This window comes from Helianthus annuus, chromosome 12 (assembly GCF_002127325.2).
Source record: "Helianthus annuus cultivar XRQ/B chromosome 12, HanXRQr2.0-SUNRISE, whole genome shotgun sequence".
Taxonomy (NCBI): Eukaryota; Viridiplantae; Streptophyta; class Magnoliopsida; order Asterales; family Asteraceae; genus Helianthus; species Helianthus annuus.
In genome coordinates this window covers 140,810,692-140,882,780 of record NC_035444.2, presented here as the reverse complement: position 1 = coordinate 140,882,780, position 72,089 = coordinate 140,810,692, and the positions used below count along the sequence as shown (strand labels likewise).

General features: G+C 37.8%; 3 protein-coding genes across 3 annotated transcripts; 1 reads left to right on the top strand and 2 right to left on the bottom strand.

The window, feature by feature from the left end:
• Window positions 1-23,509: 23,509 nt before the first annotated feature.
• LOC110893320 (proline-rich protein 36-like) lies at window positions 23,510-24,972 on the bottom strand. Its single transcript, XM_022140433.1, has 3 exons — window positions 24,931-24,972; window positions 24,649-24,885; window positions 23,510-24,559 (listed from the first exon to the last, which is right to left on the bottom strand). The coding sequence occupies exons 1-3, from the start codon at window positions 24,970-24,972 to the stop codon at window positions 23,510-23,512; spliced, it is 1,329 nt and encodes a 442-aa protein (XP_021996125.1).
• A 31,127-nt stretch (window positions 24,973-56,099) lies between these two features.
• On the top strand, window positions 56,100-58,618 carry LOC110895639 (bet1-like SNARE 1-2). Its single transcript, XM_022142957.2, has 6 exons — window positions 56,100-56,254; window positions 57,183-57,339; window positions 57,718-57,774; window positions 57,842-57,901; window positions 57,979-58,064; window positions 58,422-58,618. Exons 1-6 carry the CDS (start codon window positions 56,241-56,243, stop codon window positions 58,444-58,446), a joined length of 399 nt encoding a protein of 132 aa, XP_021998649.1. The 5' UTR covers window positions 56,100-56,240; the 3' UTR covers window positions 58,447-58,618.
• Window positions 58,619-62,477: 3,859 nt separating this feature from the next.
• On the bottom strand, window positions 62,478-65,952 carry LOC110895638 (ethylene receptor 2). The gene is made up of 3 exons (XM_022142956.2): window positions 65,617-65,952; window positions 63,529-65,350; window positions 62,478-63,166 (listed from the first exon to the last, which is right to left on the bottom strand). The coding sequence occupies exons 2-3, from the start codon at window positions 65,269-65,271 to the stop codon at window positions 62,636-62,638; spliced, it is 2,274 nt and encodes a 757-aa protein (XP_021998648.1). The 5' UTR covers window positions 65,272-65,350; window positions 65,617-65,952; the 3' UTR covers window positions 62,478-62,635.
• Window positions 65,953-72,089: the final 6,137 nt, after the last annotated feature.

Sequence of the window (72,089 nt, the reverse complement as noted above, 5' to 3'; positions counted from 1 at the left end):
TAACAGCTAGGAGAGACATCTACCCTTAGTGGAGTTCTCATACAACAATAGTTACCACACCAGCAGCAAGGCTGCTCTGTTCGAGGCTTTGTACGGACGGAAATGCCGATCACCTCTGTGCTTGGCAGAAGTTGGCGATACCCAAATCACTGACCCAGAATTCGTTATCGACACAACGGAAAAGATTGCCCAAATCCAACAATGAATGGCGGCAGCTCGTGACCGTCATAAAATCTACGTTGATAAGCGTAGGAAACCTTTTAAGTTCCAGGTTGGGGATCATGTGCTACTTAAAGTCTCACCTTGGAAAGGTGTGGTTCGCTTTGGCAAACGGGGCAAGCTTAATCCGCGTTATGTTGGACCTTTTGAAATCACTGAGAAGATCGGCAAGGTGGCGCACAGATTGAATCTGCCCGAAGAGCTCAGTGGTGTTCACGACATATTCCATGTGTCGAATCTGAAGAAGTGTCTGTCAGATGAGACCCTCATCGTTCCTTTTAAGGAACTCACTATCGACGACCAGTTACGTTTCGTTGAGGAACCGGTGGAAATTATGGACCGGGAGATCAAGACCCTAAAACGTACCAGAATACCTATTGTTCGAGTTCGTTGGAACTCCCGTCGAGGCCTAGAGTTCACTTGGGAACGAGAGGACCAGATGAAACGTAAGTACCCCCAGTTGTTCAAGAAAGGTGAGTCCAGTACTCAAGCTACTTCGGAATTTCGGGACGAAATTCCAAACCAACGGGGGGATGATGTGATACCCCAAGAAAATGCACAACACAGCTAGCTTCCTCAATGACTACGTGCTAAATTTCAGGATGAAATTTCTTTTAACTTGGGGATGATGTGACAACCCGTAACTTCGAGGTAAAACAACAACTATTAATTTCGCATTTAAAAATCAATTTACATATACTCATCTTATTCGGTGAATTAATTTTATAATCATTTAATTTATAGTATGCAAACGTGTAGTCGAAACCAAATCAATATTGTGTTGAATCAACCCGAACTGCCCACTCACGAAACCTAAGGCCTTGGAGGTCCAAACCGAAATTTGTATACTACATATTATCATTACTAATATATTATATAATTATATTAGTTGAGTGGTTGTAAAATAAAGAAAAAAAAAAGAAAATATAAAGATAACGTACAACATGTATATCCAATAAAATTCTCAAAACCCCATAGCCACTTTTACCTCCTAATATGCCCACATTTGTTAGTGCAGTATGTCTATCGCCTCCGTCAAGACAGTTCGTAGCGGAAACAGCTTAATATTAGACTTTATATTATAATAATTAGATAGAAATAGCAAGGTGGCATTTTGGTAATTAATGAGAAGTCTCATTAATTCCAAGGCCTATAAATAGGAGGCTTATGCCTTAGTTTAAAGACTTTTGCCATTTGGAGACTTGGAGAGCTTAGAGGCTAGAGAGAGAAAGTGGCAAGGTGATTCACGGTTCTTGTACGATTTCAGATCTATCAATAGAATCACGTTTATAGTACGTTCTCGTGTGTTCGGTCACGTTCGTGTACGGATTCCGCACGTCACATGTTCGGTTCACAATCGTTTCGGAGTCGAAAACCGATCCTACAACACTTTTAGTCAGTTCAACCGCCACCCCTTTATTCATTTACCCATGTGATTTGCAGCCCAACTTTAATCCCTATTTCAGCCCAACTTAAATCCTAAACCGTCCAACATCAGTTCTTTTATATTAAGTTACGTATTGCATGTTTCTCATATATCCCCTTAAGCCAAACCCTAACTTGCAACATACTTTCCCTCTCTTGAGCTAATGTGGACAAATCAAGCCAAGGACTCACCCCCCTCTTGATCGCTAGGTATGTAGCTATTAAGTTTTGATTATAGTTATTACGGTTTACATAAGTTTTCGTTGTTAAAACTCTTAAATCTCGGCTGCGTTTTATGTTTTATGATGATGATATGAGTTGCTTGTGATATTACCATAAGTTCATGCATGTTGTTGGTTGTAACACTTGAAACTCGGCTCTGTTCTTATTATTATTAGCATGTATATTCGTTTTTTATGCTACATGTATTATTAAGGTTGCTAAAAATCCTGTAGTTATAGTTATAGTGGGTTGCGAGTTCTGTTAACTCTCAGATTTGGATTGATGGGGTTAAATCTGTTTGGTAATAATAATTAGTGTTATGTGATTTAATTGATGATGAGAACCTGCTGATATACATGTTTATATGTCGTTGGGTGCACTAGACAATGATTTGCGGGATCGAGAAACGTAAACAGCAAGTTGTCCAACAGTTACAGCCGACTTTACTCGGCTATAACGGGGTCATAATTTAACTAAATCTAGGTTTTCTCGAGTCTGTAACGTGTTATTTTGAAATACGTTTCAAATGGCACTGGAATCATATTTTTTTGAGGTCGTTTGCTATTTTTAATGGTCCGTTTTGTACAGCATCAAAAGCTGCGTTTTTACTGCAGAAAATTTGTGTTATGTTTTTCATCATAACTTGAAATATGTGTAGAATTAGGTCATGAAATTTGTACTGTAGATAGCCACTGATGTCGTTGTAATTCTCCTACTGCAATTTCGTCAATCGGACTTACGATAAATTTTAAATGAATTTTTACGTGGACTACAGTCAGAATGTGACGAATCTGATTGCAGCCCGGTAAATGATTTTATAAAATAATTGGTAACAAAATGGATCGCGAGATTTTTACACAATAATATTTGGATCGTTTAAGACACTCTGTAAACATTTGGGAATTTTGGAATAAGTTAACTATTTTATTAAAATGCCCAAAAACAGCCCAGTTTGGGATGTTAAAGCTGAAACGACGTAAGTAGTAATTTGCGTGTCTAAATGTCGGGTAGGTTATCTGAGAATGATCTAACGTGTTAGATGTCAATGAAAGTGTTTTGTGCAATATCGTATTCTTGCTTTTTAATGGTTATAGACGGGATGTTTATATGGGCATGAACTGTTAAAGTGAGTGCGTGTTATGTGATAGATGCGTGTAGGAACTTTGTGTTTTATTTAAAACCATTAACAAACTAAATGGTAATCATATTGGGACGTGATTGACCAACCCTGACCGTTACCTAATTTTAAGAGTCAAACCGAGCAACCAAAGGTGAGTTCACACTTTCCACAAGGCATGGGATTCCCGGTGGTTTGGGAATGGGTTAAGTATACTAAGGAAACCTACATATTCTCCTTGGGTAGAATGCGTACTCCCACTGTCACACCCTAACTTTTGCGGAAGTGTGGTTATTGGTGTGACAACTTAATACCATAGCATTCAATCATAACAACGCTATATGATAAAAACATGAGATGTTCATCCATTAATTAAGTTTAGAAAATTACCACAACATACTTGTCTTGAAAACATCGACACCAAATTATGTTACAAACCACGACATGTTCAACTTAGTTCATAAAGACTCCACAAAAGACTTTAAATAAAACCTGAGTTTAGAAATATGTATCCCGTCCAGGAATAGGATACACCCCCTAAACTCAACAACCATGGTTGACATCTTTTATTCACGACACAGCTTGAAGACACATGCATACACCTGCCAGATCCACTAGTTCCCTGAAATATATGTAATTTGAAAAACATCAACAAAAGTTGAGCGAGTTCATGTGTATGTGTATGTGTATGAATAAACCTTTAAAGTATGTCTGTATGTATGTATGTCCCTGGTATGTAGCAATAAGAAAAAACAGATCACCAATGGGTTGCAAAGCCAATGGTATGTGTGAAATGGTGCAGGAAAACTCAAACCTAGCAAATTTGCACCGGGCCTCCGGCTGGAAGACATAGTCACCCTATGGGCCACCCTGGTCACCATGGGTGTGGGCTCGCTACACCCAAATAGATCTATCACTCATGTCCCTAGGTTCTACAACGAGGATTAATGGCCTTAAGTGTTATACCCACCTTTCACAGGATCAAGAAGTAAACCCTCCTTAAGCTATCCATACCATGTATAAAACGTTTGTAATAATTGTAACATGTATTTCACCCCCGAAGTATAAAAGTGAAAACAGTTAAAAGAAAAGGGGGACATGAACTCACAGTATTGCGTCTTTAGAATCGTAACCCAAATTTCCTCAGCGAACACGACTCCCTACAATGTACTAATGTCTATTAGATGAACGGGTCGTGCCTTGCCTTTGCATTTATATTTTTGAGCTACATTTCTTATGTTCCCAATATTATTCCAAGTTATAATCACTTGTTAAAATATTAATTATTTTAACTTTAAATTATATAAATTTTGGAATAATTGTTTAAACACTATTTCTGTATTAATACTTCTCAAGTACTTATTTCCGTACTTCCTTCCCAAGGATGGGGGGTATCTTATACATGTATTCTTGGATAATATATTAAGTCTAACTTAGAAAATATATTTAACTCATTTTGTCCAAAAATAACGTATTTCAGGAAAATATATATTTTTCTCAAAATCATATATTTTCCAAATATTCTAGGAAAAATATATCTTTACCTTCCAAAAATAATATATTTTTCTCCTTGTCAAAATATGATATAACTTTGTAATATTTACAAAAATCATATTTTCACTTCTTCCGTTTCCAAAATAATATTTGCCAAAAATATACTTATAAGAGTATTTTCCGGAATATTTTGTAAGTTACGTTTTTGCGTTTGGTTTCACAATATCAAGTGCGTAACTTATGTATTTATCCCGTGAGATTTTTGATATTATTTTGGGATTTGTAAGTTCTTGGTATTTGTAGGTTATATTATTTTACCCTAAAATAATATAACTGTTCAACAAAGTATACAAATATTCACACATGTGTCTTTAATATAAATATATATTCTAAATATATATTTATCCATTTTTATTTACAAAAACCAACCTCCAATATTTGTATTTTTGTAACAAGGTTTATGGCAAAGTTTATATTGAAAAACATAGTTTAAAAGATACTTGTAAATGTTTGTTTAGAAAATATTTTCTAAGTGTTTGTATTTTTTGAAAATTTTGCCATAGTTTCCTTTGAAAATGGAGGTGTCCATGCTATTTAAGCATATCATTTTCTTGTCGAAAATCAACACACAATAATCAACAATCAACCTTTAAACAACTTATACTTACCAAGAGCAAAAACTATTCAATTTACATATCAACATGAACTTGATCTGTCACAAAAACTTGTAGTAACTTGGTAAAGTGGTTAGTGGGTTTAGTTACCCTTTAAAGTGTGTTTATTCCTTTCAAAATCTCATTCTTAAAGAAACTAGGTGTTTACAACTTGTAATCACATTTTACAAAAATGCTTATTTATTAGATCTTCTTGTTTCATAAGTTTTTATGCACTTGTTTTTCCACTAAAAATAGTGTAGGTTTAAGTAAGAATCAAGTTCTACTAGAAATCATATTTTTGAACTTGGTTCTTTTGGAAAATAATTCATAAATCTTGGATCCATAAGTTTACTAGATTACTTTGATTATTGTTTTAAATAAATCATTTTATGCATCAAGTTCATGTCTACACAAGAAGATGATTATCTTATATTGTCACATAATCATCCTCTCACTTGCTAGATCATGTGTTCAACCACAATCTAGCAAGCTCCATATGATGATCAACATCATATTCTCAAGAAAACAATAAACAAGTATTATACATACACTAAACAACTTTATTTCATCAAGATATCATCATATGTTAAGCTTTTGTTCAAGATTCATGTTCATGTCTTTTAATGTTCTTGAGATTTACAACATACTACATCTTTTAACCAACTAAAATAGAAGTAAACAAAGGTTACAAGGATCTTACTACTAGCTCTTAGCTAGGCAACAACACAAGATGAATATGGAGTGGATAAAAGCAATTGATGGAGGTCCTTCAAGATCAAAGAGTTCCAAGCTTCATAAATCACCCTTGAACACCTTTATGAGTATGTAGATTGAATGAAACTTGAATGATGATGATGGTGATGTGGAGGTGGGTTCACGGCCGAGATGAGAGGGAGGAGAAGGAAGAGAGTGGTGGTGAGTTGGTGTTGTGAAGATGAAGTGAGCCTTGATTAATTTATAACCATCTAAATACATTACCCATTGGTTCTTATGTTACACAAGTACACAACAAATCTAATCATATCTAAGCAAGATCAATCAAGAGATTTAGGAAGATTATGCAATCTTTGAGGGTGGGGTCCTTGTGACCGTAAATACCAGGGGGGGTTAAACGTAAGTTTAAATGGTAACTTATGTAATTAGTTGGAGGTTAAGTGTAATGTCTAGTGTTTTAAGTGTATGATGCATTATATAGTGTGTTAGGGTGTTCGGGGACCATAACTAGCCAAGAAATAATAAAGCAATGCTTCTAGCAATATTTTGGTGTTCCGGGTAATGTCCGGTTGTTCGGTTAGATACCAATTCGTTAAAGTGCCAAGCTTTACCGTTTAGTGTTCATTAAGTACCCTTTGTGACACTTTTAATTCCTGACACTTAGGAAAGCATACAGGACCATTTTGCCATATTTTTGCATGTTACTAGTTTATTAAAATGTTGCACTTGCTGAAATATGCAGAATTCTGCACTTTTAATGGGTTTTAGGCACTTTCCGGCACTTAAACTATTACCTAGTGTCGCAGTTTTATGGTCCTTACTTACCTACACTCCATACTAGTGTAGTACCTTGTCTCTGGCTCATACTGGGTCTCAAAACACTGTCTGTCTATGTACTGACATTGTCAGTATATTTCTGAGTTATCCGCTAACTGTGCTACTGTGCTTTGTGCATCATGTATGTCAATAAGTTTGTATGTAAGAATGATGTGACAACATGAAATGTGATGCACATGTATGTATGATGTAGTAATCAGGAAACAGTTAATTATTATTCAGCACAGTCATTAAGCATTAATCACAATTAATTAATTGTACGGATGCCTGGATTTATGAGGGTTGTCACATTCTCCTCCTGTTAAGAAAATTTCGTCCCGAAATTTTAGTTCTGCTACTAGATGCAGGGGTCTTGGGGAACAAATGTGGATATTTTGCTTTCATGCGATCTTCACGCTCCCAAGTGAACTCTGGGTCGTGCCGCGCGTTCCAACGAACCTTGACGAGTTTGACACTACTCTGTCGCGTCTTGTTAACCTTCCAATCAGTAACCTCAACAGGTTCTTCAGTAAAGTGGAGTGTGTCGTCAATATGAACTTCTTCGGCAGGAATGACAATTGTTTCTTGAGTTGGACTCTTTTTCAGATTAGATACATGAAATGTATCATGAACGCCATTCAGCTCTGCGGGTAGATCCAACTTGTAAGCTACAAGACCAATCCTCTCCAGGATTTTGAACGGTCCAATGTATCTTGGGTTCAACTTCCCACGCTTCCCAAAGCGTGCTACACCCTTCCAGGGTGAGACCTTTAACAAAACCATATCTCCTACCTCAAACTCCAGAGGTTTCCTTATTCGTTCCGCAAAACTCTTTTGACGATCACGAGCCGCCTTGATGCGCTCTCAGATCTGGAAAATCTTGTCAGTCGTCTCTTGAACCAATTTCGGGCCAACAAGCTGTCTATCACCCGTGTCAGCCTAGCATAACGGTGGTCGACACTTGCGTCCATAGAGAGCTTCGAATGGTGCGGCTTGAATGCTTGCATGATAACTGTTGTTGTATGAAAATTCTACCAAGGGTAAGTGAGTGTCCCAACTAACACCCAAATCCATTACGCAAGCTCGCAACATGTCTTCCAATGTTTGAATCGGTCATTCGCTCTGGCCGTCTGTCTGCGGATGGAAGGCAGTACTTAGATACAACTGAGAACCAAAGGCTTCTTGGAAGGATTGCCAAATCCTTGACACAAACCTTCCTTCTCTATCAGAAATAATTGAGAGAGGCACTCCATGCCGTGCAACAATCTCTCTCAGATACAGGTCAGCAAGCTTGCTCTTGTTGTCTTTTTCCTTGATTGGCAAAAAGTGTGCAGATTTCATTAAACGGTCTACGATTACCCAAATCATATCGTGACCTCTTGGTGTCTTTGGCAACTTTGTTATAAAATCCATTGAAATCTGTTCCCATTTCCACTTGGGTATTTCCGGTTGTTGCAGAAGTCCTGAAGGCTTTTGATATTCGGCCTTTACCTTGGCACAAGTTAAACACTTGCCAACATACGTTGCAACATCGCCCTTCATTCTTGGCCACCAATAAAAATCCTTTAAATCTTGGTACATTTTGTTCGATCCTGGATGGATCGAGTACCGTGACTTGTGAGCTTCATAAAAAATAACGCCTCTCAAACCACCAAATAGAGGAACCCAAATTCGTTTTATGAAGCACAACTCTCCTTCCTTATTTGGTATCAACTGCTTCGCCATCCCACGGAGATATTTGTTCACCAGATTTTCCTTTTTAAGAGCTTCTCTCTGCGCGGAACGAATGTGCAATGAGAGGTCCGTTTGTATGATCATTTCCAAGGCCCTAACCCTTATGGGCTTGATTCTTTCTTTCCGACTCAGGGCATCGGCGACCACATTCGCCTTCCCTGGGTGATACTTAATCTCACAATCATAATCGTTTAACAGCTCAACCCATCGTCTCTGTCTCATGTTAAGCTCTTTCTGATCAAATATATGTTGCAGGCTCTTGTGATCAATATAGATTGTGCATCGCGTACCATACAAGTAATGTCGCCAAATCTTCAAAGCAAACACCACCGCGCCTAATTCCAAATCATGCGTGGTGTAATTTTTCTCGTGAACCTTCAACTGGCTGAAGCATAAGCTATAACCTTCTGACGCTGCATTAATACACATCCCAAACCTTGGCGCGAGGCATCGCAATATACCACGAAGTCGTCAGTGCCTTTGGGTAGAGATAAGATCAGTGCATCGCAAAGCTTGTTCTTTAACAACTGGAAAACTTCTTCTTGCTTGTCTCCCCATTCGTACTTCTTGTGTTTTTTAGTGAGGGAGGTCAATGGTTGAGCGATTTTTGAAAAATCCTCAATAAATCTATGGTAATAACCAGCCAAACCTAGGAACTGACGAATCTCGGTTGGCGTTTTCGGAGTCTCCCAATTCTTGATTGTTTCGATCTTTGTGGGATCCACATGAATTCCATTTCCGTTAACCACGTGACCAAGAAACTGAACTTCACATAACCAGAACTCGCACTTCGAGAACTTCGCGTATAATTTCTCCTTCTTAAGCAGCTCCAAGATGGCTCTTAGATGTTGGTCATGTTATTCCTTCGTCTTTGAGTAAATCAGAATATCATCAATAAACACGATCACAAACTTATCTAGGTAGGGCTTGCAGACTCTGTTCATCAAATCCATAAACACGACTGGCGCGTTTGTCAACCCAAACGGCATAACCAGGAACTTGTAATGTCCATAGCGAGTCCTAAAGGTCGTCTTTGGAATACTCTCCTCTTGAATTCTCAACTGGTGATAACCTTATCGAAGGTCGATCTTGGAGTAAAAACTCGAACCTTGTAGTTGATCGAACAGGTCATCAATTCTTGGCAAAGGATACCGATTCTTAATGGTCAATTTGTTTAGCTCCCGGTAGTCGATACACATGCGGAAACTACCATCTTTCTTCTTAACGAACAAAACTGGAGCTCCCCAAGGCGAGAAGCTTGGTCTGGTGAATCCTTTATCCAATAGCTCATGAAGTTGCGTTGACAGCTCTTGCATTTCTGAAGGTGCAAGTCGATAGGGTGCCTTAGCTATAGGTGTGGCGCCTTGTCACACCCCGAATTTCCACGTATCACCGGGGGGCCCGGTGTGACATCTGTGTCACTTCAACCATCAAACAAATACCAAATCAATGAAATATTGTATTTCATACTTGGGATTTGTAAAAATATGTGTATCATTTGCACATATCAACTCTTGTTCGATTTCGGGCTCTAAATCGCTTTCTGGAAGGTTATGCGCGCACTGATGCGTAAATATAACCAGTTTAATGCAACAAATACTCCGGAATAGTGACATAGGCTTAACATACCCTAAATAACCTTTATATAACTTAGAAATAAGTTTTGGAAGGTTTGGTATGCCGAAATCAAGTCTATTCGCTTACAGGGACTAAATATGACAAACTACAAAAGTATGCCAATTTGAACTGTAACGAACATTCCGGAACATGATCATAAGTTAAACACATCCTAAACATCCTTTACATAGCTTAGAAATAGGCTTTGAGGTGTTCAGTGTGCTAAAATAAACTTTTTGGTCATTCAGGGACTAAAAGCGTCAAAAAGTGCACAAGTTTGCATTTTCGCGCATATTTTGCGTTCTGAATATATCCGGACATCCAAAAATTCATGTAATCATTAAAATATTATGTTTTAGTGTTTTGCATGATAAAATTTCATTCGTCGCTTAATTTGGATCGTTCTTGTGTTCGTTACGACTTCCGTCGTAATTAACCGAACAACGCAACCGTACAACCAAACGAACCGATATCCGAGATATTTTTGAGCATGTTTTGAGTTCCCTATACTTTAACTTCATTTTAGAGCCTTGAAATGAGGTTAACAGGGCTTAAACGTGTCAAAAATGAGCCGAAATGCAAGTTTCTGATGTGCAGGGACCTGTTTTGACAATCTGCCAATGTTGGCCAGGCGGCCTGCGTAAGCCAAGCTTAATTCTTACGCGGGGCGCAAGAGCCTGTCAGACAGAAACTTCAGATTTTGCAATCTGGGTCGAATTCAGGGGTTTTAATGCAATTTTGCAATACCATGGGCTAAATTTGATGGTTTTCTTGTGCCCCATTGTTTAGCAATACCATGGGCCCAAGTGGAGGGTCTAGATCGAAGCTAGTTTCCCGATAAACGATCCTAACGGTTCTAGCTCTCCTATAAATACCCACCTTCATTTCATTCATTCCTCACTTGAATTCTGAGATTTTCTCTAAGTTGGAGTGATTATCACTTCATACCTGAGAAATACTTGGAATTCAATCTTGCGGGGACCCTCTGTAAGTATTCTTTCGCGTTTTTCATTCGTTTTAGCATTAAAGTCAAACTGCGTTTGATTTTCTGCATTGACCAGTTTATGGTCAACGCGAAGTTCGTTTGAACTTCATAACGTAAGCGTAATCACGATGGTTATAGTCCCTAGTGACTATACCTACTGATTACCACGTTATCTAGGCTCAGTGACGGGTCGTAGTTTCGGCCAAAATACGTTTTCGCGTGTATTTTGTAACCAAACTACTCTAGGGTATTAAAACCGTTTGTTTTAATACCAAACCTGTTTTCTAACTTTACTAAACATGTTCTAGCATGTTTAGCTCGTCACTTTTAGATTTGTGCTTGTCTAGGGTCGTAAAGGTAAGCGATCTAAACAATCGCTTATGCTTACGAACCCGACCCATTTGGTCGATCTTTAGTATCCGACCAAACATATTAGGTGACCATAGTTGTATAGGGAATAACCTTCCGAGGTTATACCTTATGGTCACATCGTTTAAGTAGTTGTATGATAAGTAGTTCTTATGCCTTAGGAAAATTACCAAAATACCCTTTTTGCGCCAAAATTCACTTTAAACCTATGTAACATAATTTTTGACATCTAAACTGATTTAGCAATAATATTAAGCATGTTAAGGCATATCTTACTTGTCATAGGACTAGTTAAGCTTTCCGAACGTGTTTTACGCGAACGACGCGTTAAAGTAGCATAAGCTACCTAAACGGGTCATAATGGGTCATAAGCACTTAGGTTAGGTTTCATTTTAGTATGCAGTCTTTATTAAACCATATCATATGAGTTCAAATACTCATTTGGTTTACGAAACATCATACTATCCAATCTCTCGATTTAGGTCCGGTTATTTATGTAGTTATCTATATAGGGTGTCGTTTGATTCCGATCCTAACAAGTGGTATCAGAGCCAGTTGGAGAAGTTTTGCAGTTTACAGCCGAATTTCATTGAGTTTTCTAGTTTCTACACCTTCTTTCTTCATCAGAACGAGTTTTATCGGTCAAAATCAGTTCAAAATTTCACAAATTAGAGATAATCGGTCATTAACAAATCCCTGAAAGTTTCACACCTAAAATCGGACTAAAAATGGACAAAATAGAACCCCGAGCTGATTTCGCTCGAAAGGATAATTTCTGATTTCGCTCGTAAAACAGGACTGATTCCGCTCCAAAGCTGCCAAATTCTGATTTCGCTCTAAAATTTGGTCTAATCTCGCTCCAGAGTTACAAGCTTCTGATTTCGCTCCTGCAAACATCCTGATTTCGCTCCAGACTCACTGTTGATTTCGCTCCAAGCTGCAAATCAAGTGATTTCGCTCCTGAAGCTGCATTTGATTTCGCTCCAATCAATAGATTAGTGATTTCACTCCAAAAGCTACTTAGGGATTTCGCTCGAAACAAGCTGTTGTTGAAAATCGTGATACGTAATCATGAGTGAAGAGTTCTTTAACGCGTTCGCTTCATCCCCGACTGCCCCGGCTTCCATTGCACAAGCCATGAATCTGGAAAATGAGACAGGAAGTACACAAAAGCCCCCGAAACTGATGAGTATCGAAGAATACTACGGGTGGAAAGACAGATTCGAAAATTGGGTTCAGGCAAATCATCTTAGGTCTTGGGAGTGTATTCTGAAGAAATATGTGTTACCACGAACGGATTTGCAGGTTATCAAAGAGCTATCGGAATTTAATGACAAAGAAAGGGATATGTACAGAGCTGAGAAAATGATGATCAGTCTATTACAGCAGGCAATCAAAGAAGACATCTTCATATTGCTTCAGCATGACAAAACATCAAAATCGATTTGGGATGCTCTTCGTGTGAAATTTGAGAGTAGCGAGAACATGATTAAGAGCAAGAAAGCATTGCTCAAGAAAGAGTTTGATATGTTTAGCAGTCTACCAGGTGAAGACACGAAGAAGCTGATTGAACGTTACTGCCACTTAGTGCGATCCATGTCGATGCTGGGTATTACAAAAGATCGTGAAGAGTTTTTTTTTTTTTTGTAGACAAGTTGGCGGATGCGTTACCGCAAAAAGAGTGGGGAACTTATTTGATGATTCTAAAGAATATGGGAGTGTATGATGGATTAACGATTTCTCAGTTTATCAAGAAAATTGAAAGTCAGGATTTGGAACAACAAAAGATCGCAAGGATGAACAGTCCAAGTGGCCAACAGGATGTAAAGATGTACTACAAAGGTAGTGTTCCAGTTCCAGAAGCTGAGAGAAGTCCAAAAATCCAGACTGCGTTCAGTGTTGGGGATTCTACAGAAAAGGTTGATCAGAGTTCAACTAAAAGCAGTGGTGGATTCTTTTCATTTCCGAGTGTTAATCCTAAAGAGTCAACTACAAGTTTCCATTCTCAAAGCACAAAGACAGGAAATGGTTATGTGATCCAGTGCAACATCGCTTTGAATCTTCCAGAGGGTCAAAGTTTTTCTGAAGAAACTGCTAAAGACCACATGGCTTTACATGGTTCTGTGCTTCTCTCGTATGAAGATCTAGTTGCAGGTCGGATCGGGAATCCTATGCTCACAAAGGAGGATTACGATCAGATAGACGCCGAAGAGATGGAACTAATGGATATCAAATGGTGTCTAGCCAGTGTTCTTAGACGAGCTGAAAAGTTCAAGCTTATTACTGGGAGAAATGACTTTCTTGATGCACATGTTTCTACTTTAGGTTTTGATAAATCTAAAGTTACTTGTTTTCGATGCAGGGAGAAAGGCCATTTTAAGAGAGAATGCAAGAACAGGGAAGCTAGTGGAGCTCAGAATCCGTTCGGAAAAGACGACTACTACCGGAAAGCCATTTATCAGCAAGTTGGTCAGCAATAACTGCAAGAACCTCAGGGGGCTCATGGTAGAAAAATTGAGGATTCAAAGAGAGCGTGTTTGGTGGATTTTAACTGGAACAATTACATATCACCAGAAAACAAAGTCTGTTTAGTCAATCAGGGTGATGAAAGATTACCTGAAGGCTTCAGCTGGGATATGTTTGTTGATGAAAAAGGAGAATTCAAAGCGTTCATTGCTAAGATTGTTAAAGAACCAGATATGTTTGCCACATGGATGAAGTCTATTGGTGAGATTGTGAAGAATGTGGAAAAAGAGTTTGTTGTATCTGATGAAAGCTCGGAAAGTGTCGATGAAAGCTCACAAAGTTAAGATGAGAGTGTACAAAATGATAATAGTTCAGAAAAAGAAATTGTTTTTGATAAAACTCCATCTGATACTGGTTCATCGAATGATAGATCTGAAAAATCTGTAGAGTTTGATCAGTCGCCTCCAGATGACAGCAGTGATGATGAGGAAGAAAAACATATTAACATTGCAAAATCTCATCTTTCTCCTGAAAGTTTTCATTTCTATTTTGCAGATCGATTGAAGAAACTGAAGGAGAAATGTGCTGCAAAAGAACAACAAGAAATGAAGACTGAAAGTGTTGTTCAAAATGAGAAAGTTGAAAGTGTTGCTGAGGAGACTGAAAAAACTGAGCAAGTGAAAAAAGAAGAAAAGGTGACTCAAGCTGAGAAAGTGGTCGAAGTTGAAAAGATTGTTGAAGTCATCAAACCTTGCACAAAGTGTTTGGAATCTTGCAAGGAATGTGCAGTAAAAGATGAAATGATAGCTGAGTATGAAAAGAAGAAGGAGCAGTTATTGTTCAATCTCAATTATGTGAAGGAATCATATGACGTTTTGAACCGAACAGTGACTGGTCTTCAAAAGACAAACTCAGAGAGAGAGGATGCTTTGACAATGATGAATGCTATGATGATGTCAAAGTAGAAAGCTATCAACTTCTATATCGAAGAAAATGCTAAATGGAAGCAAGAGTTAGAAACAGAGAAAATTGAGAATGAGAGAATTAGACGTTTATTACAAAGTTATTCTAGTTCTGATTATCTCATTGACCGAATTTATCCAACTGTTGCAGGTTTCGAAGCATTCAAGGATGAAGAGTCGAAGAAGAAAGATAGTGGTAAGAAACCGACTGTTAGCTATAACAAGTGTCCGCCTCCGATCTGGGAAGGGTATTCTCCTAGAAAACCAAACGAGGAGCAACTTGAAAAAGCAGTCAATATAAAGCTAAAAACTGATACAACTGATGAATTACCAGAAAACATTGATGTCACGTTTACCTCGTCTGACACTGATCATGAGTTTGAGTTAATCAAAAAGGTGGTCGATCAGGTGTTGGATACTGATGAGGAGTCTGAGTCAAAGTCTGAATCTGGAGGGTCAAGTTCGTCAGTCAATGGTCCAAAGTTGTCGGTGAAAAAGGCTTATAGTAAAAAGTTTTTGCTATCCAAATCCAATTTGAATGATGAAACATTCGAAGTAGTTTATACTTTGAATGATTCTGACAAATTATATTACAACAAAGAGTTTCCTATAATGAGTGTTAAATCGGAATTGATTAACAAGACTTTCAAACTAATAGAAATTAATATTCCAGAATTGAAAGTTTTAAAAAATTTTGAAAAACCTAAAAAATACACTTCAAGAGTTCAACAACGTTTAAACAAGAAAAGGGGTTACAATTCTGGTCCTGGTTTTCAAAAGAAATCAAACCAAAATCGTAGCTACAAAAAGAAAGGTCTTGGTTTTATTTCACCAGAAAATAATAAAAATGAGAAAAATTCTAAAACAAAAACAGAATTTGTTTCAGGTGGAAGTGCCGAGGAAAAACAGAAGAAACCGTTCTGGAGACAATCAAACCAAGAGTTTCTTGCTGAGAAGAGAAGGAATGGAACTGGGGTGTTTCATCCAAGAGAGACTCGAACCTGTTACAAATGCAATGAAGTTGGTCACATTGCATGGAACTGTCCGAAAAATGTCAAGACAAAGCAGGGAGTTTCTAACAAAATGAAAGAAAAAGTTGTTGATGTTAAACCACCAACCGAACAATTTAAAATTTTTGAAAACTCAATTCATGAGGTTGGTGAGTGTTCTAAAAAGAATGATTACAAAAAGAAAGCTAAGGACAACCAAGTGTGGGTTGTTAAAAGGTTGATGAGAAAGTTTCCGATGAATCTGGTTCCACAAAGCCAGATGAGCCACAGGTTGAAGCAAAAGATTCAGTGAATGATGATAAATTTCCATCACTGAAGTTTGAAGAAGTTAAGCAAAAAGTTGGTAAGGTTGAAATCTCGAGTCAGTTTTACACCGAGAAAAATGATTTGATGTCGAGAAAACATTCAACGGGAATGTTAAGAAAATTTTTGGGAAAATGCTTAATGGGAAAGCAAAGGGGGTTAAAGAGTTTTATGCAACTAAAAAAGCAACATACAACCCTACTGAGCAAGAACTGAAAACCCTCAAGTCTGGAAAGACTTGGGTGGAAATTCTTTTCCCATGATAGTCTTAGGACTATGCCGGAGATCCCAAGTTTGTAATCGTGGATCAGGAATCGGCATCATTCTAGTTTGTGAATAGATTGTTTGAAAGAGTTTAAATGAGTTTAAATTTTTACAGGTTAAAGGACTACGCCGGAGCTTCCAGGTTGGTAAGTGAGAAGCAGGAATCGGCATCTTGGTTGGTAAAATGTTATGTGTAGAGGTTTATTCTTACATATGGTTAGATGTTATGAATGTTTTTACAATTGGTACAAAGGATTTATCAAGGTCATTGAGTTGAACTTGATGAAATCTTCATACAAGTGGTTGATGAACAAAATGATGAACCATACCCCTAACTTTCAAGTGAACCTACAAGTGGTAAAAACAAACTTATTTTCCGGAAAAATCATTTTGATTAAAATAAACTTAAGTGTTTTGAAATCATAATGAGAAAATAGTTTGTTGATAGGGGGAGTTCTGATTGTTTATGCCTAGTGGATGGCGATTTGATGTGATTCGATATCGGTTGTCTCTTTATTTGTACAGTTTGTGTTGAATTTTCTTTAATTGGGTCAAGAGCTTAGATAGTTTTCAAATTTCCTTTAAAATGTGTTTGCATTTTAGGGGGAGTAGAAAATTTTAGAAAATCCAAAAACATTAGAAAATTTGAAAAAGACAAAAACATGATAAAAAAACAAAAATGAGTTTTGTTGTGAAAAGAGGAAATGATAGTACATCAGTGGGCTGCCACAACATGCTAAAGAAATGGAAAGATCAAATGTGATAAACAATCTCACTGCGGATATCTCAGTAGGTTTTTACACATTTAGTAGATTGTGACGAGATATAAACTAAAAAAAGTCAAACTTGCTTATTATGTGGGTAACAACTTCTTGGATATATAGGTAACCCCTGAAATCTTGTTTGAAAGGTCCCTTATTCTGAGATACTAGGTCTTTATACTCAGTGATATCTGGGGTATTATCCCGGGACTTCTGCTGTATGGAAATACTGACCTAGTCCCCGGATAATGCTCTCTGCAAATGCTTTGAAATATAAGCTCACCCTCAGCAAGTTGATGAAACAATAAAATTGATAGTCACTGCTGTTGTAACAAAAGATCCTCTAAAGGGGACACACCAAAAGTCGAAGCTGTCATCTCTCTGCGTATACAGAAGTATCGACCTGAGCTCTCACGGCCCTCGCAATTAACCCCTTTACAGATATCATCTGTGGCATACTCACCTGTAAGACTGAATATTGGGATCTGGATACGGGAGTATATTCAAGTAATGGGACACATGGATAAGTTTAAGTCATTAAAACATTAATATCGTATCTCGAAGCAGTTGAACCATGTGTGAAAACTTAAGTGGACAAATATACTGACAATCTAAGTGAATTGCTTATAGCATAAAATGAATCAAGCTTAACGGTGTTGATGACATTTCTCAATAACTGATATGATCCTCTTGCACAAACTGACAAAAAATATTGTTTGTAAATATTTCACTTTTATATTTCTACAATTTGTGTCATTATTTTCTTTGCATTTCTTTCTTTCAGAAAATCCAAAAAGATTTTGAGTGTGTTTTAGTATAAATTTTGAAAAATACAAAAAGATTTTCGACAACTGGTACTGAAAAGCTGATTTTCAAAATTCCAAGTGCTAAACATGATGAGTAAAATTTGAGGGAGAGTGTGTACTTTGAAATTAAATGTTTTCAAAATCTAATCCTTCAATTGGTTCATCAAGATCTTTGTTTGTTCTGAGGGAGAGTCAGTGTTGATGCATTCCTCAATAGTTGAAATGATTGAATGTGTGAAATTTTTACTCTGAGGTAGAGGTTTTGCAGATAACCTGAGCTAGTCTAAGCCAGGTAAATCGATCCTGATGCCAGAAGAGAGCCAGATTACAATCTTAGAACGATTCTCTAAAAGGCCAGGTTTCTGATTTCTGTGGACTCTGAAGACAAAGTTAGAGCCAGGATAACGATAGTGGACAAAGTGTGAAAGCCAGACAACGATCCTGAAGAAGATGATGCTGAAGAACAAAAGGAATACCAGCACATTGTTAAGGGGAGTCTGTTGATGATGAAGATAGAGATAGTGAAGCCCAGGGACTGATCAAGACTGAAGTTTGAGAAGACTCAACACGTGCGACTCGTCAACATCTGAGGGGGAGTTTGTTAGTGCACTACATCTGTCGACTTCGTCTTGTATCGAGTCTTAGATTGCATTGTATAGATCAGGGCATGTTTTACGAGAAAATAGGAAGTTTTTGTGAGTTAAATGTTGATTTCGCTCCTAAGGTCACATTTAAGTGATTTCACCCGAAATCACATGTGTGTGATTTCGCTCCAAATGGTCTTGTTCGTTTCGGGCGAAATCAAAGCCCCTATATATAGGGTCATTATGAGAGAAATCAGTAATGTTCCCTTGTATTCCATGCCGAAGTGCTGCCGTGTGAGGATTGATTGTAATCAACGTCAAATCAATACAATCAATAGTTAAAGTGAAGAATCAGCTGTATCTAAGTCTATTTCTTGTTTTCCGCACCTGAAATAGATCAGAACCTCTCTGAACGACTCATTTGGGTCAGTCGAGCCGATCCTAACAAATATCCTTGATTCTTCCTTCATTTCCATTTCTAAAGAATACCCATTGAGGAAAATGACTCATTCCGTTCATTTTCGTTTCTGAAGAATATCCATCGAGGGAAATGAATATCCTTGATTCTTCCTTCATTTCCATTTCTGAAGAATACCCACTGAGGAAAATGACTCATTCCGTTCATTTTCGTTTCTGAAGAATATCCATCGAGGGAAATGAATATCCTTAATTCTTCCTTCATTTCCATTTCTGAAGAATACCCATTGAGAAAAATGACTCATTCCGTTCATTTTCGTTTCTGAAGAATATCCATCGAGGGAAATGAATATCCTTGATTCTTCCTTCATTTCCATTTCTGAAGAATACCCATTGAGGAAAATGACTCATTCTGTTCATTTTCATTTATGAAGAATACCCATCGAGGGAAATGAATATCCTTGACTTTTCCTTCATTTCCATTTTGAAGAATACCCATTGAGGAAAATGACTCATTCCGTTCATTTTCGTTTTCTGAAGAATGTCCATTGAGAGAAATAATAGGATTATGCCTTGCATATCTTTGATGGGTTATTCTAGAAAATAGATAAAAACCCTAGATTCCAGCAAGACAATTATTTAACACAGCGTCACAAACAGACTCCTACGAATAAATTTCGGGACGAAATTTCCTAAAGTAGGGGAGACTGTGACACATGTGCCTCTGCAACCATTAAACAAAAACCAAATTTATGAAATATTGTTTTTCATACTTGGGATTTGTAAAAATACGTGTATCGTTTGCACATATCAATTCATGTTCGATTTCAAGCTTTAAATCGCTTTCTAGAAGGTTATACGCGCACTGATGCGTAAATATAACCAGTTTAATGCAACGAACACTCCGGAATAATGAAATAGGCTTAACATACCTGAAATAACCTTTATATAACTTAGAAATAAGTTTTGGAGGGTTTGGTGTGGCGAAATCAAGTTTATTCGCTTACAGGGACTAATTTCGACAAACTGCGAAAGTATGTCGGTTTGTACTGTAATGAACATTCCAGAACTTTATCATAAGTTAAATATTCCCTAAATATCCTTTACATAGCTTAGATATAGGCTTTGAGGTGTTTGGTGCGCAAAAATAAACTTATTTGATCAACAGGGACTAAAAGCGTCAAAAAGTGCATAAGTTTGCATTTTCGCGCATATCTTACGTTCTGAATATATCCGGACATCCAAAAATTTATGTAATCATTAAAATATTTTACTTTAGTGATTGGCATGATAAAATTCCATTCGTCGCTTAATTTGGATCGTTTTTGCGTTCGTTACGACTTCCGTCATAATTAACCGAACAACGCAACCGTACGACCAAACGAGCCGACATCCGAGATGTTTTTGAGCATATGTTAAGTTCCCTATACTTTAACATCATTTTAGACCTTTGAAATGGGGTTAACGGGGCTTAAAATTGCCAAAAATCAAGTTTTACAAGTGTAGGGACCATTTTTGAAATTTCTGACCAGATTCAATGAACCTAGTCCAATTTTGAAGTGTTGATGGTTTTAATGGCTGGTTTTGGATGCTATGGGCTCAAATTTGTTGGTTTTAAACATTCCCATGGTTTTGAAAACCATGAGCCTGAGTGGAGGGCCAAGATCAAAGCACGAAATGCGAGGAACGATTCTAACGGTTTACCGAATCCTATATAAACCCATGCCTTCACTTCATTTCAACTCACACTTTGGTTCAATCAGCTCTAAGTTGAAGTTATTACTTCATACCTGAGTTGTTTGAATCAAAACTTCCTAGCTTGGACCCTTTGTAAGTCTCTTTCGTGCTTTTTATGCGTTTTTAGCATGAAAGTCAAACAGTGTTTGACTTTCTGCTTTGACCACGAGTTGGTCAACACGAAGTTCATTGAACTTCGCAACGTGAGCGTAATCATGATGGTTTTAGTCCCGTGTGACTAAACCTACTGATTACCACATTGATTAGGCGTAGTGACGAGTCGTAGTTTCGGCCAAAATGCGTATTCATGCGTATTTTGTAACCAAACTACTTTTGGGTATCAAAACCCTTTGTTTTGATATCAAAACCTGTTTTCTAACTTAACTAAACATGTTTTAACATGTTTAGCTTGTCACTTTTAGTATAGTTCTTGTATAGAGTCGTAAGTCAAGCGGTCTTATCAACCGCTTAGACTTTCGAACTAGACCCGTTTGGTCGATCATTAGGATCCGACCAAGCATGTTTAGTGACCGTAGTTGTATAGGGAATAACCTTTCGAGGTTATACCATATGGTCACTTCGTTTAGTTAGTTGTATGATAGGTAGTTTATATGCCTTTGGAGAATGACCAAAATGCCCTTTTTACGCAAAAATTCATTTTAAGCATATGTAACCTAAATTTTTATATCTAAACTGATTAGGTAACATTATTAGACATGTTAAGGCATATAATACTTGTCATAGGACTAGTTAGGCGGTCCGAACGAGTTTTACGGAAACGACGCGTTAAAGTAGCGTAAGCTACCTAAACGGGTCGTAATGGGTCGTAAGCACTTAGGTTAGGTTTCGATTTAGTATGTAGGCTTTGTTAAACCATATCATACTAGTTCCAATACTTATTTTGGTTTACGAAACCTTATCCTATCCGATCTTCCGATTTAGGTCCGATTTATTTACGTAGTTACTTATATTAGGTGCCGATTGATTTCCGTGATCCCTCTAGCTTTGCTTGGTTGTTATTCAAGACTTCTAAGCATTCTCAAGTGAGTACATAGTCCCCTCTTTTACTGTTTTCAACTGTTTTGGGGTTGAACACATGTGCCTACTTGTTACTTTCATGCTTTTCATGTTTTCATATCATATACTTGCTATGTTCATTAGCACACTATTAGTACATGATTTCATTATGTTTTGCTATGTATGTTCACTTAACATGCTAGCCCATTGTTTTACGTTTTGAACTGTTCGAACCATTTGTAACCATTTGATGTATGTGAACCATTGGTAATCATTTAATATATGTGAACCATTTGTAACCATTTTATTGATGTGAACCATTTGTAACCATTTGATGTATGTGAACCATTGGTAATCATTTGATATATGTGAACCATTTGTAACCATTTGATGTATGTGAACCATTTGTAACCATTTGATATATGTGAACCATTTGTAACTGTTTGAACCATTGGGTTAGGGAAGTGATTAGGTAACGGGGCAGGTGTAATGTGTTAAAAGCATGGTGGATACGCCGCTGGTACATCCTATATATAAGTGCTTTTATCACATTATATATCGTTGCGTTATCTATATCAATTGGGTAAACGATTTTGAAACGATGTCACACAATGATGTTTTCTGAATGATATAAACCATACGAGTTTTGTTAACACGTTTACGATATGTTTTACAATTTGATTTCATAAAACAAATGTTTTGGAGTTAAGAATCATGGCTACGAGATTTTATAAATCATATCCAACTTGATTTGAGTTGGTTAATTATGTCGCAATACTATAGTTTTCAAAATAAGGTTTTTAAATAAGTATTGCAACATGTAAAACAAGCCATGAATCTGACACCTACATAAAACCTATGTACTCGCCGGCATTTTTATGCTGACGTATTTTCACATGTGTTTCAGGTACCATAGTTGATGATGTTTGATGATGATACTTGTGTACGCTCACATAGGAATGGACGAGGCCTTAGTGACTTAATAACAATGAAAGTTTATTTGTTCCTGTTTTGTTTCTAATTCCAATGTAATGTAATACATTTAATTCAATAAAACGAAACTGTTTAATCCATGGTTGTGAAACAATGATTCTGTTACAATACTCCCCGACGTTTCCGCCAAGTTTTGTTGTTTACGTGGTCGGGGTGTGACAGCTACAGCACCCCCGATGCCGTCGAAATTCAATGGCTTACAGTCTAAGAACTGTTTGTAGGTACAGCCTGTACAAGTAACATCATTCACATAAAGCATTAGCGATCGCACATGGATTATCCAAATGTAATGTAATGTGTCCTTAGTGACTTAAACATTACCATGAGGTGGGTTGCTTCCAGAGGTACCCCCGCTATGCTCGGAGCGTAAGGCCTCGTGTTGTGCTATAGCTCGTGAAATCTGTGCTTGTAACTCAGCCTCTATAGTGGGCAAACGAGTTTCTCTTCGTGGAGGCATCTTCTATAAGATGATTGTATAGGTCAGGTCATAAATAGTATAGTAAGTATGTAACATGCATTTGTAAACACATAACATCCCATGTCATAACACAAACAAGTAATTCCAACAACGTATATAATGAGAATGTTGCGATTGAGCTTTCATATATCAAGACCACAAGTACAGTTTTACATGTTTCACAATATATCATACATCAAAAGAGACTAAGGGTCGCATCACCCTTGTCCGAATTGTCTAACAAACTACATCAGTCAAAAGTCAATAAGTTAAAAGTCACACTGTGGTCTTCAAAAGCTGTGCAATCTGGCTCAATAGCTGCACTCTCATCAAAAGTATGCTACCTACATCAAACCAAAAACCCCTATGCTGATGGTGGAGGTGGAAGAGGTGGAGGAATGAAAAGCAACCTGCGCAAATGCGCTAAACCCTCCTCAAGTGCATGAACGATACGCAACAGATAGCTAACCTGCTGCTCCATAGTAAGAAAACAGACATCAAAATCTGGGTATGGCAGGAGAGGAGGACGCGGAGCCACAAATGGTGACTGACAAGGACAAGGCGGAGGACGCGGGATCCTCTCTAACTCCATGACTCTCCTACACAGCATCTCCTGCTGGAGCTGCAGCGTCAAAAGCAACTCATCCCTCGAGTATCCAATGTGGAAAGGATGGTATGGATCAGACACAGGCATCGTGTTGGGCGGAAACCAAATAAGTGGCTCGCCCAATGGTGTAGAAACAAAAGGAGCAGTGTGTGTAGCAGGTGCAACCGGTGGCATGAAAGGAAAGGCTGCTGACACATGAGGTATATGACTGGGCTGCTGACTCGATGGTCCTTCCCCTGGACGGGGAGGAGGGATATCCTGTAAGAACGTGATCGGTAGATCTGTGCAGTGAATGTCAGACTCATGCGGGTGAAACGGGGCGATATCAATGGGTGCATGCGTAGGTGCAGGTGGGGGAGTAACAGGTCTGACAAAAGGAGGGAAGTCACTGTCGTCCTCGATCCACCCATTGCGAGTGTGTGCATATCTGGGGTCAACCTGGGCAGCAAACGGAGCACGATCAACAAGTACAGGGATCGGGTCAGGTAAAGGTGGTGCAGCAACTGCAATGTCAACGGGTGCAAGGTCATGCTCAGGCAAAGGGTCGTGAGCAGGTATAGGCTCGGGTGCAATCTCAGGCTCAGGGTTGGCTGGAGCAAACTCAAGATCAGCGGGTATGTCAAAGAGCTGATCGTCAGGAATGACAGGTGCCTCAAAAGGCTGCTCGTCAGGGACAAACTCAATCTCATGCTCAGGGTCAAAGTCGTGTGGAAAGACAGGATCAAACTCATCCTCAAACTCGAAGTCCTGTGGAGGAACAGGTGCAGCAGACATAGCGGTGTCAGAATCAGAATCGGTGGGATAACGCTGTAATCCCAGTGCGTGCAGAGTAGTAAATGACACAGACTCAAATGAATCAGGACCAGAAGAATCAGATGAGATCTCAAAGACAGAACCTCGATAAGCAGAACAGCAATGACATCGGCGACTGGAACTCCATCGTCCTGGGCACCCTCAGGGGGAACCTCAATAAACAGATCGTTGTCATCGTTAGACATAGCATCAAGAGGCAGATCCTCAAGAGGAAATGCAGCAAGAGGAAAAGGAGCAGGGATCTGAACAAGAAGTAGATCCTCGCCAGGAAGACCATCAGCTAGTGGTATATCATCTCCAAACTCTGGTAAAGCAAACGGCTAAAAATCGTCATCGTCATCACTCGTAGTGTCAGATGTAAAAACCTCAGGGTCTGTGGCTATCTCGTCATCCGAGACTACGGCCATGGGTCTATGGTATCTGATACTCCACTATCAGAAGAAGACATGGTGTCTGTGACAAAATAATCACACGTATGCACATATATCAATAATCATCAAATAAGCATGTAAGTCATAACAATGTAAGCAAGTATTCATCCTAGTCTTCCCCAGACTATCCCACCCAGCCTCTCAGATTGAACCTCCTAGCCTCTCAAACTAAAACCCTCCCAGTTTCTCAAACTGACTACCCAGTCTCTAAGACTCAATTTTTCCCAGTCTCTAAGACTGAACCTCCCCAGTCTCTAAGACTAAACCTCCCCAGTCTCTAAGACTGAACTCCCCAAGTCTCTAAGACTGAATAATAAACATGGTTTTTTGAAATGTGTCTTTGTGCCTTTTGTTTGTAAAAAATGTTTGTTCCCTGGACCTGGACATTTGGTGTATGCAATGTAAAAATGTTCTCGTGAGAGCCCTAATGATCATAGTCTAGACTCGAGAAAGAATCCTAGTTCGCTACGATCGAAGCTCTGGTACCAAGCTGTCACACCCTGACTTTTGCGGAAGTGTGGTTATTGGTGTGACTTCTTAATACCATAGTATTCAATCATAACAACGCTATATGATAAAAACATGAGATGTTCATCCATTAATTAAGTTTAGAAAATTACCACAACATACTTGTCTTGAAAACATCGACACCAAATTAAGTTACAAACCATGACATGTTAAACTGAGTTCATAAAGACTCCACAAAAGACTTTAAATAAAACCTGAGTTTAGAAATATGTATCCCGTCCAGGAATAGGATACACCCCCTAAAATCAACAACCATGGTTGACATCTTTTATTCACGACGCAGGTTGAAGACACATGCATACACCTGCTAGATCCACTAGTTCCCTGAAATACATGTAATTTGAAAAACATCAACAAAAGTTGAGCGAGTTCATGTGTATGTGTATGAATAAACCTTTAAAGTATGTCTATATGTATGTATGTCCCTGGTATGTAGCAATAAGGAAAAACAGATCACCAATGAGTTGCAAAGCCAATGGTATGTGTGAAATGGTGCAGGAAGACTCAAACCTAGCAAATTTGTACCGGGCCTCCGGCTGGAAGACATAGTCACCCTATGGGCCACCCTGGTCCCCATGGGTGTGGGCTCGCTACACCCAAATAGATCTATCACTCATGTCTCTCGGTTCTACGACGAGGATTAATGGCCTTAAGTGTTATACCCACCTTTCACATGATCAAGCAGTAAACCCTCCTTAAGCTATCCATACCATGTATAAAACGTTTGTAATAATTGTAACATGTATTTCACCCCCGAAGTATAAAACTGAAAACAGCTAAAAGAAAAGGGGGACATGAACTCACAGTATTGCGTCTTCAGAATCGTAACCCAAATTTCCTCAGCGAACACGACTCCCTACAATGTACTAATGTCTATTAGACGAACAGGTCGTGCCTTGCCTTTGCATTTATATTTTTGAGCTACGTTTCTTATGTTCCCAATATTATTCCAAGTTATAATCACTTGTTAAAATATTAATTATTTTAACTTTAAATTATATAAATTTTGGAATAATTGTTTAAACACTATTTCTGTATTAATACTTCTCAAGTACTTATTTTCGTACTTCCTTCCCAAGGATGGGGGTATCTTATACATGTATTCTTGTATTCTTGGATAATATATTTTTAAATATAACTAAGAAAATATATTTAAACTCATTTTGTCCAAAAATTACGTATTTCAGGAAAATATATATTTTTCTCAAAATCATATATTTTCTAAATATTCAAGGAACAATATATCTTTACCTTCCAAAAATAATATAATTTTCTCCTTGTCAAAATATGATATAACTTTTTAATATTTACAAAAAATCATATTTTCACTTCTTTCGTTTCCAAAATAATATTTGCCAAAAATATACTTATAAGAGTTTTTTCCGGAATATTTTGTAAGTTACGTTTTTGCGTTTGGTTTCACAATATCAAGTGCGTAGCTTATGTATTTATCCCGTGAGATTTTTGGTATTATTTTGGGATTTGTAAGTTCTTGGTATTTGTAGGTTATATTATTTTACCCTAAAATAATATAACTGTTCCACAAAGTATACAAATATTCACACATGTGTCTTTAATATAAATATATATTCTAAATATATATTTATCCATTTTTATTTACAAAAACCAACCTCCAATACTTGTATTTTTGTAACAAGATTTATGGCAAAGTTTATATTGAAAAACATAGTTTAAAACATACTTGTAAATGCTTGTTTAGAAAATATTTTCTAAGTGTTTGTATTTTTAGAAAATTTTGCCATAGTTTCCTTTGAAAATGGAGGTGTCCATGCTATTTAAGCATATCATTTTCTTTTCAAAAATCAACAATCAACCTTTAAACAACTTATACTTACCAAGAGCAAAAACTATTCAATTTACATATCAACATGAACTTGATCTTTCACAAAAACTTGTAGTAACTTGGTAAAGTGGTTAGTGGGTTTAGTTACCCTTTAAAGTGTGTTTATTCCTTTAAAAATCTCATTCTTAAAGAAACTAGGTGTTTACAACTTGTAATCACATTTTACAAAAATGTTTATTTATTAGATCTTCTTGTTTCTTAAGTGTTTATGCACTTGTTTTTCCACTAAAAATAGTGTGGGCGTAAGTAAGAATCAAGTTCTACTAAAAATCATATTTTTGAACTTGGTTATTTTGGAAAATCATTCATAAATCTTGGATCCATAAGTTTACTAGATTACTTTGATTATTGTTTTAAAGAAATCATTTTATTCATCAAGTTCATGTCTACACAAGAAGATGATTATCTTATATTGTCACATAATCATCCTCTCACTTGCTAGATCATGTGTTTAATCACAATCTAGCAAGCTCCATATGATGATCAACATCATATTCTCAAGAAAACAATAAGCAAGTATTATACATACACTAAACAACTTTATTTCATCAAGATATCATCATATGTTAAGCTTTTGTTCAAGATTCATGTTCATGTCTTTTAATGTTCTTGAGATTTACAACATACTACATCTTTTAACCAACTAAAATAGAAGTAAACAAAGGTTACAAGGATCTTACTACTAGCTCTAAGCTAGGGAAGAACACAAGATGAATATGGAGTGGATAAAAGCAATTGATGGAGGTCCTTCAAGATCAAAGAGTTCCAAGCTTCATAAATCACCCTTGAACACCTTTGTGAGTATGTAGATTGAATGAAACTTGAATGATGATGATGGTGATGTGGAGGTGGGTTCACGGCCGAGATGAGAGGGAGGAGAAGGAAGAGAGTGGTGGTGAGTTGGTGTTGTGAAGATGAAGCGAGCCTTGATTAATTTATAACCATCTAAATACATTACCCATTGGTTCTTATGTTACACAAGTACACAACAAATCTAATCATATCTAAGCAAGATCAATCAAGAGATTTAGGAATATTATGCAATCTTTGAGGGTGGGGTCATTGTGACCATAAATACCGGGGGGGTGTAAATGTAAGTTTAAATGGTAACTTGTGTAATTAGTTGGAGGTTAAGTGTAATGTCTAGTGTTTTAAGTGTATGATGCATTATATAGTGTGTTAGGGTGTTTGGGGACCATAACTAGCCAACAAACAATAAAACAATGCTTCTAACAATATTTTGGTGTTCCGGGTAATGTCCGGTTGTTCGGTTAGATACCGGTTCGTTAAAGTGTCAAGCTTTACCATTTAGTGTTCATTAAGTACCCTTTTGTGACACTTTTAATTCCCGACACTTAGGAAAGCATACAGGACCATTTTGCCATATTTTTGCATGTTACTAGTTTATTAAAATGCTGCATTTTGCTGAAATATGCAGAATTCTGCACTTTTAGTGGGTTTTAGGCACTTTCCGGCACTTAAACTATCACCTAGTGTCGCAGTTTTATGGTCCTTACTTCCCTACACTCCATACTAGTGTAGTACCTTGTCTCTGGCTCATACTGGGTCTCAAAACAATGTCTGTCTATGTACTGACATTGTCAGTATATTTTCTAAGTTATCCGCTAACTGTGCTACTGTGCTTTGCGCATCATGCATGTCAATAAGTTTGTATGTAAGAATGATGTGACAACATGAAATGTGATGCACATGTATGTATGATGTAGTAATCAGGAAACAGTTAATTGTTATTCAGCACAGTCATTAAGCATTAATCACAATTAATTAATTGTACGGATACCTGGATTTATAAGGGTTGTCACACCCACCCTCTTAGTTGAATGGTGACAACATTGAAACCTGCGTGTTCTTTTTGACACGTACTCCCACCCTCTTAACTAAAGGGTGACAACATTGACACTAGACAAAAACTCTATCATTAAGTCCCTCATTTTATATTGACTTAATCGCCAGGCCAATGGTGAACGGGTCATTAGTTATATAGCGTTATTAGGTTTGACAAGCCTCACACCATGCCGCAGAGGACGGGCGTGGACTAATGGACTTGGGCACTAGTCAATGATGTTGATGCAGGGCACATAAAAATAACAACAGTCAGTAGTCGATATGGTAACGGGTCTAGTGGGATACATGGGGAAGCCCCCACTAAGTATGGTTTGGGAAACAAGGAACTCGTTAACTCGTGGTTTTCTAAACATAACTATGGTTTTTGGAACAACGTTAAAATGGACAACCAACTGTGAACTCGCTCAACTTTGTTGTTGATTCGTTATTATATGCCTTGGAGGTCTTTAGGTTTTTAGCTGGGGCTTGCATTGGAGCAGGAGTCGTTGTGGGACATGAACCGCTGCGTGTTCATGAAAAACTTTATTAAATTTAAAATTTAAATTATGGTTTTGGAGTTAAATGCTTCCGCTGACTATTAAACTCAGTTTTGTACTTTGGTTTGGAGAACTTAGACGTTTGGTTTTACTTTACTTTATTTAATGTTTATTATAATTGGTGGTATGATCCTGGTCAGTCACACGCCTCGCGGTAATACTCCGCTTGTGTTTTTTGAGGGTGTGACAACTGTGCTCTGTAAATGATGTATGATGTAAGATAATATCAATTATCAATAAAACGATGTGTTTTGGTGTTACTATTTGTGCATTTGTGTTTGACGATTTTACGATTTGATTCTAGTTCGATTTCAAGCTTTAAATTGCTTTCTTGAAAGTTGTACGCAAACTGATGCGTAAACGTAATCAGTTTAATGTGACAAACACTCCGGAATAGTGACATTGGCTTAACATACCTTAAATAACCTTTACATAACTTAGAAATAAGTTTTGGGGGGTTTGGTGTGTCGAAAACAAGTTTATTCGATCGCAGGGACTAATTGCGACAAACTGCGAAAGTATGCCGATTTGTATAGTAACGAACATTCCGGAACATGATCATAAGTTAAACGTACCATAAATATCCACTACATAGCTTAGAAATAGGCTTTGAGGGGTTCGGTATGCGAAAATAAACTTATTTGATCAATAGGGACTAAAAGCGTCAAAACGTGCATAAGTTTGCATTTACGCGCATATCTTACGTTCTGAACATATCCGGACATCCAAAAAAAATTTTTATCATTAAAATATTTTATTTTAGTGATTGGAATGCAAATATACCATTCGTTGTGTAATTTGGATCGATTTCGCGTGCGTTCGAGTTTTCGTCGTAATTAACCGAATAACGTGACCGTACGACCAAACGAACCGACATCCGAGATGTTTTTAAGCATATTTCATGTTCCCTATGCTTTAACTTCATTTTAGAGCCTTTGAAATGGGGTTAACGGGGATTAAAAACACCAAAATCTAAGTTTAAGGCTTGCAGGGACCATTATTGACAATCTGCCAAACTTTGGTCGCGGGGCGCGAAGGCCCACGCATAGGGCTATGGGGGGCGCGACCGACTGCCAGATTAGAATCATTGAATCTAGCCACAACAGCTGTTTTCAGGCGATTTTTACATGGGTTTTGGATACAATGAGCTTGTTTTTTAGTTCCCCTTGTATTGTAATCTATGGGCACAAGTGTATGGCTTAGATTGAGCTTTGATTTGCTCAAAACACTTGTAGAGATCTTGTAAACTCAAGACTTTCTATAAATACCCATCTTGTTCATTCTCATTCCTTGCACAAATTGATCAAATCTGCTCTAAGTTGAAGCTAAGGCTTCATACTTGAGTATTTTGGATCAATTCTTCCTAGCTTGGATCTTTTGTAAGCTTCTTTTGTGACACCCGCGGAAAATGCACAGTCATCCTGATTAGCATCGCAACCTGATTAGCATCGCATCGTGTTGCGGATGGCTTATCAAATTCCGGGACGAAATTTCTTTCAAGTTGGGGATGATGTGACAACTCGAGTTTTCGACCTTCACTTTCGCATTAAATGCACGTTGACTTTGACTGATTAGTTGTTTGACTTATTGACTTGTAATGTACACATTGTGATATGATGTAATGTATCGTGAGTACTGCATGTTTATGTGTTAATAATATTATGTGAACCTGTTAGTACACATTGGAACTAGTTAAGTATTGTATAACCTTCACAACCTGACTAAACAGAATTGCATAGTCATAACATACTCGATGAAACAAAAGCTTGTTTTGCCAAACACTCTTCGACGAAACAGGAGTGTGATTCGTCAACCATAGCTCGACGAAACAGGATGTGTTTCGCCGGCCCAGTTTCGCCAAGGCCCAGTTCGGGCCCAGTACGGTAAATTGTACATATTAACGTGAACAGACTTCAGTTGTATACTTTTTGGCAAATAAGAAAAACCCTAGGAGCTCTATCCACTGTGTGACGGCAACATCCATCCTTCATCATCATCTTCCCTATTGAATCCTTATTTGTTCATCTTGAATCGGTTAGTGTAAACTCTATTGTATGCATATCTTTAATTGAGGTCTTATGTGTTTGAATTAGGGTCAGTTAACTATATGAAATCAGAATTATGATGTTGAAATATATATGATGAGATCCTTGAATGCGTTGGTTGATGTTGATGTTGATGTGGTATATTATCGGTGATATCGTGATTAAAAGAAACATGTTACCGAATCCGTATGTCTCGATCTAGGCTACACATGACTATCTCGTGACCTAGGGTTCATGCTGGATGCTTGGTTATGGTGATACGCTTTGTTTAGATTAACGATGTTCTTTGTGAATGATAATGACTGCGTAATGATATGTGATTGACGATGATAGTGTGATCGTATGATATTGATGTGTAACGGCTGAAGATGATTAGGGTTTCTGGGTTGATACTGTAACTGATCAGCATGATTGACGTAATTACTAATTGACGTAACTGATGTCGACGTAACTGACTTGTTTGACGAAACAGAAATATTGACGAAACAGAATCTTGTTTCGCCAAGGGGTAGTTGACGAAACAGAGAGGGTGTTTCGCCAAGGGAAGTCGACGAGACAGAATCAGTTTCGCCAAAGGGTGGTTGACGAAACAGGGTATGTTTCGTCAATCTGTGTTTCGCCGACTTGAATAATTTGCACAGTAATCTGACTTAACTCTGTTAGAAGTTAACTGAGATATTTAACTGCTGTTAAGTGATACACATGACTTATATGAGCTTGAATGTGTACAATGTGCTACTTGGTGATTATCGATGCATTGTCCTTTGTGATTACACATACGTGCCAACTTCATGAATATCAACTGATCAAATACATGTGAATAATTAGGACTTGACTGATTAAGTGTGAGCGAGTAGTTAATCTTACCGAGCAAACCAAGGTGAGTTCACTGCATTCCTCAAGCATGCGTCCCGGTGGTTTGGGACAACTAGTAAACGTTTGGAAAGGGAATCTTGGGTAAACAATGTAATTGGGTCTTGGTTATTGTACATGGGATCGATCATTACCAATGCTTGGTTAGGGGCATTGGGGGCTGGACACACTCCAGGTTATTGAGGGACACACTTCCCGGATACATATGGGCACACTCCCTAGGGTATCTCAACAAGTTATGAACCGCATCAAATCATAATGTTGAACTGACTTAACATATACCCGGTAACAAAACACGTTAACTAAACTTTGAACTCACCAGCGTCATCTGACACACTTGTCTGCATGCTTGCAGGTCGTTAGAATACAAGACATGGACTTGCTATCTGGGAGTGCTGGAGTGGTCATGGATCGAGGCTATTGGATTACTTATATTTGATACATTGGTTTTGAGTATTATTATGAAACAATTGCTAAACGATTTATTACATGCTTCCGCTATACCACTCTTTGGGAATTAATATTATGTTTGACATTTTCTATTGGTAATTAACGACATGTTTATTTAAATAATTATCATTGGTTCAATGTGATTGGTGGCTCAGACTCTGATGCGTAACACGCCTCGCGGAGTTCCCGCAGGTGGTAATTTGGGGGTGTTACATCTTTCATGCTTGTTTATGCTTTTCAAGCATGAAAGTCAAACAGTGTTTGACTTTCTGCTTTGACCAGGTTATGGTCAACACAAAGTTTGTTCGAACTTTGCAACGTGAGCGTAATCATGATGGTTATAGTCCCTTGTGACTATACCTACTGATTACCATGTCGATTAGTCGAAGTGACGAGTCAAAGTTTCGGTCAAAATACGTGTTTATGCGCATTTTGCGACGAAACTATTTTTGGGTATCAAAACACTTTGTTTTGATATCAAACCTGTTTCTAACTTAATTAAACATGTTTTAACATGTTTAACACGTCACTTTTAGTCTAGTTCTTGTTTTGGGTCGTAAGTCAAGCGGTCTTGACAACCGCTTAGACTTTCGAACCCGACCCATTTGGTCGATCGTTAGGATCCGACCAAGCATATTTTGTGACCATAGTTGTATAGGGAATAACCTTCCGAGGTTATACCTTATGGTCACTTATTTTAATTAGTTGTATGATAGATAGTTTATATGCCTTAGAAAAATGACCAAAATGCCCTTTTCATGCATAATTGGATTTTAAGCTTATGTAACTTAACTTTTGTCACTTAAACTGATTATGCAACATATTTCAACGTGTTAGGGTATATAATACTTGTCATAGGACTAGTTAGGCATGTCGAACACGCATTTGCGCGAAGGACGCGTTAAAGTGGCGTAAGCTACCTAAATGAGTCGTAAACGGGTCGTAAGCACTTAGGATAGGTTCCGATTTGGAATGTGGGCTTTGTTAAACCATATAACATGAGTTCCAATTCTCATTTTGTTTACAAAACCTCATTCTACCCGATCTTCCGATTTAGGTGTCGATTTATTAACTTAGCGATTCGATTACTAGGTGCTACTTGATTTCCCTGGTTTGCCCGAGCTTTGTTAAGTTCTTTAGATCAAGGATACCTTGCAATTCAAAGTGAGTACATAGTTCCCATATTTTACTGTTTTCGATTGTTTGGGGTGATTCATATGTGTTAAACGATTTTGATGCTTTCAACGATGATTTCGAGTTTCCTAAAATGAATACTATGGTTTATATTAAACAAGAACGATTTCGATAATGTGAACGACTTGACTGATTAAGTGTGAGCGAGTAGTTAATCTTACCGAGCAAACCAAGGTGAGTTCACTGCATTCCTCAAGCATGCGTCCCGGTGGTTTGGGACAACTAGTAAACGTTTGGAAAGGGAATCTTGGGTAAACAATGTAATTGGGTCTTGGTTATTGTACATGGGATCGATCATTACCAATGCTTGGTTAGGGGCATTGGGGGCTGGACACACTCCAGGTTATTGAGGGACACACTTCCCGGATACATATGGGCACACTCCCTAGGGTATCTCAACAAGTTATGAACCGCATCAAATCATAATGTTGAACTGACTTAACATATACCCGGTAACAAAACACGTTAACTAAACTTTGAACTCACCAGCGTCATCTGACACACTTGTCTGCATGCTTGCAGGTCGTTAGAATACAAGACATGGACTTGCTATCTGGGAGTGCTGGAGTGGTCATGGATCGAGGCTATTGGATTACTTATATTTGATACATTGGTTTTGAGTATTATTATGAAACAATTGCTAAACGATTTATTACATGCTTCCGCTATACCACTCTTTGGGAATTAATATTATGTTTGACATTTTCTATTGGTAATTAACGACATGTTTATTTAAATAATTATCATTGGTTCAATGTGATTGGTGGCTCAGACTCTGATGCGTAACACGCCTCGCGGAGTTCCCGCAGGTGGTAATTTGGGGGTGTTACAGTTTGGTATCAGAGCCACTGGTTATAGTGAACTAGGTTTTAAAACGTTTTATAAAACCAGACTATAACCGAATACCTTCGAAGAATCGATCATGACACTCAGCTCCAGATCGCAAGGTTCGTCTTTTGTTTAGTTTATGCATTACTTCTTTAGTAGTCACACACTCATAACTTGCATGAAACGATACACTTGATGCTATGGTAGTGTGACACTACTCTTCAACTTATGTGAATAGTAAATCTGTAATACCATTCGTTGTGTTGTGTGAACGGGGGAAACTTCGAGCGCAAGCTAAGAGGCATTGAGATAAGCATGCAAATTGCCTTATTATTATGGGTGCACACTTAATAATAACGTGGGGTGCATGCAAGTCCCAGTGAGGCTTATCAAGCGTGAGAAGGGTTCAGCCTTATTATGTGTGAACTTGGTAGTACATAGATATCAACATGATACTTGATTTCCATCTCGTTTCGATTTCCTGAATCGGTTCATCTCTATATATAGAAACATGAGTGGACGAGGACACGGACGTGGCAACATCAACATGATTCAGGCTGAGTTGACTGACTTAATCAACACCCATGTGGCTGAGGCTTTAGCAGCCTATCAAGCTGGTACGGAATGTACCAAAGTACTTTTTCCTCTTATACCGCGTACACGTCTTTTCACTCCTATAATGTGTTTCCTTTCGTCATTTAGGTCAGCAAGTGCAACCTCAACCCAACCAGCCTGTGTGTACGTTCAAAATGTTCATGGACTGTAAGCCACAGACCTTCACCGGGACTGAAGGGGCTGTGGGACTCTTGAGATGGTTCGAGAAAGCAGAGTCCGTGTTTGCTATTTGTAACTGTCCCGCTGGGGACAGGGTGAAATATGCTGCGGGTACCTTAGCGGATGGTGCCCTAACGTGGTGGAATGCCCAAGTGCAGTTGTTAGGCATTGAGGCAGCGAATGCCACAGCTTGGGATGACTTTAAAGAACTGATCAGGGAGGAGTATTGTCCTCGGGATGAGGTCCAGAAGTTGGAGAACGAGTACTATGACTTGAAGATGGTTGGATTTGAAGTCGAAGCGTATGTGAAGCGATCGTATGAATTGGCCGACATGTGCCCGAACTTGTCCCGGCCTATGTCTCGGAGGATTGAGTTATTCATCAAGGGGCTGCCTCCGCGTGTGAAGTGTTTGGTCACTGCAGCCCATCTCAATGATTTGACACAAATTGTCCGTTTGACCCACAAGATTGTGGATCAAGAGGTAGAGAGTAACTCGTTACCACCGCGTGTTTCAACCACTACTGCTGCTGCACCCACTGCCACTGCGTCCGCTAGTGATAACAAGCGGAAGTGGAACGATTACGACAAAGCATCTAGTGCGGGTCAGACTCAGAAAAGGCCAGACAACAATAGCAATCGCAGCATCAGCCAGTCGTCTTCTGTCAATCAAGGCCAGGGAAGTGGCCAAAGTCAGGGTTCGTATGCAGGGAGGAATCCACGATGTAACAAATGTGGCTATCATCATTTCGGGCAGTGTGGACGGACATGTAACAGGTGCGGTAAGGCGGGCCACGAGGCCAAGGATTGTAGGGCCCCACAGCCCAGACATCAGCAGCAACAGAACCAGCAGAACCAGAGACAGCAGGGACAACCACCCCAGCAGAATCAGGGCTTCAGAAAGGGGTGTTATCAGTGCGGGGATGAGGGTCACTTTAAGCGAGATTGCCCTCAGCTAAACCAGAATGCCAACGACAACAACCGCCCGAATAACAACAACGCTGAGAACAACAACAACAATGGCAACAATGGGGGTAATGGTGCTCGGGGCAGAGTGTTTCAGCTTGGGGCTGGGGATGCTAGGAATGACGGCAATGTTGTCACCGGTACGTTTCCTGTAAACAATCATATTGCTTCTGTGTTATTTGATTCTGGTGCCGATTGGAGTTATGTGTCCCTAGAGTTTAGTCAACGATTGGGGATAACCCCAACACCTTTAGAAGTTAAGCAAGTAGTAGAACTAGCAGATGGTAAGACGATAGAAGCCTCGAATGTCCTTTTCGGGTGCAAACTAGATCTCGTGGGTCAAGTGTTTGATATTGATCTCCTTCCCGTTACGCTCGGTAGTTTCGATATAGTGGTAGGCATGGATTGGCTGTCTAAGCACCAAGCGGAAATTTTGTGTAAAGAGAAGGTTGTGCGTATTCCTCTCCCCAATGGGGAGTCATTATCGGTTCAAGGGCATCGTAGTGGGACGATGGTTGGTATTATCTCGGCTATGCATGCGCAGAAGTATCTACAAAAGGGGTATCCTGCAATGTTAGCTTTAGTTACTAACGCTCAGTCCGAGGAAAGAATGATCGAGGATCTGCCAGTGGTACGGGATTTCGCTGATGTGTTCCCAGAGGAGTTACCAGGGCTACCTCCTCACCGTCAAGTAGAATTTCAGGTCGATCTGGCGCCAGGAGCGGCCCCAATTGCTCGAGCTCCATACCGGTTAGCACCTGGGGAGCTACAGGAACTGTCTAATCAGCTGCAGGAATTATTGGATAGAGGTTTCATACGACCCAGTTCTTCGCCTTGGGGAGCTCCAGTTCTGTTTGTAAAGAAGAAAGACGGATCATTCCGTATGTGTATCGATTATCGAGAGCTCAACAAAGTAACCATTAAGAACCGTTATCCATTGCCACGCATCGACGACTTGTTTGACCAGCTACAAGGGTCAAGTTTCTACTCGAAGATCGACTTAAGATCGGGTTATCATCAGGTGCGAATTAGAGAGGAAGATGTTCCCAAGACTGCTTTTCGAACGCGCTACGGACACTACGAGTTTTTGGTTATGCCGTTTGGATTGACAAATGCACCAGCGGTTTTCATGGATCTCATGAACCGCGTATGTAAGCCATATCTTGACGAGTTTGTTATAGTGTTTATCGACGACATCTTGGTTTATTCAAAGAACAAGGAGGATCACGAGCGTCACCTACGTCTCATCCTGGAACTTTTGAGAAGGGAACAGCTGTATGCGAAGTTTTCTAAGTGCGATTTTTGGATTCGAGAAGTGCATTTCCTTGGCCACGTCGTTAACGAAAAAGGGATACATGTAGATCCTGCAAAAGTAGATGCAGTTAAGAATTGGGCGGCACCAAAGACTCCTTCTGAGGTGCGCCAATTTCTTGGTCTCGCTGGATACTATCGAAGGTTTATTAGAGATTTCTCGAAAATCGCGCAACCTCTCACTTCGCTGACACAGAAGAACACGGTGTACTCTTGGGGAACGAAGCAGGAAGAGGCTTTCCAGTTGTTAAAACAGAAACTTTGTAGTGCACCAATCTTGTCTTTACCAGAGGGTACCGAAGATTTTGTGGTCTACTGTGATGCATCGATTCAAGGTCTCGGCTGTGTGTTAATGCAACGCGAGAAGGTGATAGCCTATGCCTCGCGACAGTTGAAGATTCACGAGAAAAACTACACAACACACGACTTGGAGTTAGGAGCGGTGGTATTTGCGTTGAAGATCTGGAGGCACTATCTGTACGGTACCAAATGCACCATCTACACCGACCATAGGAGTCTTCAGCATATCTTCGACCAGAAAGAATTGAACATGCGGCAACGGCGATGGGTTGAATTATTGAATGATTATGAATGTGCCATCAAGTATCATCCGGGCAGGCGAACGTCGTAGCTGACGCCCTCGGCAGAAAGATTAATGCACCTAGGCGTGTACGAGCATTGCAACTCACGATCCAATCCAATCTTCCTTCCCAGATACGAAACGCTCAGTTAGAAGCGTTGAAACCAGAGAACGTTCGAGCTGAAGCTTTACGCGGCTCAAGGCAACGACTAGAGAAAAAGGGAGACGGTGCTTACTACGTAACTGGACACATCTGGGTTCCACTCTATGGTGACTTACGAGAACTTGTAATGGATGAGGCACATAAATCACGTTACTCCGTACATCCTGGATCAGATAAGATGTACCACGACTTGAAAACTACATACTGGTGGCCTAGCATGAAAGCTCATATAGCAGCTTATGTCAGCAAATGTCTGACTTGTGCGAAAGTCAAAGCGGAACATCAAAAGCCCTCGGGTCTACTGCAGCAACCGGAGATACCCACATGGAAGTGGGAACAGATCGCCATGGATTTCGTGACAGGACTACCAAGAACTCAGGCTGGTAACGATACCATTTGGGTGATTGTTGATCGCCTCACGAAGTCAGCACATTTCCTGGCAATCAAGGAAACAGACAAGTTTTCGCAGCTAGCAGCGGTTTATCTTAAAGAAGTCGTCTCTAGACATGGGGTACCAACTTCTATCATCTCAGATCGGGATCCACGTTTCACGTCTGATCTGTGGCAAGCCATGCATAAGTCGTTCGGTTCACGACTCGACATGAGTACCGCTTACCACCCGCAGACGGATGGTCAAAGCGAGCGCACCATCCAGACACTTGAAGACATGCTGCGGGCATGCGTACTCGACTTTGGGAAAGGATGGGAGAAGCACTTACCGTTGATAGAATTCTCCTACAACAACAGTTACCATACAAGTATTAAGGCAGCTCCGTTCGAAGCACTATACGGACGAAAATGCCGTTCACCTCTCTGTTGGCTTGAGGTGGGTGACAGTCAGATCACAGGCCCTGAACTTGTGCTTGAGACATCAGAAAACATTGTGCAGATCCGAAACCGTATGGCCGCAGCTCGCGACCGTCAGAAAAGCTACGCTGACAAGCGTAGTAAACCTCTGGAATTTGAAGTTAATGATCGCGTTATGTTAAAGGTCTCACCCTGGAAGGGTGTGGTGCGTTTTGGGAAACGCGGCAAACTAAACCCTCGTTACGTAGGACCGTTCAAAATTTTGGAACGAATTGGAAAGGTGGCCTACAGGTTGGAATTACCTGCTGAGTTGGGTAATGTTCACGATGTGTTTCACGTGTCGCAATTAAAGAAGTGTTTGGCTGACGAAACACTAGTTGTACCATTTCAAGAGCTGAAAATAGATGACAAGTTGCAGTTTGTCGAAGAACCAATTGAGATTATGGATCGGGAAGTTAAAGTTCGTAAGCACAGCCGTATACCCATTGTGAGAGTTCGTTGGAACTCAAGACGTGGTCCGGAGTTCACGTGGGAACGCGAGGACCAGATGGAACGTAAGTATCCACATTTGTTTCCCAAAGACAAGACCAAGCCTAGCAATGCTAGATCTCATGTAACTAGTGAATTTCGGGACGAAATTCCCATTCAAGTTGGGGATGATGTGACACCCGCGGAAAATGCACAGTCATCCTGATTAGCATCGCAACCTGATTAGCATCGCATCGTGTTGCGGATGGCTTATCAAATTCCGGGACGAAATTTCTTTCAAGTTGGGGATGATGTGACAACTCGAGTTTTCGACCTTCACTTTCGCATTAAATGCATGTTGACTTTGACTGATTAGTTGTTTGACTTATTGACTTGTAATGTACACATTGTGATATGATGTAATGTATCGTGAGTACTGCATGTTTATGTGTTAATAATATTATGTGAACCTGTTAGTACACACTGGAACTAGTTAAGTATTGTATAACCTTCACAACCTGACTAAACAGAATTGCATAGTCATAACATACTCGACGAAACAAAAGCTTGTTTTGCCAAACACTCTTCGACGAAACAGGAGTGTGATTCGTCAGCCATAGCTCGACGAAACAGGATGTGTTTCGCCGGCCCAGTTTCGTCAAGGCCCAGTTCGGGCCCAGTACGGTAAATTGTACATATTAACGTGAACAGACTTCAGTTGTATACTTTTTGGCAAATAAGAAAAACCCTAGGAGCTCTATCCACTGTGTGACGGCAACATCCATCCTTCATCATCATCTTCCCTATTGAATCCTTATTTGTTCATCTTGAATCGGTTAGTGTAAACTCTACTGTATGCATATCTTTAATTGAGGTCTTATGTGTTTGAATTAGGGTCAGTTAACTATATGAAATCAGAATTATGATGTTGAAATATATATGATGAGATCCTTGAATGCGTTGGTTGATGTTGATGTTGATGTGGTATATTATCGGTGATATCGTGATTAAAAGAAACATGGTTACCGAATCCGTATGTCTCGATCTAGGCTACACATGACTATCTCGTGACCTAGGGTTCATGCTGGATGATTGGTTATGATGATACGCTTTGTTTAGATTAACGATGTTCTTTGTGAATGATAATGACTGCGTAATGATATGTGATTGATGATGATAGTGTGATCGTATGATATTGATGTGTAACGGCTGAAGATGATTAGGGTTTCTGGGTTGATACTGTAACTGATCGGCATGATTGACGTAATTACTAATTGACGTAACTGATGTCGACGTAACTGACTTGTTTGACGAAACAGAAATATTGACGAAACAGAATCTTGTTTCGCCAAGGGGTAGTTGACGAAACAGAGAGGGTGTTTCGCCAAGGGAAGTCGACGAGACAGAATCAGTTTCGCCAAAGGGTGGTTGACGAAACAGGGTATGTTTCGTCAATCTGTGTTTCGCCGACTTGAATAATTTGCACAGTAATCTGACTTAACTCTGTTAGAAGTTAACTGAGATATTTAACTGTTGTTAAGTGATACACATGACTTATATGAGCTTGAATGTGTACAATGTGCTACTTGGTGATTATCGATGCATTGTCCTTTGTGATTACACATACGTGCCAACTTCATGAATATCAACTGATCAAATACATGTGAATAATTAGGACTTGACTGATTAAGTGTGAGCGAGTAGTTAATCTTACCGAGCAAACCAAGGTGAGTTCACTGCATTCCTCAAGCATGCGTCCCGGTGGTTTGGGACAACTAGTAAACGTTTGGAAAGGGAATCTTGGGTAAACAATGTAATTGGGTCTTGGTTATTGTACATGGGATCGATCATTACCAATGCTTGGTTAGGGGCATTGGGGGCTGGACACACTCCAGGTTATTGAGGGACACACTTCCCGGATACATATGGGCACACTCCCTAGGGTATCTCAACAAGTTATGAACCGCATCAAATCATAATGTTGAACTGACTTAACATATACCCGGTAACAAAACACGTTAACTAAACTTTGAACTCACCAGCGTCATCTGACACACTTGTCTGCATGCTTGCAGGTCGTTAGAATACAAGACATGGACTTGCTATCTCGGAGTGCTGGAGTGGTCATGGATCGAGGCTATTGGATTACTTATATTTGATACATTGGTTTTGAGTATTATTATGAAACAATTGCTAAACGATTTATTACATGCTTCCGCTATACCACTCTTTGGGAATTAATATTATGTTTGACATTTTCTATTGGTAATTAACGACATGTTTATTTAAATAATTATCATTGGTTCAATGTGATTGGTGGCTCAGACTCTGATGCGTAACACGCCTCGCGGAGTTCCCGCAGGTGGTAATTTGGGGGTGTTACATCTTTCATGCTTGTTTATGCTTTTCAAGCATGAAAGTCAAACAGTGTTTGACTTTCTGCTTTGACCAGGTTATGGTCAACACAAAGTTCGTTCGAACTTTGCAACGTGAGCGTAATCATGATAGTTATAGTCCCTTGTGACTATACCTACTGATTACCACGTCGATTAGTCGAAGTGACGAGTCAAAGTTTCGGTCAAAATACGTGTTTATGCGCATTTTGCGACGAAACTATTTTTGGGTATCAAAACACTTTGTTTTGATATCAAACCTGTTTCTAACTTAATTAAACATGTTTTAACATGTTTAACACGTCACTTTTAGTCTAGTTCTTGTTTTGGGTCGTAAGTCAAGCGGTCTTGACAACCGCTTAGACTTTCGAACCCGACCCATTTGGTCGATCGTTAGGATCCGACCAAGCATATTTTGTGACCACAGTTGTATAGGGAATAACCTTCCGAGGTTATACCTTATGGTCACTTATTTTAATTAGTTGTATGATAGATAGTTTATATGCCTTAGAAAAATGACCAAAATGCCCTTTTCATGCATAATTGGATTTTAAGCTTATGTAACTTAACTGTTGTCACTTAAACTGATTATGCAACATATTTCAACGTGTTAGGGCATATAATACTTGTCATAGGACTAGTTAGGCATGTCGAACACGCATTTGCGCGAACGACGCGTTAAAGTGGCGTAAGCTACCTTAATGAGTCGTAAACGGGTCGTAAGCACTTAGGATAGGTTCCGATTTGGAATGTGGGCTTTGTTAAACCATATAACATGAGTTCCAATTCTCATTTTGTTTACAAAACCTCATTCTACCCGATCTTCCGATTTAGGTGTCGATTTATTAACTTAGCGATTCGATTACTAGGTGCTACTTGATTTCCCTGGTTTGCCCGAGCTTTGTTAAGTTCTTTAGATCAAGGATACCTTGCAATTCAAAGTGAGTACATAGTTCCCATATTTTACTGTTTTCGATTGTTTGGGGTGATTCATATGTGTTAAACGATTTCGATGCTTTCAACGATGATTTCGAGTTTCCTAAAATGAATACTATGGTTTATATTAAACAAGAACGATTTCGATAATGTGAACGAACTTGTTGGAACGTATTTACATAACGAATGACATTCATTAACCTTGATCAAGCCGACCAGTATTAGGTTATGGTACCATAGGATCTGACAAATCCCGTTATCGGACTGCACCCATGGTTATGTATGGGGTTATGTGGGTAACGACTGAACCTGATGATTGTTAACTTACCCTTTGGTGGTTTGTTAATATGAGTTAAACGATGGACGAGTTGCGAAGGTTTGAATGTTATAAGCGAGACGACCAAAAGTAGTTTTCACAGTTAAAAGGAGAACGATTTTGAACGATTGAACGATTGAAACAATTGAACGATTTGAACGATTTGAACGAGTTGAACGAGTTGAACAAGTTAAACGAATTGAACGAACGATTGGTTTTTGGCATGTGATTAGATAACGGGACGGGTTTAATAAGATAAAAGCATGGTAGATACGCCCTGGTACTTCTTATATATAAGTGCTTTTATCATATTACAATCTGTAGCGTTATTTAGTTCACTTGGATGAACGATTTTCAAACGATACACAACGATGTTTACTAAACGATATAAACCATACGAGTTTTATTACGAGAACGATTTACGATTGGGTTTACTTAAACAAGTGTTTTGGGTTAAGATTTATGGCATCGAGGTTTTATAAACTATAACCAATCTGTTTCGAGTTGGTTATTCATTTTACAATACAAATGTTTTACCAAACAAGATTTTCAATTATCGACTCATGTTTTTGTACGAGTTATTACAACATGTATACGAGCCATGAATCTGATACTCTCACAAAACCTATGTGCTCGCCGACATTTCTTTGCTGACTTTATTTTCGCATATGTTTCAGGTGGTGTTGAATGATGTTGATTGCGACTAGAATGCATGCTCACTTAGGATTGGACAAGGCCTTAGTGACTTAATAACGATGATAGTCGATATGTGAACTTGTTTGTTTTAACTTTAAGACAATGTAAATATTTCAGTATTTCAATAAAACGAAACTTTTGAATCCATGGTTGTGAAACAATAATTCTGTCGCTCCACTCCCCGACGTTTCCGCTGCGGTTTCGTTGTTTTACGCGGTCGAGGTGTGACAGAAGAGTTGGTATCAGAGCACATGGTTATAGGTAATTAGGTTATTAGTAAGGCTTTTACCTAGATTATAACTTTTCTAGGACCCTAACGCGAGTTTCTTGCGTTTAGATTTTTAAAACAATACCGTCACCTATCTTTAGGTGATAACCACAACGAGAACACAATAACAAATCCGATTTGAAAACCAGTCATCTCTTCGTAGATGATTTATTATAAGGTTTTGAAACTTCAAAGTTTTCAAAATCTCGTCAAAGTTTGGGTCTTATAATGTGAACATGTGCAATCTGGAAGGGTGGGTGCCTGTATCCTGAGTTTTCTGTCTAAGGCTAGAGTGTTCATACAAATCCACATCATCGGACTAGTCACTCTTACCTGGGAACTCTTGGGATGAGTGTCCACTTATAGGCGAAAGCAGGTCTTCGCGATACATTATTTTGACCCATTTACTTTGATTAGTCACTGTGTGTCGTTTGTTTGTTCGAGGTAACGAACAAATGATCGCATTCCTTATGTTTTGTCGATGTTTTCAATACCTCTTTTGTTTATCCAATTGTCGATCTCACTCGTTTCTCATGTTTCCTTGTTCTTTTTAGAATACGCCTCCTCGACGAGATGCACAACCTCAAACTAACGCTGAACTCGCAGCTATTATCACTCAGCAGATCGCTGCTGTGATTCCAAACCTAATTACTCAGATTAATCAAGCGAACAATAACAACAACAATGCTCAGTGTAGTTTCAAAACGTTTAATTTGGCTAAACCACTAAAGTTTTCTGGGTGTCAAGGAGCAACTGCACTCCTATAATGGTTCGAGAGTCTGGAGAGCACATTTAGACATGTTCAGTGTCCGAATGAGCGAAAGATTGAGTTTGCATCTAGTGTCTTTGAGAAGCGTGCTCTAACGTGGTGGAACGGTGTGATGCGAGATAGGGGTGCCGATGTGGCAATGGCACAAACTTGGGAAGAGCTTCGGGCTCTCATGATGAAAGAATTTTGTCCCCGTCACGAGATAAGGGCTTTGGAACGAGAGTTTGACGATCTAAAACAAGATGGGGGAGAACACCGTGCGTATACGGATCGTTATGAGGAGCTGAGTTTATTGTGTCCTACTATGGTTACCCCGTTGGAGAAAGCGATTGAGAGGTATATCGATGGTCTGCCCGATTCTGTGCAAGACATTGTAACTGGTAGTAACCCAACCACTGTGCATCAGGCTATTGAATTGGTTGCAACTCTGACTGAGTCTCAAGTTAGAAAAGGTAAACTGACCCCCAAGGGTGATAAGGAACAGTCAACTGATGCCACTCAAGAAAAGGGGAAGGGTAAGAAAAAGGGCGAGTCGTCAAGGAGGTCGAGGAAGTGCAAGGCTTCCCAAAATTTTGTTGTTACTGCACAAAACGCTCAGAACCCACCAGCACAGCCACTTGCCAAGAAATCGTATGCTGGTGCTGCACCTCATTGCAATCGGTGCAACGGTCATCATGCTACCCAACAAGCTTGTAAACAATGTACCACTTGTGGTAAACTTGGGCATAGAGCCAACATTTGTCGTTTGGGTCAGAATCAAGCTGCTCAGAATCCAGCACAAACTCCAGTTCAGGGAAACGCCGCTAGATTCCCACCTGGTTCATGTTATAATTGCGGAGAGATGGGTCATTTCCGCAACAATTTCCTGAAACTGGCAAATCTGAATGCCAATGCCAATGTGAATCCCGCTTGTGGACGAGCATACAATTTGAACGCTAACGAGGCACGGGCTGACAATGAGGTTGTTAATGGTACGTTCCTTGTTAACCATCAACCTGCATCTGTTCTTTTCGATTCTGCTGCCGATAGAAGTTTTGTATCGTTATCATTTGAGCCTTTGCTTGCGATACCTAGAACTAAACTGAGGAAACCCTTATCTGTTGAAGTAGCTATTGGTAAACCTCTTATACTCAATTCTGTTATTCGCAATTGTCAATTGAACCTCGATAACCATCTTTTTCCTATTGACCTCACACCGATGCAACTTGGGAGTTTCGATATTATCGTAGGATTGGATTGGTTAACTAAGTTTCATGCTGAGGTGGTTTGTTTCGATAAGATTGTTCATATTCCTTTTTCGTCTGGTGAAGTTTTAGAGGTTCGTGGCGAGAAACCATCTGGTGGATTGAAACTCATGTCGTGTACAAAAGCCCAAAGTTATTTACGAAAAGGATATGTGGCTTATCTGGCACATGTCACAGAGGAGAAAGGTAAGAGCAAGTGTATTCAAGATATTCCGATTGTTCGAGATTATCCAGAGGTGTTTCCTGATGAACTGCCTGGTTTGCCTCCAGTTCATCAAGTCGAGTTTCATATTGATCTTGTGCCTAATGCGAACCCGATTGCTAAAGCACCTTATCGTCTTGCACCTTCTGAGATGCAAGAACTATCGAAACAGCTTCAAGAGTTATCTGATAAAGGATTCATCCGACCGAGTTATTCACCTTGGGGCGCTCCAGTCCTGTTTATGAATAAAGGAAGATGGATCTTTCAGAATGTGTATCGATTATCATGAGCTTAACAAGCTTACCATCAAGAATCGATATCCCCTACCACGAATTGATGATCTCTTTGATCAGCTGCAAGGTGCTACATGTTTTTCCAAGATCGATCTGCGTTCTGGGTATCATCAGCTTCGTGTACTTGAAGAAGATATTCCCAAGACTGCATTCCGCATGAGATATGGTCACTACGAGTTCACTGTCATGCTTTTTGGTTTGACGAATGCCCCAGCTATTTTCATGGACTTAATGAATAGGGTTTGTAAACCTTATTTAGACAAGTTCATCATTGTATTCATTGACGACATTCTCATTTATTCGAAGTCTCGAGCCAATCACGAACAACACCTTCGTCTGACACTGGAACTCCTGAAGAAGGAACAACTTTTTGCTAAATTCTCCAAGTGTGAATTCTGGCTTAAGGAAGTTCAGTTTTTGTGTCATATTGTTAACGAGTAGGGTATTCATGTGGATCCTTCCAAAATAGCTGCTATTAAGGATTGGAAAACACCTACTACACCTACAGAAGTTCGTTCTTTTCTTGGTCTTGCTGGTTATTATCGATGATTTATTTCAAACTTCTCAAAGATCACGGTTCCTCTCACTGCTTTGACTCAAAAGAATAAGCCTTTTGAGTGGGGACCCAAACAAGAAGAAGCTTTCCAAACTTTGAAACGAAAACTATGTGATGCTCCTGTTTTATATCTGCCCGATGGAAATAATGATTTTGTTGTCTATTGTGACACGTCAAATGTAGGCCTTGGTTGTGTTCTCATGCAACGAGACAAAGTCATAGCTTATACGTCAAGACAACTGAAGGTACACGAGAAAAACTACACCACTAATGATCTTGAGTTGGGAGCTGTGGTTTTTGCACTCAAAATCTGGAGACACTATCTTTATGGAACGAAATGTGTGGTTTTCACATACCACAAAAGTCTCCAACACATTCTCAATCAGAAGGAGCTGAACATGAGACAACGACGCTGGGTTGAACTCTTGAACGATTACGATTGCGAGATTCGCTACCATCCTGGTAAGGAGAATGTTGTAGCCGATGCGCTTAGTCGAAAGGAACGAGTCAAGCTTAATTTTGTTCGCACTCTATCTGATATCCAATCACGTGTTTTTCAAGCTCAATGTACTTGTGTTACACAAAATTTGATGGGTAAGGAATTACCACGTCAACTTGAGCTCAAACTCGAAACAAAAGACGATGGGTTGCTTTATTTCAAGAATCATTTGTGGATTCCGAAACAAGACGATCTTCGCACTTTAGTGATGGACGAATCACATAAGTCTCAATACTCTATCCATCCTAGTGCTGACAAAATGTACAAGGATCTTCGTACTCAGTACTGGTGGCCTGGTATGAAAAAGGATATTGCCTTGTATGTATCGAAATGCCTAACTTGTCTCAAAGTCAAGGCTGAACATCAACGACCATCTGGTTTGCTTGTACAACTAGAAATACCGGTATGGAAGTGGGAGAACATTGCGATGGATCTCATCACTAAGTTACCGCACACATCTAGAGGTCACGATTCTATTTGGGTTGTTATTGATCGATTAACGAAGTCAGCTCATTTTATACCGATTCGCGAGGATCTATCTGCTGATAAACTTGCCAAGATTTACGTTGACGAGATTGTATCTCGACATGGTGTTCCTTTGGATATCATATCTGATCATGATGCTCGATTTTCATCTCACTTTTGGAAGACCATGCAATCTGCTATGGGAACTCAACTAAATCTAAGCACCGCTTATCATCCCAAACAGATGGACAATCCGAGAGGACGATAGAAACATTGGAGGATATGCTTAGAGCATACGTGATAGACTTTGGTGGTAATTGGGATTCTCATCTGCCATTGATCGAATTCTCTTACAATAACAGTTATCATTCTAGCATTAATATGGCACCGATCGAAGCTCTATATGGTCGAAAATGCCGTTCACCTGTCTGTAAGCTCAGCTTACTGGACCTGAGCTAATTCTGGAAACAACAGATAAAATCAAGAAAATTCGCGATAATCTTATGACAGCTAGAAGCCGTCAAAAGAGTTATGCAGATATGTGACGCAAGCCCTTGCAATTTCAAGTCGGAGACTGTGTCCTACTCAAGGTGTCACCTTGGAAGGGAGTGGTGAGATTTGGAAAGAAAAGAAAACTTGCACCTCGATATGTTGGACCATTTAAGATTGTTGAAAGAATTAGAAAGGTTGCCTATCGACTAGAGCTACCTCCTGAACTTGGGAATATTCACCCAACATTCCATGTGTCCAATTTGCGAAAGTGGTTAGCCGATACTGGTCTTCATATTCCACTCGACGAAATTCAAGTTGATGAAACGATGCACTTTGTCGAGAAACCTGTCGAGATAGTGGACCGTGAAATTAAACAATTGAAGAACAAGCGAATTCGATTAGTCAAAGTTCACTGGGAGTCCAAACGTGGCCCAGAGTTTACTTGGGAGCATGAGGACCAAATGAAAGCGAAATATCCACATTTTTTTTCACAAGTTTCCTCTAGTTAAAATTTCGAGACGAAATTTCCTAAAGTAGGGGATACTGTGACAACTGTGCTCTGTAAACGATGTATGATGTAAAAAAATATCAATTATCAATAAAACGATGTGTTTTGGTGTTAATATTTGTGTATTTGTGTTTGACGATTTTACGATTTGATTCTAGTTCGATTTCAAGCTTTAAATTGCTTTCTTGAAAGTTGTACGCAAACTGATGCTTAAACGTAATTAGTTTAATGCGACAAACACTCCGGAATGGTGACATAGGCTTAACATACCTTAAATAACCTTTACATAACTTAGAAATAAGTTTTGGAAGGTTTGGTGTGTCGAAAACAAGTTTATTCGATCGCAGGGACTAATTGCGACAAACTGCGGAAGTATGTTGATTCGTATAGTAATGAATATTCCGGAACATGTTCATAAGTTAAACATACCATACATATCCTTTACATAGCTTAGAAATAGGCTTTGAGGGGTTCGGTATGTGAAAATAAACTTATTTGATCAATAGGTACTAAAAGCGTCAAAAAGTGCATAAGTTTGCATTTACGCGCAAATCTTACGTTCTGAACATATCCGGACATTAAAAAATTTTTGTAATCATTAAAATATTTTATTTTAGTGATTGGAATGCAAAAATACCATTCGTCGTGTAATTTGGATCGATTTCGCGTCCGTTTGAGTTTTCGTCGTAATTAACCGAATAACGTGACGGTAAGACCAAACGAACCAACATCCGAGATGTTTTTAAGCATATTTCATGTTCCTTATGCTTTAACTTCATTGTAGAGCCTTGAAATGGGGTAAACGGGGACTAAAAACACCAAAATCTAAGTTTAAGGCTTGCAGGGACCATTATTGACAATCTGCCAAACTTTGGTCGCAGGGCACGAAGGCCCAGGCATAGAGCTACGCGGGGCCCGACCGACTGCCAGACTAGAATCATTGAATCTGGTCACAGCAGCTGTTTTCAGGCGGTTTTCACATGGGTTTTGGATACAATGAGCTTGTTTTTTAGTTCCCCTTGTATTGTAATCTATGGGCACAAGTGTATGGCTTAGATTGAGCTTTGATTTGCTCAAAAACACTTGTAGAGATCTTGTAAACTCAAGACTTTCTATAAATACCCATCTTGTTCATTCTCATTCCTTGCACAAATTGATCAAATCTGCTCTAAGTTGAAGCTAAGGCTTTATACCTGAGTATTTTGGATCAATTCTTCCTAGCTTGGACCTTTTGTAAGCTTCTTTCATGCTTGTTTATGCTTTTCAAGCGTGAAAGTCAAACAGTGTTTGACTTTCTGCTTTGACCAGGTTATGGTCAACACAAAGTTTGTTCGAACTTTGCAACGTGAGCGTAATCACGATGGTTATAGTCCCTTGTGACTATACGTACTGATTACCACGTCGATTAGTCGAAGTGACGAGTCAAAGTTTCGGTCAAAATACGTATTTCTGCGCGTTTTGTGACGAAACTATTTTTGGGTATCAAAACACTTTGTTTTGATATCAAACCTGTTTTCTAACTTAATTAAACATGTTTTAAAATGTTTAACTCGTCACTTTTAGTCTAGTGATTGTTTAGGGTCGTAAGTCAAGCGGTCTTGACTTTTGAACCCGACCCGTTTGGTCGATCGTTAGGATCCGACCAAGCATATTTTGTGACCATAGTTGTATAGGGAATAACCTTCCAAGGTTATACCTTATGGTCACTTAGTCTAGTTAGTTGTATGATAGGTAGTTTATATGCCTTAGGAAAATGACCAAAATGCCTTTTTCATGCATAATTGGATTTTATTAAACTGATTATGCAACATATTTAAATGTGTTAGGGCATATAATACTTATCATAGGACTAGTTAGGCGTCTCGAACGCGCATTTGCGCGAACAACGCGTTAAAGTGGCGTAAGCTACCTTAATGAGTCGTAAACGGGTCGTAAGCACTTAGGATAGATTTCGATTTAGAATGTAGGCTTTGTTAAACCATATCACATGAGTTCCAATACTCATTTGGTTTACGAAACCTCATTCTAACCGATCTTCCGATTTAGGTGTCGATTTATTAACTTAGCGATTTGATTACAAGGTGCTACTTGATTTCCTTGGTTTGCCCGAGCTTTGTTCAAAAGAGGATATAACACATCATCATCTCGAAAAATATTCAGCCGTCATACATGTTATGGGTGAAATTCTGAGCCCATATCCGGGATAGTATCTTGAATTATATCTTGATTATATGATAAATATTCATACTCAGGATGCTGACTCAAGATATTGGTAACATCCTGATGTGGTATCCTGAGGATTACTAACGGATTATGTGCAGGAGTACGAGCTCAAGTTTGCAACGTTCATGAAGACATATTCCCCTGAAGACTCGGTCCAAGTTGTTCGAAGAAACACGTTGAGGCTGCTTTACTTGGTCTCCAACGTTAACTAGGGAATATTCATTGGCATCCCCCATTTGTAGGAGATTTTGTTTTCATTTCATAGCTATAAATAGACGGATAAACCAGATCAAATAGGACATCACACTCACTACTCTCGAGCTCTCACACCCTCTCTCGCAACTCTCACTTTCTGAAAAACATTGTAACACTTAGTAGCGATTTGGTCAATATCCTGCACTGTATCCTGACATTTGAAGTAATAAGAAGAACAAGGCAGCTGCGATTGTCAGCTCCCGAGGTTTTGTGCCGGCGATCTAGAATGATCAAGGGCTTTCATCATACATCTCGTGTCACCCTTTACTTTTTGCTCATTGTTTGATCATAGATATAGCTCGATATCCTGAGCTATATCCTGAAAACTGTCTTTTGCAAACACCTAATTCAGGATATCTTCAATACACATTCTTAGTACACTACCTCACTTAACTAATTTAATCACTAAATTGCTTAGTTAATTTTTGACCAAAACAATTTGGCGCCTACCGTGGGGCAAGTGGTGCTATTTCTACTAAAAGCTTTCTTAAAATCCTTACATGGTTTTCTGTTTTCAAAACTTTTTGCTACACTATTTTCGATGGCCTCAAGATCAAACATGAGCTCTTCTACCGTGTCTGCTACAACCTCTGCAACAATTGGTTCGGTGCTTCCACCGCCTCCTCCGAGGACGCAAGTCTTTTCACAGCCTCAGGATGTTATCCCCAATCGGAATATTCAGGGATCTGCTCCTGTTTTGGCCTCTAATGATGAAATTCTAACTTTATTTGGTAGTATACAGGATCTGATGAAGCAACAACAGGAGACCAACCAAATGCTGATGAGAGAGATACGACTCTTAAAATCCAGTTCAAGCAGGCCCGCTGAGGATACTGTCACTCCCTTGCAGCCCAGAGCTTTAAACTTCAGTTCGGCAGTATATACTGAGGATAATAGGGGGAATATTGTGCCTAGCCATTCCCAAAGTCATATTCCTGAGATACCCTCTTCGGTCAGGGTGTCAACTGTGAGAAGTTCAGGATATGTGTAAGGACCTGCACGAAATTGTCCTAAAACACTCTATAAGTAGAAACCCGGACCCCTAAAACCCCCTAATTCTTATGAAAAATAAAGAAATTCAAATTTTATGATAGCTCGCGGGCCGCATAAGAGTTAAGATAATCTTACGCGGGGCGCGACAACTTGAAAGTCTCCGGATAACGATGTGGGCTAACTTTGGTGCTCAAACCTCTCTTCTCCCAACTTTAGCTTTTAAATTACTTGGACAACCTAGTTCGTCTTCATGTGCTGAGCGAAATTGGAGCACCTATGCATTTATCCACTCGCTTAGGAGGAACAGATTGACTACAAGTCGTGCTCAAGACTTGGTTTACATCCACAACAATCTTCGGCTTTTGTCTAGGGCCCCTAATGATGTTGTAAATACGTGGGATGTGGGTGGAGATGCTTTTGACTCGATGGAAGATGTAGGATTTTTGGAGTTTGCTGATCTTTCATTAGATGAACCGGAACTTGAAAGCGATTTGCTTGTTAACGTTTGATTAGATGTGGAAGATATGGGATTTTTGAACTTTACATCAATATATAACTATTTTGGGGTTTTGTGTTACATTATCTTTAATATATATTTGTTTTTTTATATGTTTTTATTCCCGTACACGTCCCGTCCCTGCTTCTTGAATTTTTTTAGTTTTGCCGTTTCCCGTTCCCGTACCCGTCCCCGTACCCCGTTCCCGTACCCGTCCCGGTGCATCATAGCATGCCATCCCCAAAAGTGAACATATTTACTCTGTGTTTATTTATTACTTAGCCTACGGTTATTGACCGTAGGTTACGCACGTAAGCCGTAATTTACGTCGCGGGTCTCTTGGCTCCATATTAAGCTGCATTTTAACTTTCATATATTGACCGGGAAGCACCTAGACATCGTTTTATCATGTTGCTCGCGTATCCAAGCCATGTCTTGACCCGAAACATATACCGAACGATGTAATATATTTTGCTCATCATCCTTGCTCGTTCCATTTCATCACTAAGCATTCCAAACTTCACCGGTTTACGTGATTAATCTGTGAAACCATAAAAACTCGTAGTTAACACATTCAACGCGCATAATCACTTAAAATACAATAAAACACTTATTATAACACACTTAAGACTCGTGTTTCACACCCTCCATCACATCCCCACACTTATCTTTTTTCGTCCCCGAAAAAATTTTCTGCAATGGAATCAAATCAGAAACATCGGCATCCAATATATTCATTTAATTTATTTAACAAATCAAACCACATGTTTAACAAGATTGCAGGTATACGGTCCACTTAAACCCAACCGCCAGCTTCCAAACCCTTATTCACGATTCATTTAAGTTCAAGTAATTTGTAGTCATCTATGGATCTCACACTTAAAAGACTACAACGCCACCTAATCCCGTTTCAAGCTTATGAGGTTAAAAGATTATATCTACCGTCTTATATAAAAAAACCCTTATGTTATTCCGATTAAACCTTTGATGGATAGATGGATGATGTTGCGAGCTTTACATGCTTTTGTATATGATCAATTTAGCGGACATACCCGACACGAGTCACCATCCGCATGGTTAATGCCATAAACTTCACATATTTTTTTGTAACTCCACTTAGAGGGTATGTACCGCATGAGTCGCTATCCCCGCAGCAATACCATAAGCTTCGTTTTTTTTCTTTTTTTTTTTTCAACATGTGCTCAAATGGAAGGATGGAATGTTTTTTTTTCGGGCGCCACACTGTTTCGGATTTGTTTTCACAAAAAGAAACAGGTGTGCCAATTTAATCGGAAAAACTTATAAGCTTTTTACTTATAACGTACCTCATATACCCTCCACAGTTTCAGCTTTGCCGTAGCTCTTTGAGAACCCACAAGACTCCTAATTCAAGGTATTTTTTATCAATCCTAAGAAACTTTTTAGCTGACTAGGTCTACCCACATATCCTGAATTAGACGCATAACCGACTGTTCATTATCTCATATATATATAGCAATCAAACGCCAACGATCCAATTATACCAATCATCTTCCATTTATTGCAAAAACTTTCTCGAAACATTTTCAATTTTTTTTTTGGATTTTTGTTTTTTCAAGTTTTTTTTTTATTTTTTATTTTTTATTTTTTTGTATTTTTCATATTTTTTTTATTTTTTTAGATACTACACTAATCTCCCCTCCCCACACTTAAAATCTACATTGTCCCCAACGTGGAAAGAAAAGCGACTCAAAAATAAAATAAACATATATGTATAAAAGACTAGAACAGACTCTCCTGGCTTAAGAAGCAATATCCTCGTGAATGTTCCGTGGCGACTGTATAGCATTTCTTTCGCGGCCGCGTTCAGTAAAAACTCGGGTTACTCTCTACAAGTGATGTTCAAATTATCGCCGTCCAAATGGAGATTGAGTATACAAAAGCATGAGTTGACGAGTTATGTCCTTAATGTCTCAAAATCTAGTGGATCTTACTAAGTATTGGGTTTGGTTGTGCTTTAATGGATTTAAGGGATTGAGTTATACCGCTGGCAGGTGGTGGGGGTGACAGGAGGTGGTGGTGATGGCGGCAACGGTGGTGTTTGGGGTGATATAATGGGTGGAATTAAAAAGGGTGGGGAAAAAGACTAAAACAAGCTCTTGTGCCTTGCACATGACTTAACTTAACGTTAAAAATTAACTGGATTAGACCCAAAGGGTATACGGTGCAATATTTTGAGACATGAAGGACAGAACACGTTAAGTTTTACATCAAAAAAACACCGCCTAAAATGAAAAAAAAAAAAAAAAAAATCGTTTTGATAATTTATTGAGGAGAAATCTGGCAGATCTAAACCCCTGCGATACTTGATGCAGAGTGAGTCGTGGTGTATTGTATCGGTGATCCTGACATGAGTTATCGAAGGTTTGATCTAAACCTAATTGTGTTTCTCCAGTCTTCCTTTTCAATTTTCTGTCTTTGATTGTTTGTTTGTTTCGATTTATAAATAGCTTGCTTGATAAAAGGCGTGCCCTGCTTATCATCTCTGGTACTAAATAGTAATTTTGAGTTATGGTTAAAGAAATGATTGGTTTTTCCTATTTCTTATTGATTATGATGTGCTTATAGATCATGAAATCAACATTCTAAAAGCAATGCAGCATGTAATTAATTGTAAAGTGGAAATCTCATGTCTGTCTGATACGAACTCATGGGTCGACCCATGTCTTGTGGGCAGCTCCAGATGGGTATTTGACCCATTTAATTTAATTATCTGCAGAAATGGGTTTTGGGGGGAACGGTTATCGGAAAGTAGTGGGCAGTTTCTACCAGTTAATTACCTTCTTTTTTTTATGTTAAATAAGGCAGAATAGGTAATGTTTCAGATGTCGATGTGTTATATAAAATTAGGGTTCTGGGTCTTTTATCTTGTAGTATTTCAGTTTTCAGCAATTAAATCTATCAGTTACTTTTGTTTGAGTATCACTGTCTGTCTGTCTCAAGACGCTTTGAATTTATTCGAATGACAAAATGGATGTTAGATGACTGAAATGAGTAGAATGACCTACAATACAATACAGTCATGGCATGGAAGAAAAGTCTCCATGACTAAAATTACATCTTCTCATGTCACCACATACATTCTCGCAGTCGAATCTGTTTTTGGTAGTTGCTTGCTACTGCTATTCATGTGATTTTGATCTGCATCAGGTCCATCTTCTAATAAACTTGATTAATTAAGGCTGGGTGATGTTGCTTCAACTGTTTCTGTATTGTATCAAGCATCAACTCATGATTTTATTATAAATTCTTCTTCATGCTTTATCTGTTTTTGTTTTTTTTTTTCTTATAGGGACAATCGTGCATCTAGAACTGCTCTATTTGATAACCTTGATGGCATTGAGGAGGGCGGTCTCAGAGCTTCATCATCGTATTCTCGCGATATAGACGAGCAAGAAAATGAAAAATCTTTAAATAGCTTGCAGGACAGAATTGTCTTTCTAAAAAGAGTAAGTTATTTTTTAAATTTTTCTGTTGCAAAATGTGCGTTGGTGGTAATACTTACTTGTTTGTTTAGGTGATAAAAACTAGAATACAGAATGTAGCTTCGGATGCTATGAACTTAGGGTCAGCAGATAATGCTGAACATAATATTTGTTTATATAATCTATCCTGAACATGGCTTGTTGTTCAACTTAATGAGATTGTAGTTTTCACAGCAATTTTGATGATGATCTTTTTTATTCATTGGCATGTTAGATTTATACAAAATAGTTTTCTGCACTGTTTTAATTAACGCCCCACTTGTCGTATGCGCATATAATGTATGCTGATGATGAGTTTTCTGCACTGTTTTTCATTTTAATTTCGAGATTAATGATTGACAGTTGACTGGTGACATACATGAGGAGGTGCAGACTCATAACCGTATGCTGGACCGAATGGTACACATTTACGTACATTCATACTTAATTGCTCTTTACATACTAACCTGTTTTTTTTATCTAACAGGGCAACGGTATGGATTCCGCAAGGGGGATTATGTCAGGAACTATGGATAAGTTGAAGACGGTAACATTTGAGATCCTTGACTAGTAAGTTAATTAGTTAGTTAGTAGCTTATTGTTAATGATCTTTGATTGATTCAGGTATTTGAAACAAAATCAAGTCGGAGAACATGTAAACTCGTCATATATTTGGTCCTGGCATTCTTCATCTTATATTACCTGTTCAGGTAACAATTAATTTTACTTTTTATCTTCTATTTTAGACTAAATTTCCGTTTTGCTCCCTGTGGTTTGGTCGTTTTAACGGTTTTGGCCCAATCGTTTAAAAATAGCCATTTTACTCCCTGATGTTTGCTCCCTGCCGCACAACTTTCTCTTTATTGAATGATTTAACTGAGTTAAGAGCCGGGGAGCAAACTGGTGACAAAACAGAAACATCAGGGAGTAAAATGACTATTTTTAAAGGATTGGAGCAAAACCATTAAAACGACCAAACCACAGGGAGCAAAATGGAAGTTTACTCTCTATTTTTTTGTTTTTTTATAGAATTTACCAAATGATTATTCGACTTTTGTTTCTTCCAGATTCCTTCTGCCAGCAGCTGTATGATGCTTAATTTGCAAGACCTGATGATGAATCTGAATGAAGAAATATACTTAGTTATACTTGGTACTTACTTATCATGTTATTTAGTGTTCAGATTTTGAATTTTAAAACTGCTGTTACATGCCTTTACCAATATATGTTAATTAGGTTATATTATTCTCAATAATTTCCATAACTCTATTTATAAAACATTATCTTGTTTTTTTTTTTTGAGTAAACTGCCATTTTGGTCCCTAAGGTTTGGTTACTTTTGCCACTTTAGTCCAAAACTCAAACCTTTTGCATCTGGGTCCCTGTGGTTTCAGTTTTATTGCCATTTTGGTCCAAAAATGAAATCAGGTCATACTTGTCTTATAAAATCCTGCAATTTTGTCATTTTCCTTAGGGGCAAATCAGGTCATATTTGTCTTATAAAATATGGTATTTATTTATAAAAAAGAAATGATCATTTTGCCCCTGTGAAAAATGACAAAATAACAGGATTTTATAAGACAAATATGACCTGATTTCATTTTTGGACCAAAATGGCAATAAAACTAAAACTACAGGGACCCAGATGCAAAAAGTTTGAGTTTTGGACTAAAGTGGCAAAATTGACCAATCCACAGGGACCAAAATGGCAGTTTACTCTTTTTTTTTTGAACGGCAAATTTGGATCACTGACGAACCACTGGAGTATCATCATGCCACTAGCGGAACCACCCGATCATATCCATCTCCACTAGGCATAATGCCTATAGACCAATTAAAAGGGAAACCCAATAAATATGGGAAAACTCTCTTTTATGAGAATCGAACCAAGGACTTTTCAGTTAATATTTGATTATTTTAAGAAGTATATGTTAATGTGTAACTGTAAAATAAACATTTCATATCAAAATCAAAAGAACCAAATAAACTACCTAATCCGACATAATGGAGTGAGAGCGCGTTCCAGTTCATCTATTAGAAGTATGTTTAAAGGGTGTGTGATTTAGCCGTTCAAAAAAACTAATTGAATGTTTTTCATTAAAAAATAGACATGAAAAGTAATTAGCTCGGATTTGAAATCAACTCAATTAGCAACGTCCCTCAAAATTAGGACAAAAACTACTGTGAAGTGTGCACAAGTCAGTTAAAAAACATTAAAAACTGGAGCAATCTCAGAGATAATAAATTGGAATAAAATTGTATAGAAACAACATCACAACATTGTTATTTGACAAAAGAGTAAAATGCGCGGATAATTCCTATGGTTTTGTAAAGTAACACCTATAGTCCCCAACTTTTAAAAATTACACCGGTGTTCCCTGTTGTTTGCTTTTTGTTACTCGGATGGTCCCTGGAGTGGATGTCCGTTAGTTTTCACCATTAAGTCCATGTAAAATGACCAAAATGCCCTTAGTATTAAATTAAACACTAAAAGTAATTAAAGGTGAGACCCACCAACCTTCTTATTCACCATTTTAAGCCCCCCCCCCCTCTCTCTCTCTCTCACACACACACACACACACTCACCACCAACTGTCTCCACCACGTACCACCTGCAACTCCATCAGCATCAACATCTTCGTCACCTTAAACACTTGTATGTCTCTCTCTCTCTCTCACCACCACCTACTTCCACCACTTACCACCAGCCGCCACCACCTGCAACTCCACAAGCATCAACATCAACATCTCTGCCACCTTAACTCCCTCCTCCATCCCAGATCCCTTCATCCACCACATTTAGAGAAGGAAACGACTAGAGAGAGAGATCGATCAGAGAGAGATGCGAACATGATGGTGACGATGGGTTGCTAATGTTAACAATGATAAATTTAGTCGGTTAAGGTACATGTTGCCTCTTAGGGTTTCGAGTTTTGAGTTGAATTTGTAGATTTAGAACCAATTTAGGGTTTTATTGGCTGGGTTTTGATGATGGTTGTTGTTGACGGTGGTGGCGGCGGTGGGTGTGTTGAAGACCGAAAGATGATGATGGTGGTGGTTTATGGGTATAAAGATGGTAGCGGTTCAGACAGTGGCTGTTGTTGAGGCGGTGATGACTGTGGTGGTGTTTTGTGATGGGTTAAGGGTTGTAGGGGTTAGGTTTAGGTGACGGAGGTGGGTGTGGGTGGAGCTAGAGATAGGTGACTATGATGATGGTGGCAGGTTGTTTTGTAGAAGAAAAAAGAGTTTATGGGCCCACACTTTTAATATAATAATATGAGTGTGTATATGTAAGACCCATAAAATTTAAAACCATCTTTAAAGAGTGAGTAAACAACTAACTCTAATGTTTCAAAGCAAAAAATACTTCCATATTTATACTTGAAATCTTGCAAAGTCATCATTAACTTTATAGTTAGAACATGTATTTAGAAACATAAAGGGTTTACTTAACAAAATATTAAGTTCATAAACATATGATTAACAAAAATGCGGAAACAAGATCTTCACAGTGTTCGGTTCCTCGTTCGGCTTGATCTTAAATGCTTAGAAACAAACGAATTTTACCCCTACGCTAACTACATTTTTTAATTGTGATTATATTTTGGACTAAAATGGCACGTTTCCAAAATGTCAAGGAAGAAAACGGTTCAATTTTGAAATTTGACCTTAAATACAAAAGTGAACAAACTACAAGGACGTAAATGACACTTAACTCTAAATTTAAAATTAACATCAAAATTTAGAAAAAAAAAAGCATTATAAATTATGAAAACTAACATCAAAATTAAGAAAAACCACATTATAAATCTAAAAATTAACATTAAAATTCAAATAAAACAAAACAAAACAAAAAATTTAAAAATTATAGATCTGAAAATTAACATCAACTGTTTTACATGCTTACATCAACAACATCAGAATAATCAAAATACTACAATTATTATTGAAATTGAGAGTAAACAAGTTGAAAAAAAGCAAGTAATCTTCATTCATAGCTATTACAAAACACAAACAATATAATCACCTGACACATCACTACAATTACAAAGCACATAGATTAAAAAATTATAAGCCTACAATTATCGGTACCTTAATCAGAATAGCTAGCTGGGTGAAGAAGACGAACGCGAGTACCAACTAGTATGACGTCAATTAGGGTTTTGACGTTGCAGAGGCGGAGAATGACTATTATTCTTTAATCTTTTCAACGGCAATTTGGCTGCGTTGTACGGCAGCTATACAGAATATTTCGGGCGGCAATTCGGCTCCGTTGTACGGCAGCGGCGGTGGGAGGACGAGAAGAGTGGTGGAGAGGTCCAAGGGTTTTGTTATGTATGTGAGTTTTGTGAGAAGATGTTTGAAGTGTTTAGAAGTGGGAGGTCCACATCTGTTTGGGGAAGAGGACGCACAAACCTTTTTAAATGAAATCTATTATGAAAAACAATCTACAAAACAAAAGATCTGCGCATGGTATACGCCGCGCAGACAAAAAAAAGTCAGGAAACTCTTCTTGGAAAAAACAACTAAATACCTATGATTTAAAAAAAAAAATCTTTTTTAATCTCGGTGGTAATAGGTATATAAAGGAAAGATGGTGTTTTAAATTCACAAGACCATCTCCTATGGTTAACCTATGGGTTGATGTGACACCTCTCCCAACCCCTAAAATCTTATCTATCCTTCCCCTCAAGAAAAATGCTAAAAAAGAATTAAAAAGTTAGTTTTATTATACTGAAAATAGTATGTTAAATGAATCCTAACTACTTTCGATTCTCAACATGTACGAACAAAGCCTTGGCCATTTTTCTGTCTTTTATGGGCAGTTGTTTTAAATTTATTTATTTACAGGTAGAAATTTGTGTTGAGTGGGGGGATGGGATGGATATATGCAAAGAATCCGACATAAAAACAAAATGATATGTTGACGTGTTATGAGAGGTGGGGTGACCCTCATTCATACGTATGCCTTTATACATTGAATTCAATTCAAGGTGGCGACTATTTCTTCACTTTTTATATTTCAAAAGTCGTGACGTAATCAAATTCATGCATGATTCTCTTCCCATATTATATTATCACCACTTTATTTACTTTGCCAAATCATTTCACAAAATTTTTACTTTACAGCAACTCACTAGTGTATATTTTATATTATATTATTTTTAAGTAAACCTGCAATTTAAAAAAAAAAAAATCCAGAAATAAAAAAAGAGAAAAAATCCTCACTATTCTTCCTTGGTTAAAATTGTTAGGTCAACAATTTGACTTTGACCTCAAGTCAATGCAAGTTGTTGGTATGGACCAAGACTCTCCTGAGTTCATCCGAGATCCCCTTCAAAAGAAGTGGTTTCTGAATCACTCCATTGATGCCGATCTGCAAGCATTTTTCCCAAGCATTCTCATCACCTACAGCGGTCAGAGCAACGATCAAAGGCCAGTTTCGACTACGAGACTTTCGGATTCTTGACGCCACTTCAAACCCGTCAACATCCGACATTTCAAGGTCCAAAATAACCATCTGGAATGATTGGTTTAGAGCCATGATGCAGTCTGAACCAGTGGCAACTGTTGACACAATGCACCCGAGTTTCTCAAGTAGCTTGCGTGTAACCGCGCGGTTCACGTCATCCTCTTCAGCTAGCAGTACTTGAAGGCCTCTGAAGACGGTGTTGGACAGCTCTAACGAGGATTCTCCGGTTTCCAACATTCCTACCATCGTTGATGTTCTGAGTTGAAACCGAAGAACAAGAGCCATACTTTGATCGAATCCTGTGGGATACGGAACTACCCAAATCTTTCCTTGCATCAACTGCTAAAACAAAACAAGTTATGTAACAATCTACTTGGACACAATCCGTAGGGGTGTTCAAGGTCCGGCTTGTCTGGTTGTTGTACCAGTTTGACGGTTTTAGACTAAAAGAATATAGTTTTTTTACAAAACCATAAATATTTGTTTAATTTTAAAAAATATAAAATTGTTATATTTTTTAAATTAAAGATAATCAATGTTAAAGGGTTGGTTCCAAGTTTCAAACTATAAACCGTCAAACCTTTAAAACCGAATCATAAACAGGACCGCATATGTGTCAAACAGGCTGACTTGGATGGTTCGATTAGTTTTAACGGTTTATGAACACCCCTGGTTACCAGAAACTAGAAAAGGAAACCAACCTCCACGAGCTTCCTGCACACACCGAAGCTCAAACTTTGCTCCACCGTACCATTGTGAATTCTTTTGTTATCACCAGAGCCTTCCGACTGATCATTGATCCCGATTTCAAACTTCACATTGACGTAACCGTCAGACGAATTCGATTTCCACATTGCCCATCTCCCATGGCTTCCACTCTCCATTGAGATCCTCAACGTCAAAACCGCTCCACCTCCGCTTTTCGCTCCATTCAAAAGGCTCCCCATCATATGCAAGATCACCTGAAAAACCCGTCTCTCGTCTCCCATAACGTTATCAGGTAGCGATTTATCTGCTTCGACTACGAATTTGTAACCCTTAGAAGAACACAAACACTTTGCAAGATAAGCAGTTTCTTTAATCAAAGAATGGAGCCGAAACGCTCTCATTTCCAACGGGAACCGGTCTTTTGAAGAGTCGTCCATTACATCATCGATCAACATCGAGAGCACATTGCTTGTTTTCACCGTGGTGTCGACAACAACACGCTGTTGGTTGCTTAGATTGTCATCATTTTGCATAATCGAAAGCAAACCCATGATCGAATGCATCGGTTTCCTCAAGCTTTTACTCATTACCGTCTGAAACAGGTTCCTCGCTTGGCTCGCCCTCATCGCGTCCTGTTTAGCCTGCTGCAAAGCTCGATTTTGCTCGGCTAACTTGTCTCTCATGAGCTGAGACTCTTCCAAAACCGCAGCATGCGAGAGGGCCACGGCTACCTGGTCAGCAACAACTTTGACTATCTCTAACTCAGCATCGGTCCATGATCGAAGTTCTCCACCCGGAAGAACCAACACAAGAATCGCGTAACACGCCTGGATAATCTCGGGCGTCCCTCCTTTAAAATCCGAAACTCTAAGCATCGGCATTCGTATCGCAGCCACAGCTCCATGTGGTTGATCATCACCAGACTTTCCTCCACTGCTTAAACTCGCGAACGGTGATCCCTGATCCAGTAACTTCACCGTCTCGCTTCTTTTAATCTCTTGAACATCCGGATCCTGAATCGTGACGGAGACATTATAGACCATCGTACAAGATTCTCCCCTCGCCTTTCGATGCGTAAGATTCATGACTGTTTTCGCAGGGTCAGGCATCCAAATCGCACAGTTGTGCAAATCCAAAATCGCGGATAACTTATCGAGGGTAGTGTACAAAATCGTGTGGCGATCAAGCGACTTTCGGATCTCCTGCGTGAGCATACTAACATGCCACCCGGCTTCCTTCTGTTGCTTAATGACACCCATTTCTCTACCAAGATCCCTAGTCTTCTTCCTCAACATAAACTCTCTAACTTTAACTTTCAACAGCAAAGGTATGAGAGTAACCAAGGTGATGGCAGTCGCGAACGAGACCAAGGCGGTGAGGAACTTGAAGACGGTGAGGGCGAGCATGAGCTGAAAGGGGTGCGGTTCGTAGGTCCACCAGTTTAACAAATGGGTCATCCCACAAAGAACAATGAAGGCTATGAATTCAAATAATACCCATTTGAAAGGCACGTTTGAGCAGGTAACAAAGTAGAGTAATTCGATGGGAATGGAAAAATAAGCGAATGCGATCATCAAATCACTCACTCGTTGTGTCTCCATAATGTTTCGGTACCCGAAGAAGCCGTCATCCTCACAGTTACACCCCACTGCATCCGACGACGACCCGAACACACAGACCACAAGCAACAACCAGATCAACCCAACAGATGCTAATGTTTTTGACATTGCATCCATCGAATTTGTTCGTCAATCCATCGAATACAATACCAACGAATATGTTTGTTTGTTTGTTTGTTGCCGAATTGATCAACGCCTTAACAATACGAAGAAGAAGAAAAAGTAATGCAAATCGGTTATTTAATTATTATTATTATATATAAAAATAAAAAAGGAAGGGATATGGTAGATTAAAATAAAGCCCAGTGGAACAACATTCATGCATGTATCCAACATCGGAATGCAGGCAGGAATTCAATTCAAATTAAACCAAAGGTACAACTAGAAAGAAAACATTTTTCTTTTTCTTTAACAGATATATAGAGTAATTTAAAAAGAAAAGAAAAGAAAGTAGAAATCTACCCTTGGGCACACAGATTCTTCTACCCTTCAGATCAGATCTTTGAAAGCACACAGATCAAGCGGCCGCATAAAACAGAAACAAACATATGTTGATGTTCCTGTTTGTAAGTCAGAAAACTTGCCAGTTGTTTGAAGAAGCAAACCCACAGTTTCTTAGAGGTAGAAGAATGTTGTATGCTGCAAGGTCATCGGTTTCTTCACCTGCAAAATTTCAAAACTGATTTGCTTTGCTTTGCTTTGCTTTGGGGGATTCTAGAGAGAGAAAATAATATAAACGTTTTTGGCTGTCTGCCGCCGGTGTTTGCTAGAGAAGAGATAGACACCCCATTTTTCCAAATACTTTTCTATCAAAATACAGATTCATTATTATAATAATAATAATCTTTTTACATAAATTTAGCTTACTCAATTCCACAACAATACATAAAAAAAAATTAAAACAAAAAAAAAATCCTCTAACCCAATTTTATTGTACTAAAGTTTTATATTTTTATTTACAATACATCTAGTTATTTAATTAAAAATTAAAATAATAAGTTGTTATCTTTTAACTTTTTTAAATTTGATGTAATAACATTCTAGATTTTATAATCTTATTTTGATCAACTTAAAAGATAACGAGTCATTAGTTTAAGTTTTTTTTCTCAATTATATAAACTTTAATATATAAAATTAGGTTAGAGACTTTTCGTGTATTTATATATTTAGACTAGGTTAGACTCCGTGTATTACACGGGTTGAATAAATGTAATTTTATATATACTAAATAAAAAACATTATATTTTTAAAACCCCATTTATTACACTTGTTGAGTAAATATAATTTTATATATTAAATAATAAAAATTATATCTTTAAGAACCTCGTTTATTGTGCGGATTGAATAAATGTAATTTTATATACCACACAATAAAAAAGTTATATTAAAAAAAACCATGTGTATTCACAGGTGGAATTTGTTGTAGCAAATTTTGTTAACGAAGTCTCAATAAATTTAACTCATTATTTAAAACTCCGTAAATGTATAAATGATAAATAATATTAGTTAGAGTAAATTACGATTTTGGCCTCTGTGGTTATATAACTTTTACTCTTTTAGCCCAAAAACGAATTTTTTAAAGGGTTAGAAAAAAGACGTTTGGGGCCAAAAAGATTAGAAAAAAAGACGTTGGGGGCTCAGATGTTAAAAATTCTTTTTGGCCTAAAAGAGTAAAAGTGATATAACTACAAGGGCCAAAATCGTAATTTACTCTATTAGTTAAATAAATAATATTATAAATGAGAAGGAGATTAAACTAAATAATAATTATCTATAAGAAATTAAACTAAATAATATTTAGTAGGGGATTATCTATAATTAATTATAAAAGATTAAACTAAAATAATACTTATCTATAAAACATGGTCTAATATGATGACAAGTATGCTCAACATGGTTTCTTTTAATAACGAAAATCATGGTTTCTAGGTTATAACCCCGTGTATTACACGGGTTAAGTAAATAAAATATCAAATAGTTAATAACGAAAATTTAATAATTATAAAACGATGTTTTAAGACACTTTTCTGATATCCGAACAAAATTTTGTTTCATGTATGATCAAAACTTGTGATGTTTGTCAAGTTTATAAGTATGAAAGCATTTGAACCATCGATTAGAAGACAAATTGTATCATCGACATTCTCACGACGTGAACCCAAGTTTTATGTAAATAACAGTGGTCTTAATTTATTAGTTCTAAAAATATTATTGAAATGTTTATATTAGGCATATGGCAATTAGCAAATTAGATAAACATAAACTTATAGCTACAAAATAATATTTAAATTAATTAGATAAGTATAAATTATCGGTAATTATTAAATTATATAACTTTAAAATTTAAATATATGGACTTGAGCTACATCTTGAAAGGATGGTTTTTTTGGATTAATTTATTACTATGATAAATGTAGTTATTATTCTTCGTGTATTTTAAATATATTAAATAAATAAATAAATTATTTGTTAAGCAAGAAAATCGTTTCCTCCACCCTCGTTATGAAAATGCTCGATATTTGTTTCAATTATTAAGATATAATTTCTAACCTAGTAATTAATATAAATAAATAAATAAATAATAAGATAATTTATGGAAGTTTATCCGTAATTTCTTAAATGTTTGAAACAAATATTAAATTTAATAATTTAAATTAAATAATAATTATTTACAATTAAGTAATAGTAAATGGTCTATAATAATAGCCTAGTAATTAATACAAATAAATAATAAGATAATATATGGAACTTTAACCGTAATTTCTTAAATGTTTGAAACATATATTAAATTTAATAATTTAAATTAAATAATAATTATCTACAATTAAGTAATAGTAAATGGTTTAGAATAATAACAAATGTCCTTTTATTGGTTTCTTTTAATAGGGTGTCCGGAGTGGTGCGACAAAGGGGAGTGGCAAAGGGTTTTGCCGCGCGGCAACACTGCCGCCGACACCCTTTGCCGCTCGGTTTCATTGCCAAATCGGTGTAGGCTTGTCGAAGTGGTGAAGGGAGGGTATGAGAGAGAGAGGGTAATGTGGGGTGGGGTCCATTCCAATCTCAACCAATCATATCTTTTTCCTTTTTTTTAAATAGTTTACCACTTCACCAAGTGTCTAACTATTGCCAACAATTTTGAGCATAATTTACCACTTTGATATAGCACACTCTCATTGGTTGATTTTTTAGTTTACAACTCTTAAAGTGTCTAACCACTCCTTATACCCTTATATAGTATATAGATATAAATTGACTTAAAAGTATCCTCAAATCAAGTTATACTCCAATACGTTTTACATATATTGCTTGATTTCTAAGGAAATAAAATAATATTTATAATATTGTACTTATCGTTTAGAATATTATGATTAGCAGTAGGTATAGAATTTAATGAAAAATAACAAAACCTTGCCATATACATTTTTCAAATTTCAAATCGGTGGATATTATGCACCATTTTAATTTTTTTTTTGAATGTGAGTATGTTGTTGTAAAGTTACGTATTTAATAATTTAAATTAAATAATAATTATTTATAATTAAATAATAGTAGATGGTCTAGAATAAGGACAAGTGTCCCAAAGTTGGTTTCTTTTATTATATAGTATAGATAGATAAGTATGTCAGAATTATACAGAGATACTTTTTTTAAATAAAATGTTGTTTTATTATTATTATTATATTATATTATATAATTATATAAATATTATATAATTATCTTTCTATACTAATAAACAAAAATCCTTTTTGGACACGTGTCATTTTCTGGTAATTTCTCACCCTTATTTTTTTATTTATCTCTTTTATTAAATAAAATAATAATATTAAAATCAATTTAACTAAATCTATTTATCTCTTTTGTTTTCATAATCTGAAAGTGATTTATTTTTTAACTCCAAAGTTTCAACATTTGGAAATTTAAGTCTAAAGTTTCAATCTTTGATATTTTAACCCTTTTGATTAATTTGATTTTTCACTTCTAATTAAAAAGTTTTCATCTTTTGCAATTTAACACCTTTAATTTTTTTTACTTTCAACTCAAAGCTTTTCATCTTTCGCAATTTAATCTCAACACTTTTTTACTTTCAACTTTAGTCTTTTATATACTTTTCATCTTTCATAAGTTCTCCGTTTAACGTGTCGTTCTAAATTTCCGAGTTAACACGCCGCAACGTGCGTGTGAGGTTCAACGTTTTTTCATCTATTTTTTCCTGTTTTTCGTCGCAGCGCGTCTATTTTTCCCGTTTGATAGGTCTGTCGCAACGTGCGAGTCAGAGATCGACTAAGTTATTTTTTTCTCGGTTTTACATATAGGCTCATGGTCATGTGAGAAACACTTGCCTTTCATCTAACATGATATATAAGTAATGAAGAGAATGGCCTACAAGAAAGTTTTAAATTGCCCTTATCGTTTACCATGAAACAAGGGAGTTCCAAATTGTCCTTATGTTTACTATATAGACGGAAGAAATTATAATAATAATAATAATAATAATAATAATAATAATAATAATAATAATAATCAAATCTTTTATACTATATAATAAAAGAAACCAATAGAAAGACATTTTTGGTTATTCTAGACCATAATTAATTGTAGATAATTATTATTTAATTTAAATTATTAAATTTAATATATGTTTCAAACATTTAAAATTACGGATAAAGTTTCATAAAATATTAAATTTTAAAGTTATATAATTTAATAATTACCGATAATTTATACTTATCTGATTAATTTAAATTTAAATATTATTTTGTAGCTATAAGTTTATCTATTTCGCTAATTACTATATGCCTAATCTGGACATTTCAACATTTTTTAAACTAATAAATTAAGACCACTATTATTCAAATAAAACTTGAGTTATTAAATTTATGTTCACATGCAGTGGCGAAACTTAAGATTTCCGACTGGAGGGTCGAAAATGTATATATCTAAAAATTTCTATAAAACCGGGGGGTCAAAAATGTGCATACCAAAAAATTCCTATACGAAAACTAAATATTCTCCACTACTGAGCGAAAAGTTCGGGGGGTCGGCCGCCCCCTCCCGCTCCCACTATGCTACGCCCATGTTCACATGATTGTTAAAACTCTTGAGAAAGTCGATGATAAAGGTGGTCTTCTAATTGATGGTTCAAATTCTTTCATATTTGTAAACTTGACAAACATCACACGTTTTGATCATACATGACACAAAATTTTGTTTGGATATCAAAAACACGTCCTAAAAATATTGTTTTCTAATTGTTAAATCTTCGTGATTAACTATTTGATTTTTTATTTACTTAACCCGTGTAATACACGAGGTTATAACCTAGTATATTATATATATAAATATTGTTAGCGAAGAATGATAAATAGTAACTTTATTTTCATAATATTATATAGTTTTTTTTCTTTTATTTAATATATTATAATAATTTATTATTATATTTATTTTTAATTTTTTCCCTTTTTATATATAATAACTTTAGATTTTCTTTTTGTAGTCAAATATTTTTCAACTATATAATATAATTAAATAAAAAGACATCCGATCATATATATGCCATAAAATAGTTAATTGATATTCTATATTATATTATAATAAATAAGAAAAGAGAATATGATAAAAGAGAAAATATCTGGAAAGTAAAAATAAATGAAGCAAACAAAGAAAAACGTGGTCAAGTTGGAAAATAAAATAATTAAGAATAAGAATTAAGAATGAAGTGAATATAAATGGGTGGTGGGGTCCACAACCCAGAGATGAAGAGAACTTAGTCGCACTTTTGCTTCAAAACGTCAACTTCAACCCAAATATTATTCACGTCTCTTTCCCAATATCGTCTTCCCATAATTTATTTTCCTATGACTACTCCCTAGATTTTTAGCAATTATTCTAATTTTAATATTATATCTATATATCAATTTGTACTTCGATATAACAATTACTTTTAGCCAAGAACCCAAATTGAAGCTTGTATTTCTGGCTGTGATGATGTGGGTACCTGAAGATTACAGTCAGCAAAGTCAAAGTTAATAATAGTAAAAAATAAATAAAAAATCGCTGAAGCACAAAGCAAGAAGCTGAAAGTCAGAAGTTAGAAGCTCCTGACCAGGAGCTAATACGCTTACAGCTGACGACAGGAAGACAAAATTATTGTACAGCCTCGGGACTTGAATTGAATAAATCAAGATGAAAAGACAAACTTCTATAAAGCATAAAGTGTCATCGAGACACATAAAACCTGAAACATACCCAAAGAGGTAAAGGCCAAACCTGCAAGCAACATCAGGATGGATAAGCTTACCTAGACTAGAAGGTGTACAGCTAGCATAAGGCTTCTTGGGCAGATCAGTCTGCCTATATATAAATAGTCTTGTCTCAGCCAAAGGTGAAGTTATTCTCTCACTCTAAACTCTTATCCTTTCTTTTGCTAAGACTCTCAAAGAACATTCTAAATGACATCATATCCCGACAACTAAATATTAGGGTCTCATTTTTAGGTGTACTTCATAGGCGTCAATCCATGGAAATTTAATTAAAAAAAGAGAATACAAAACTTAGGCTACACGGTATGGAGCGTGGAGAGGGGGATGACAAGCCTCACCACGCCTCAAACACTTCCCCATCTCCCTCTTGAGCGACGTCACCCCTTGGCCGAAGGCAATATTTCCACGAGGTGTGGGGCTCTTTGAGTGGGTGTTGACCGAGAAAATTGTGTTGGATTACAAAAACTAGCCATTGAATAACGACATTATTTAAAAGCAAAATTTTTTTCAGTTACATAAAATAACTCAATTAACCTTATAAAATAATCCACACTCACACCATTTTCACATACCTCTTCTACTATCAACATTTTATAAAATTTATTCAAGTTTTATAAAAAAAAATTCCACCCACACAACCGTTCTTTCGAACCAAACAACCCATATGGTCGAACC

Excerpts from the sequence above, each read along its gene's own strand:
- LOC110895639 (XM_022142957.2), top strand. Across the intron at positions 57,775-57,841 it reads ACCGTATGCTGGACCGAATG|GGCAACGGTATGGATTCCGC; the intron begins GTACACATTTAC and ends TTTATCTAACAG. Across the intron at positions 58,065-58,421 it reads ATCTTATATTACCTGTTCAG|ATTCCTTCTGCCAGCAGCTG; the intron begins GTAACAATTAAT and ends TGTTTCTTCCAG.
- LOC110893320 (XM_022140433.1), bottom strand. The coding sequence starts at position 24,972 with ATGGCCGTAGTCTCGGATGACGAGATAGCCACAGACCCTGAG. Across the intron at positions 24,886-24,930 it reads AGATAGCCACAGACCCTGAG|CCGTTTGCTTTACCAGAGTT; the intron begins GTTTTTACATCT and ends GACGATTTTTAG. Across the intron at positions 24,560-24,648 it reads TTGCTGTTCTGCTTATCGAG|CGTTATCCCACCGATTCTGA; the intron begins GTTCTGTCTTTG and ends CTGGGATTACAG.
- LOC110895638 (XM_022142956.2), bottom strand. The coding sequence starts at position 65,271 with ATGGATGCAATGTCAAAAACATTAGCATCTGTTGGGTTGATCTGGTTG. Across the intron at positions 63,167-63,528 it reads TGTGCAGGAAGCTCGTGGAG|TTGATGCAAGGAAAGATTTG; the intron begins GTTGGTTTCCTT and ends TTGTTTTAGCAG.